The 72,089-nt window shown below is 41.5% G+C and overlaps 1 protein-coding gene across 1 annotated transcript; it reads right to left on the bottom strand.

Annotated features, from left to right (window-relative positions):
- Positions 1-35,295: 35,295 nt before the first annotated feature.
- mlpha (melanophilin a) lies at positions 35,296-58,749 on the bottom strand (the record flags this gene model as incomplete). The annotated part of the gene is made up of 14 exons (XM_080720451.1): positions 35,296-35,349; positions 37,203-37,262; positions 38,107-38,268; positions 39,341-39,511; positions 40,828-41,079; positions 43,788-43,871; positions 44,648-44,841; positions 45,435-45,555; positions 46,245-46,337; positions 51,119-51,177; positions 52,172-52,213; positions 53,130-53,242; positions 54,156-54,377; positions 58,640-58,749. 14 exons carry the CDS (start codon positions 58,747-58,749, stop codon positions 35,296-35,298), a joined length of 1,737 nt encoding a protein of 578 aa, XP_080576577.1.
- Between the last annotated feature and the right edge of the window lie 13,340 nt (positions 58,750-72,089).

A 72,089-nucleotide genomic window follows, 5' to 3' on the forward strand; every position in this document is an offset into this window, starting at 1 on the left:
AGTATACAGTGCTTACTCGCCAGTCCAGCAGAGAGCAGATCTACTCCTCTGTCCTGTAGTTTATTCTTGCTGAGGTCAATTTCTCTCAAACTAAAGCTGGAGCTGAGAACTGACGACAACTCATTACAGCATCTGTCTGTGAGGTTACAGCCACTAAGCCTTAAAAAAAACAAAAAAAAAAACACAATGATTATTGTATTTTATATTCTATTAAAATAAGATCACATAACATTGACTCTAACCAGTTATTATCAGTTCACCTACTGGGCTTTTTTGGAGGCTTTGACCACTGGCAACAACCTCAGAAGACACTTCTCTGTAGCAGAATATTTCTTCAGGTCAAACACGTCCAGTTCTTTTCCTGATAACAGCAAGATGAACACCAGAGCCGACCACTGAGCAGGAGAGAGCTTGTCTATGGAGAGACTACCTGAACTCAGGGACTGTTGGATCTCTTCCACTAGAGAATGGTCATTCAGCTCATTCAGACAGTGGAAAAGATTGATGCTTGTCTCTTGAGAGGGTTTCTTCTTTATCATATTTTTGATGTACTCAATGGTCTTCTTATTTGCCTTAGACCTATTTCCTGGCTTCACATCAAGCAGTCGTCTTAAGAGAGTCTGATTGGTGTCCAATGAGAGGCCCAGCAGAAAACGGAGGAACAAGTCCATGTGTCCATTGGGACTCTCTGTGGCCTTGTCTACAGCACTCTGGTAGAAGTGAACTTCCTTGTCTCCAAATAGCTTTGGCTTCTTGGAGGTTAGCACGTTGTCACCATTGTTGATGAATGACACAAAGGCATAAAGAGCAGCCAGAAACTCTTGAACACTCAGATGAATAAAGCAGTACGCCTGGTCCTCGTACAACCCATGTTCCTCTCTCAAGAACTGTGTGAACACTCCCGAACACACAGCGGCAGCTCTGATATCAATGCCATACTTGTTCAGGTCTTCTTCGCTGAAGATCAGGTTGCCATTTTCCAGCTGGTCAAAAGCAAGTTTTCCCAGAGCCAGAATGACATCACTATTCTGTGGATCAGAATGGGTCTGAGTGCTGTCTGCAAACTTTTTATCATTCTTTATTGACATATCCACTGTGAAGTGGATGAACATCGCAGCCAGGGTATTTGGAGTAGCTCCTTTCTCATCCAGTTCTCCCTTTTTTAACGCATTCTCCAGAACCGTAGCAATGATGGAACAGAAGACTGGGATGTGACACAAGATGTGGAGGCTTGGTGATTTCTTGATTTGTGAGAAGATTGTTTTGGCCACATTCTCATCACTCTTGAATCTCTTCATGAAAAACGCTTCCTTCTGAGCATCATTGAAGCCTTTGACCTCTGTCATCCGGTCAACATAATCAGATATCTGATCGGCTGCTGCAGGTCGAGTGGTAAACCAGAGGTGAGCAGAGGGTAGCAGGTGTCCCTTGATGAGGTTTGTCATCAACACGTCCAAGGAAACTTGCTTTGTGACATCCCTCACGATCTCATTTTTGTCGAAGTTGAAAGGAAGCTTCGATTCATCCAGCCCATCAAAGGAGAACATAACTCCAGACCCGCCAGCGCCGCAGATTTCTGCTTCCTTGGTTTCACCAAAGTAATGATGAAGAAGCCCCATCAAGCTGAAAACTTCGTCCTTCTTCCTATTCAACTCTCGGAAAGTGAATGGAAACATGAAGAGGACATCCTGGTTTTCTTTATCTTCTGCCCAGTCCAGAGCACACTTATTTGCTAAGACTGATTTACCAATGCCAGCCACTCCCTTCGTCATCACTGTTCTTATTGGGCCCTTTTCTCCAGGTAATGGTTTAAACATGTTCCCCATGCTGATTATCTTTTCTGGTATTGCTGGTTGCATGGATGCTGGTGCAATCTGTCTGACCTCATGTTCTTTATTGACCTCGCCACTCCTGCCCTCTGTGAGGTAGATTTCTGAGAAAATGTCATTCAGAAATGTTTTTTTCCCTTGTTTTTTGGACAAAACCTGAAACCTCTCCCTCAGATTAGACTTGAATAGTTTTTGATCCACAGAAGCAAGAGTTTCTAAAGGACCAAAGAGCAAAGGACATAGGTAAGGGCATATTATGGTAATTGTGGAACACAAATGAGAAGGGTTGGTGACTTCAAGTTAACCACTTAAACTCTACTTTGACCATCTAGTTGACCATATTCATATGGGCCTTGTATTTAGTTGATTACATAGGGCAACAATTAACTTAGCTGAAAATAGATACAAGCTCACAACGCATCACGGTGGTGATGCTGCAATGTGGTGTGAGCCTCTAAATTGGTTATTTTCGCTGAATTGTTCATCTCAGAGGAGGGTTTAATTGGTTAAAGGGGCCACTGAACAAAGGCTAGTGCTAGTAATATCAGAATTGATCAAATCAAGATGAAATGATAGCCTATGTGTTTCCATAATTTTGTGATATTGTGATGATAAAGCTATAAATAAAGACTGTCTTACTGCTCTCAACAGGCTTGGTAGCTGGGGCTGCAGGTGTGGGATCAGATCCTGCATCAAGAGAAGAGGATAATGAAGTGAGCTCTGTGGGCGAGCATGACATTCATGCAGTAAGTCTCTTGTTATTATCTGGCATATGACATTCATATATTGCCAGTAAATACTGACAGTTTCATCACATACCTTTGTCTCTGTCTGTGGAGCCGACATGGATGTTGATGTTCACGTTACCACCAATGTGACCAGAGATGGTAGGACACATAGCAATGCCTCCACTCTGGGCGTTGACTTGAGCTGGAGGTACTGCAGGTACCACTGAAGGACCTGCTAAATACAAACATCAGTGTAAATAGAACTATCTGTGTGTAAAAATGATCCCATTCAATTTTACAAACTCTAGAAGTAATAGAAATAAATGCAATAATTGCAGATTGACTAACACTAATTATTATAAAAGCAGAGAAGGCTTTAAAACAACTTACAGACTTTGAACAGGGGATAAACACATTGATATGATTTCAGGTAATTCATGTAACTGTACAGCATTATAAAAAAAACATTTAATTTTTCCTGAAATAAAGCAAAAGTTAATGTGGTGCCAGTTATAAAACAAATCTGTTATTATAGCCTACATTTCTTTCTTTCTTTCTACCTACAGTATCTACCAGTACCAACCTAGGTAGGTAATTTATCTTTCAAATGCCATTGTTACCTGAACAGTCCTCATGTGACTTTTCAGAAAGTTGAGGTTGCTCCATAGTGTTCAGGATCTCCACCGAGGACAACACAGCTCCCTCCTGGTCACATGTCTTCACCCTGCCATCATTGATTCAAATTTACATTGACTTCATTGATCCCTTAGTCACAATATAAAAGGTAAATACATAAATCGTGCTGGATAAAAAGCTCTTGATTATGAAAGCATCCACTCACTGTCTCCATCTGGATGGTGTTTATCATCAGAGATCAGGTAGTGTTGTTTTATAATATGTCCACTAGATGGTGCACACTGACTACAATGAATAAATAAGAAAGATACAGTTGGTGTAAGATAAATCTGTTATTTTTAAGTAGAGTTGAACTATGGATTGTGGTTGAAGGAGATCATGGGCGTGGTGCTAGCCTGGAATCAGTCAGGCTAACATGGTGCCTCTGTGAAACTGAAGCACTTTATATTTATATTTCAAGATGCTTCCTATTCATATTTCATGATTGTTCAAACCATCATCACAACTCAAGATGTGAGGCGTTGTGAGCTTGAAGATCTGCTATTTTTACTATTATTGATAGGGCTTGTTGAACATTTATGGGAAATCTTTGCATTGTTTTGGAAAATGTCTAAATTCCACCAGGAGCGTTGCGTTGTGTCACCGTCATAAACGTCCATTAGGCCTACTGTTCTCAGAAGAGGCACAATATTTATACGTATGCAGCAACAGCTTCATTCCTCCACATCGAGTGGTGCTAGTCGTTTTAAACTTAAAGGACCACTTCACCCATTTTATTTTAACCTGTTTTCATATAATGTTCTTTTCACTCTGTGTCTCAGAGGTGGGCCGTGGACAGTTCCGAAACCTGCCTACCAGTGACAAGGTTTGGTCAATTCAAGCAAGATATCAAAATGTTTAATTTATTAAAATGTTTTAACAATGGTTTCTATTATACTGCCCTACAAAGCCAAAGTGCAGTAATTGTTGGACACACCAACTTATATGTGTATCTCACTGGTCAAATTACTGGAGCCTTCTTGAATTTGGGGGATAAAAAATTACCTCAAGAACAGAGTACAACTAGAAAGATGCAATTGGAAATTGCAAGTGTGGTTGCCATGACGCAAATCACACTTCTAAATGAATTTCGTCTTACCATTAGAATTCTCCCCATTCAAGTCAATGGGAACATTTTATTCACTAATAAATGAATGGCCATATATGGAGATCTTTGTGTCAGCCAATCAGATAGGGGGAAAAGGATGACATCACAATATCAAGGTATTGTGATCTCTGATTGAGTGAAGGGTGATGATGAGTAACTCGGACAAGTACTTCAATGGGAAAACCCTTTAATAGAGAAAATGTTACATCAGATCATGAGAAAGCTAGACAACAAGAACAAGCATTTTGATAGGCTGAGGGCATAGGCAAAAAGCCTATGTGTGGTTGCCATTGACTCTAATGGGGAGCCAATCAGAGAGGGGGAAAAGGGTGACATCACAATATCAAGGCATCGTGAAGTCTGATTGGGTGAAGGGTTACATCAGATGATGAGAAATATAGTCTGGTTGCCCTGCGGGGCAACCACACTAATTAGTGTAATATCACTTTTATACAATATGCCGATCTCATTTGGCTGACCAGTTGAAACACTTTTCAACTCATTTATAGTTTTCCAGGTGTCCGGGTAGCTCAGTCCTATATAGAGCTCTCACCTTTAGACCACAAGGTCATGAATGGGTTCGATCCTGGGCACCGCCAACTCAGTGTATGTGTAGCACGGCTTGGGTGCGGCAAGTACTGGGAGCTGATGTTATGTGTGGCGCTCCACCTCAGCAATCCATCTCCCAGGGGTCTAGCGCATTGTGATGGCTGATATCGACAATAAGCCACTCCCGACCTACTTGTATCAGTGATGTGTTTCTTATTTCTTTAGAATAGAATAGAATAGATTTTTATTTGTCATTATTACACAGAACAAGTTCAGTGAACAACGAAATTTGAGCCCAATCCCACAAGGTGCATACAGTGCAAAAAACAAAGTAGAATAAAAAGATAAATAAAAAGATAAAAATCACATAGTGATCGTAATAATAAACTAATAATCTTTAGTTACAGCACTTTGGCTTTCTAGGTCAGTAGCCTATAGCATGCTAACTTTCCAGAAATAGAAAGCCTGCCGTTTCTATTGCTTGGATTCCCCATCAATGATATCACTGGTAGGCTGGTTTGCTCTGAGACAGAGTCCATATTATAATGAACATTTATGAGGACCGATTATATGAAGATAGGTTGAAAGGTGGTCCTTTAAGTACAACTTTTGAGGTATACCTTTACTTTACTTGAGTATTTCCATTTCTTTGATATTCTACTTCTACTGCACAAGGCTACATCTCAGAGGCATATATTGTATGTTTTGTTCCACTAATTGTTTGACATCTTACTAGTTTCTTTGCATATTTGATTATTAATAGCCTACAAAAAACATCCATTAAACATTTAATTCCTGTTTTAAACTTTGGCCATTTAAAAAAACAATTGAAAAGGTTTGGTCATTGTCATGACTAAAATATGACGAGACGTAATGTCTGTTTTCGTTGATGAGACGAGACGAAAATCTGGTCTATCAGACGTTAAAAATGAATGAAAAGCTGTACACGGTACACAGTATGTCTACACTCATCTCATCAACATGGATCTGTCCCATTTAGCGCCGCACCTTCAGGCCGATTTTTTTAAACACATTTTTGGACACTACTCCTACAGATTTGTCCCTAAAATCACGCAAATCGCTACACAGTATGTCTACACTCATGTCATCAACATGGATCTGTCCCATATAGCGCCACCATCAGGCCGATTTTTTCAAACACATTTTTGGACACTGCTCCTACAAATGTTGCCCTAAAATCATGCAAATCGGTACACACTTGCTCTACACTCATGTCATCAACATGGATCTGTCCCATTTAGCACCACCTTCAGGCCGATTTTTTAAAACACATTTTTGGCCACTACTACAGATTTTGCCATAAAATCACGCAAATCGCTACACAGTATGTCTACACTCATGTCTAGGGTGACCATACGTCCTCTTTTGCCCGGACATGTCCTCTTTTAGGGGGCTGTCCGGCCGGTCCGGGGGGGTTTTATAAATTCCTTCAAATGTCCGGGGTTTCGCCAAGGAATATCTACAAGGAACAGACAACACCCGGAAGTTGGCACGCCGGGTGGCCACTTTTGGGTGGCGGAAGTGACGAAGTGCTCATAGACGCTAATGTTAATTTTGGGTGGCCAAAGTGTCATGGCGGCGTCCCATGGAGCCTGAAATGACGAAAATGACGTTGGTGTCCGTTCCTTCTTTGATCTTCCTTGGGTTTCGCGCATATCACAGTTTAAGCACGGACATTTACAATGCACGTTCAATGGTTCTTTTGGAAACACACTGTGAGAGGCGCTAACCCCGGAACGTGTATTATTCATACTACTCTCTGCCTGCGATCCCTCCCTCCCTCATCCTGTATCGCTTTCAGATCAGAGGCAGACAGAGCAGAGCAGAGCTCTGCAGCAGATCGCGCAGCGCAGAGCCAAACGAACTGCAAACGCTATTAATGCTCACTCCCTCAGCAACTGTGTTTACATTGGTGAAGGAATCTTGCCTGCTACTCCCTCAATCCTGGTCTAAAAATGACGGGAGACGGCTCTACGGATGCGTATCGGCGAGGCGAAGGTGGTCGCGACGACCGCGGCTTTCAATCACTGATGAAATGCACAAAAAGTGCGAGTGACCAACATTGAGAAGCAGAGCGTTCTGTCAGCAAAGCTGGTAGTCTTCTGTGTCCATTTAGGCATTTTACAATTAGCCTATAAAAGTTCTGCTTCAAGCCCATAACACTGCAAAGTAGCTTACAAGACAGTCTGTGCGAGGTGAGAGCTCTTCTGCTAACTAAATTGACAGAATCTTTTCTACAACCTTGTAAAGCAGAAGATACGGCGGTTTGAATAATGGGCTACCTCTCTTTTATTTAGTTACAAAGCTGAACGTTCATACAGGAGCCAAAAGGCATACTTTATCAGTGGATCTCTAGCCTATTAATAGATTTGTAAAGGGTCCAATTGGAACCCCCTCAAAATTGAATACATAATAGGATATTAGTGGTATAGGGCATAATTGAGCGGTAAACTAGTAATAGAAAAAAAATTGGGGGATAAAATTATATATATATATATATGCCGGGTAGAGTGTCCTCTTTTTGGATTTTCAGAATATGGTCACCCTACTCATGTCATCAACATGGATCTGTCCCATATAGCGCCACCATCAGGCCGATTTTTTCAAACACATTTTTGGACACTGCTCCTACAGATTTTGCCCTAAAATCACGCAAATCAGTACACAGTTTGTCCACACTCATCTCATCAACATGGATCTGTCCCAAATAGCGCCACCATCAGGCCGATTTTTTTCAAACACATTTTTGGACACACCTACACAATTTGGCCTAAAATCACGCTGCGACCTGACGGTCGCTTTATCTCCCGATTAGGGAGTCTTACTGGTTTGTTGTTGTCTGCTGGGTTATTAAGTTTCTATTGGGAAATAAAAGCTATCTGATTGAGGAAAGACGTCAATACGTTCGGTCGTCGGAAAAGAAACGTTTACAATCCACGAAAATAACGCAGGCTTACTTAACGATGGAAACTTGCTAGATGGTAAGCAAGCTGTCCTTTTAACAAATCATATTCCTTTATATTCCTTTGCTTTGAGAAGCAGTGTGATAAAAGTTCTTATTCCCGTTCCAACCTTATAACTCTATGGTTCCAACAAAGTACTCCATGGTTGCACGCGCTGCAGTGATGTTATTGTAATCCTTATGCAAGCTTGCCACTGGCCATCACGTTGAAAGTGAAAGTGAAAATAATGTTTTCTTTTGCGATGGTGGAAAAAGTAGACTACTCGCATTTTATACTTGAGTAAAAGTATCAACTACTGTCTGCAATCCCTTTCAACTTAAGTAAGTCCATTATTCAAAATGTACTCAAGTAAAAGCACAAAAGTACTGGCATCGAAATGTACTAAAAGTTTAAAAAGTAAAAATACAAAATGTTTGAACATAGCAGATCTAGAAGATCATGTACTTAAGTAAATGTAGGCCTAGTTACTTTGCGCCACATGTCATATGGTAATTTTTTTTGCCTTGAGCATAATGAAAGAAAGGCAGCGATATAAGGTATACGCCTACATCCTTCCTTGACAATAATGAGAGGCAACAGACAACAGCATTACTGCGATTTTTTTCTGAATATAATGTTTTATATTCCTATAAATAAAAGGGAACATTTTGGAAATATAACTAAACTGAACCATTGCATGATTGCCAATAATACTCCAATGCTTTTTAAATGTATTACACAATAAATATTCAGCTGAAGCTTGACTTGGTGTAAGTGATTTTCTTTGGTTCAAATCATTTATTATAAGAAAATAATACAACCTTTTTAACACATAATGTTTTGTTTTAACCAAAAACTATCACCTTCTACCCTACTATATAAAATGTATACCGTATACAAAAATCGCAATTAGATATTTTCTCAAAATCATTCAGCCTAAAGACACATTTTCCTTTTTGACTAAAACTATTGACTAAAACTGGGCTAAAACCTTTGTGTGGGTTCGTCGACTATAATTTGACTAAAACCTTTTGAGTTCTCGTCGACTAAAACTAGACCAAAACTATCAAGGATATAAATTACTAAAATCTGACTAAAACTAAGAAGCATTTCCTCAAAAAGACTAAAACTAAATATAAAATGCCCGCCAAAAACAACACTAAAAGCTACGACATTTCTACTGCGACCTTCGGTCACAATCAACAGTATTAATTGAATGCTAATAGTGTACGCTCAAAATTAAGAGTCTAATGGAACCAAATGGATGGTGTTAATTTGACTCTCAGAGTTTACAAAAGGCTGCAGCCGTGGTTCTCAAAGTGGGGTCTGGGGACCCAAAGGATCCAGGGGGTTCTCCATCAAAATTAGTGCATCTACATCAGCTACTTGAAAATAGACGATCTACCAGTAAGACCACGGCCAAATAGGTACTTTTGGGGTCCTTTACCATGACAAAGTTTGAGAACCACAGGGCTACAGACTACAAACAGGAGTAGGCCTGCAGGATAGCACAAAACTGCTTGTAATTTTGGGACAATCCACACATTTCTAGTCAGCCTCATGACGTGAATGAGTAGCTACAGCAGAAAGACTAGTACCATTCAATTATTGTAGCCCTTCATTCATTCTCATTATTTGAATGCACTAGATGTGAGTGGACACATGTGTTTGCCAACAGCGTTAGGATACAACATTTAATCTATGTGATTTTGTAGCTAAATTGGACACAGTCATCAAACTCAATGCTGGCAGTGGAGCACTTTTAAAGGGAACGTTCCCTCACTTCCCTTTTCTGGACGCTGACACAACACAACACAATGCTCCATAAGTGCAGCACAGCTACAAAAACCACCACACTATGTGAATTATCATAACTCATGTTGGATGTACAGCCAGTCAAATTAAATAACTCATTATCATAAAACATTACATGTGGATCGCCATTCATTCAAATCAAGTCAAAGAGTCATTTTTACCTTCATCTGCAGAGATGTTCAAAGAAAAGATGCTGCCGAGCCGATCTAGCCTGGCATAGCCAGACTACTAATGCAGCTAACTAACTGCAGTATATATTCCCACCGTGTGTTAACATGGGTGAATTGTCTAGCTGTGCAAGGCTATAGAGCCGATTCGCCTTCTACAACCCAGAGTGTCTGGGTTCAACTGTTGTCAGTAACATCCTCAAACTCGGCTAAATACTGTTAAAAAACCCTGAGGTCAAACTGGTTTTGAAGACTTTATTAGAAGTTTGCATAGGAAAAGGTACAGTTTCATGACGGTACAGTTCACTGGTACAAGGTCTACTAAAAGGAGATCCATGAAAAGACTAAGCTTATTTCCACTGGAAACCATTTAAGTATCTCATATAACATTGAATGACAGACAGATAGAACACAGTACTATGCAGTAGATATGTAAAGAAAAACAAAACAAAGACAGTAATTCTTAAACAAACAGTATATACAAAGAAGGGGCAGGGGAGGGTAGGGTTGGGGCTAGGTTCATTATTACCAGTTGCGAACGGCTGCTGCCTGTAAGTGGCTTTTCAGGGCAATTTTAAAGGATGCAAGTGATCCACACTCCTTTATGGCCTTCGGTAAGGCTTTCCACATTTTGGTGGTATAGCAGAAAAAAGAGTTTGACCCTTTGTTGGTTTTGACTCTGGGTTGAAAGTGATCTGTGGCGCTGCCTCTGGTGTTGTAATTATGGACATCCTTAATGTTTATAAAGTATTTTGACAGGTACTTGGGTATCATAGTGGTGTAGTGTATCTTGTACACCAGGCCCATTGCAAGCTGCTGTACTCTGTCATCTACTCTGAGCCACCCCACTCTTAATTGGTGAGTAGCGGTGAGGTGAGTCTGATAGGGAAGGCTAAGCAGGACCCTAATTAGTTTATTTTGGGCTGTTTGGAGTTTAGTTTTCAGGGCTTGTGGGGCGTCACGATACCATACGTGGACTCCGTAGTCAAAGAGGGGCTGGATTATTGCACCAGCTATGGTCTTCAGTGTGTTAAAATTGACCATCGGGGCTATCCTCTGTAGGAAACGAGTTCGTTGGTTGATTTTATTTATTACTTTAGAAGTCATCTTTTCACTGGAAAGATTAGCTTCCAGGATACATCCTAAGTAAGAGATTTCGTTTTTTCGTGTTATGACCTTGTCACCCACTTTGATTGTGAAGTTATCGACCTTTTTGAGGTTATGATTTGTTCCAAAGAGGATGGACTCCGTTTTTCCCAGGTGAATTGATAATTTGTTGTCGTTAAGCCATGTGCAGATCTTACTTAGTTCAGAGTTAAGTGTCTTCTCAACCTGCAAGTGGTCCTTGCCCGAGACTAGGAGAGCCGAGTCATCCGCGAACAGGAACAGGTTGCAGTCACAAGCAGATGCCATGTCGTTCACGTATATTAGGAACAACAGAGGCCCCAGTATGCTACCTTGAGGAACACCACAGCTTACTGGGAGGGGGGGGGACATGGTACCGTTAATCTCCACCACCTGTTCCCTCCCCACCAGGTAAGATTGCATCCAACTCACTGCTGCGCTGTCAAGACCGATGGCTTTTAGTTTCTCAATCAGAATAGAATGATTTACGGTATCAAATGCCTTCTGGAGGTCCATCATGACCATGCCGCTATATTTGCCGTCATCCGCTTCGCGTTTGATTTGGTCAGTCAAATAGAGAAGGCATGTGTCGGTGGAATGAGATTTTCTGAATCCAGATTGGAACTCGTAAATCAGATTATTCTCATCGAGATATCTTGCAATCTGTTCGTAGACTATTTTCTCCATGACTTTGGATATGGAGCTGAGAATGGAAACGGGACGGTAGTTTCCAGGGTCTAGTTTGCTACCTTTTTTATGCAGGGGGGTTACTTTTGCTAGTTTGAAGTCCTGTGGGACATGACCCTGTTCGATGGAAAGGTTAATTATGTGGGTAATGATTGGAGCAATGGTGGCGGCTGAATCTCTGAGAAATCTAGCTGGAATTTTATCAAGGCCAGTGGCCTTGTGCTGAGGTAGGGCGCTCAGTTTTTTAAACACTTCATCAGTTGTCACTGTGGCAAGTTTAAAACTGTCTTTTATGACACCCAGTTTATTGTAGTATTTCTTAACAAAATTTATACCATACCGCCCAGATGGGGCGACCAGTCTTTCAACCAGTGAATGGGCCATGGTGGTAAAGGTTTTGTTAAGATGGGTAGCTACTTCACATTTGTCAGAAATGAGAGCGGCGTCCGTTTTGATGTTTATGCTGTGGCATATGTTTTTAGATTTTAAGCCTAATTGGTTGTTAAGCAACTTCCATAGGTCTCGTGGTTTATTTTTGTATTCGTCGATTTTGGTGTCGATGTAGTCTTTTTGGGCGGATCTACATAGTGCGATCGTCTGGTTTCTGAGTTTCTTGCACTGAGCAGTAAGATGTTTGATTTGGATCTTGAGGTCAGGGTTGAATTTTTTCCTAAGCTTTTTGCAACACTTACGTTTTTCATCGTACTTTTTGTCTCTGAGTTTAGCTGATTCGGCTATATCTGAGTTATACCATGGCTCTTGGCGGGCTTTAACCCTGGTGGTTTGCAAGGGGGCCACGTCGTCTAGAGCATTGGTCAATTTGGTTTTAAAACCACACCATGCTCCTTCGACATTTGTACAATTCAGTTCAGAAGAAAAGTCAGTATTCGCTAGTGTGTGATTTAATGCCTCACTGGAGTAGTTTTTGAGGCTTCTAGCTACCACTGTTTTGTGACCACTAGCCTTGGGTTTGTGTATTTTACGCGTACAGTAGATCATGTAATGATCACTAAGACCGCATACAATAGCCCCGCTAGCGGTGACTTTGGATTTGTCTGTGGTTACGATGAGATCTATGAGGGTTTGGGAGTGCTCCGTCACCCTGGTAGGTACGGTAACGAGCTGAGTGAGACCATATTGATTACATAACCCATTAAAGGACTTGAACAGGGGTGCTTCTTTACGCAAAGCACAAACATTCCAGTCGCCCAAAGCATAATACTCAATACCGTCCACCTTTGCTAAGCTCTCCTCAAACAGCTCAAAGAAGTCATTCTGGTCAGGGGGTCTATAGACTGCGCATATTAGTATATTTTTAGCATGTTCAAAAATTATCTCGACCCATACAGTTTCAAGAGAGCTGTGGTGTAGGTCAGGGCGAATGATAAAATTTAAATCATTGTGAATATACATGCAAACACCGCCTCCCTTCCTGTTCCTATCATTCCTAATGACAGTGTAATTGGCTATTTCAATGCTAGTATCTGAGAATGAGTCATCGAGTTTAGTCTCTGAGAAGGTTAAAATGTGTACCTTACCATCAAGAAACATAGCTTTGATTTGTTCCAGTTTGGGTTTCAAACTGTTGATGTTGAGATGAATCATTTTCAGTCCTCTTTTCACAAAAGTACCTTTCATGTCTGAGGTGTTCAAATAGCCATTATCAGGGCTGGGGGAGGGGGTTTCCCCTGTGTGTGAGTCCACATCCGTGTGTATTGGGGGTAGGGGGGCGCTGGGGGTGGGGGGGAGGTCATGTCCCGTTGATGTCTGAGAACCTAGACAATGGGATATCCAGCTTCTTTCATCGGCGCGAGGTGTCGAGGTGGCGGCGCCGGCGCAGATTGTATCAAAGCCGAGGTACGCCAACAGCCATGATTGGTTTCGATCCCTGGGGGGTGGCGGGGCCAGCGGGGGGACATCCTGCTCGGTGGTACTGGTAATCTCCGGGGATCCGACTGCCGCGAACTGGGCACCAACAGCCACGATGTCGGGTGGTGGAGCCGGCGCGGGGGTGGACACACCGACGTCCGAGGTGCTCCGTGGGTCGGGTGGTCCCTCGTGGATCCGTGGTTCCTCCGAGTTGGCCGTGTTGGTAACCTCACTGGTCGACAATGGCGATGAGTCGACCGTGGAAAGACCATCCGCGGCTGCGAGAACGGCGGCGAGTCTGCGAGTCATCTGTCGGGTTGCAACCGGGCCAGGGTGGGTCTCTATATCTCCACAGAGTAGCAGCAAAAAGTAAATACAGGACCTTCTGTCCATACTACTGCCAACTGGGGGTTTGTTCTTTGTTGAGATCAGCGCACCAAAGACAGTCATTCTCCCGTAGCCAAGGTGTTTGGATTCCGACCCACCGTGGAGATAAAAATCACTGTGTGATTCCTCTCTGTCCTGCACATAATCCATCGTATCCAAGTTATGTGGGATCCACGGTGAACTCAAGCATGAGTCGGTAAACCATACGAGAAACGTTAGAAAAGATAAAAATATCCATCCCTTTGTCCCTGGTGAGTAGTTTACTGGCGCGCGGCGGCGGCTCCGGCGAGAAGTTGAGGAGCGAGAAAAAACGCGTCCGACCTGCATGGCTGCTGGCTCATCTCAGAAAAGAAGAAAAGAAAAGAAAAGGACCTGTCAGCTTACATTGTAAACCCCACCCACTTGAAAAGGCTGCTCAATATGTTTACACATTTGTTGTTTTCACAACACATTGACTATGCCCATAAATGATCTTTATAGCTTTGTCTCTTCTGATAGAATAAAATGTGTAAGTGGCGGTGGGGTGGGGTGACTCAGAGTAGATGACAGAGTACAGCAACTTGCAATGGGCCTGGTGTACAAGATACACTATACCACTAAGATACCCATGTACCTGGCAAAATACTTTAAAAACGTTAAGGATGTCCACAATTTCAACACCAGAGGCAGCGCCACAGATCACGTTCAACCCAGAGTCACCTCAAAGAAAGGGTCAAACTCGTTCTTCTGCTATACCACAAAAATGTGGAATGCCTTACCAAAGGTCTTAAAGGAGTGTGGATCAATAGCATCCTTCAAAATCGCCCTGAAAAACCACTTACAGGCAGCAGCCGTTCGCAACTGGTAAAAACAAACATAGCCCATAGCCCAGCCCTACCCTCCCCTGCCCCTTCTTTGTATTTGCCTGCTGTATGTTTTTATCCTTTTCTTTTCTTCTTTTTTTTTTGATTATATCTACTGCATAGTACTGTGTTCTATCTGTCTGTCTTTCAATGTTATATGAGATACTTCAGTGGTTTCCTATAGAAATAAGCTTAGTCTTTTCTATAGGTTCTCCTTTTAGTAGACCTTGTACCAGTGAACTGTACCGTCATGAAACTGTACCTTTTCTATGCAAACTTCTAATAAAGTCTTCAATCAATCAATCAATAAGCCACCTGAACATGTATTTCTCTTTAGAGCTGGAGAGACAGACAATATTCGTATTTACTTGTATATATTTATTTACTCCTTATTTCATTTTGCCCAACACCAAATTTGCCAGGGCTCCTCAGACTTGCAGTTCAATTACAACAAGAATTACAGAATACAACAACAGCTTCACACGTGATAAGAAACTTCCACACGTTTTCTTTGTTGACATCATCCAGCAAGGATAATTGGCAACAAAGATGTAAAAAAATCCAACATTTTCCAAAAGTATTTCAGAACTAAAAAGGAAAAGAAAATCTGTGACACGTTGTGAGCTTGTAGATCTAATATTTTCACTAGTTTGGGTCCCGGGCAAACACTTAATCTCTCTTTTGGGTCTTGAGCTAAAAAGTTTGGGAAATCTTTGAAAATTGGGCCAACTGCATCACACTGTCCCGGAGATTAAACTTATTTTCAGAAGCTGAACCAAAAAGACCCCATGTACAGAGACATATTATATGAACAGGTAAATAGGAACCTAGTGTCCAGAGCAGTGAGAGACCTCAAGGCCTCATTCAAGTCGGTCAGGTACTGTAATATGGTATTTTCTTTATCCCAACAGTCTCAAGAAACACCTATGCTCATAAAAGTGTAAACATTTAGCTTTCTGGTTGCCCAGGGCTGGTCCTCATTTGAACTGTAGAACAAGGTTGTTGCTGGCACGTGGCAGGTCACTACAATAAGGCCTGGTTTGTATTTTATGTGGCTGGCTTAATTGTGTCATTATCTACTGCTGTGGGTTTTCAAACCTTTTTGGCTCAGGTCACCTTTGTAAATAACGTTATCATCCACATCACCCCTGAAAGACATTGTTAATTTTTAGAACCGTATGCCATATTTATGCTACGTAATTAGGGCAATTTGTTTCCCCCTGAGATCCAGTATCAAGGATTTACTTGCCGATCTATAAGCTCATAACGTGTTACAACGTGTCACAATGTGACGTGTTGTGGGATTATGATCTTCTATTGTTGGTTAAGAGACTTGAGCTGTAGGCTACACTACAGTCAAACTCAGGTCTGTTTAACTAGAGGGTCTATGACTGTGGTTAAACTGAAGTGATACTGATCAATACCAAATATTATCAAGTTTAAGAGAAACTTTAAGAGACTTTAAGAGAAATTAGACGTTTACCCGGGACCCAAACTAGTGTGAAAATATTAGATCTATAAGCTCACAACACATCATTCTCACAGAGTTGTGAGCTTGTAGATCTTACTTGTAGACAGAGAGAGAAAGGGTAATACTAGATACTAGGATAATCCATTAGGGATGGACAATTAATCTGTCATCATGGGTATCGGCCGATGTTGGCCTTAAAATGCAATACCGGTATCAAACAAAACAATATATCGGTTTTAATAGATATTTTATTTTGTAATAATGAATTAATTAATTGATTAATAATTTGTTTGAATCTGCAGCCCTCATCATTAAATAAAGGCTTTTTCAGACTCATTTTCTGGAGAAGCCTTCAAAAAGGTCAACAAGTTGGAACAATTTTAAATAATTAAAAATACTACATTCAAGCTGTTGATGTTCTATGGGCCAAAATATTTATATGGTGCATCCATATCCATTTATATGGTGCAACCGATATTTACCAATGTCGAATATCTTTTTGAATAGGCGTCTACAGCTTGTCCTATGCTGCCGCTCACCTCCCACCACATCACCCCAGTCCTCACCTCACTCCACTGGCCCTCACTCCACTGGCTCCCCGTCTGTTTTAGAAATGATTTTAAGATCCCCCCTCAAACCTTTTGTCCTGACAAAAAGTTTGAACTCCTTGTCATACTGAAAACTATAGGGAATTCCTACTCAGGCCTCCAAACCACAAAATAACTGATTGGCTTATATTGTCAGCTCAGTGGCCTTGTGGTTATAGTGTCCGTCCTAAGACTGGGAGGTTAGGGTTCGATCCCTGGCCAGGTCATACCAAAGACTCTTAAAAATGGAACCCAGTGCCTCCCTGCTTGGCACTCATGCAGCATCAAGGGTTGGATTGGGGGTCCCTGTGACATATAGTGTCATGTCCAAGGGGTGTACACTACTTGTACATCAAGCTGCCTCATGCTACAGAAATGAGCCTCATGGTTCAGCAAGTCTTATATTATTATACTGTCAAAGACGTCACAGGGAAAGCACCAGTTTCTTCCACCTGACCGGCTCTAAGCCAGTACACTGTTAGTGCGTGCAAACAAATTAACCATAAATATATAGTTGTGACAAAACGTGTGTGTGTGTGTGTGTGTGTGTGTGTGTGTGTGTGTGTGTGTGTGTGTGTGTGTGTGTGTGTGTGTGTGTGTGTGTGTGTGTGTGTGTACGTGCCTGCGTGTGTGTGCCTGCGTGTGTGCCTGTGCGTGAGTGTGCGTGTGTGTGTGTGTGTGTGTGTGTGTGTGTGTGTGTGTGTGTGTGTGTGTGTGTGTGTGTGTGTGTGTGTGTGTGTGTGTGTGTGTGTGAGAGAGAGAGAGAGAGACAGACAGAGAGAAGAAAATGTCAATGCTTCTGCATAATTTGTTTTCTAAAGAGTGTCTGTTGAAATATGTAACTTTGAGGAAGTGTGGCAACATGTTGTGAAAACAACCACTACTCAAAGGCTATGTTCTTCTTGCAGTCTGTTCTTGAAGCAAAGAACATATTAAGGATCCTCTTTGCTCGACCACTGGTGATGAGCACACAGCTTTTATTAGCCAATCTGCATTGGTACAAAAACATAGTTGGAAAAAAGGTGGTGTGCATATTCAACCCACATTGGCTCATGTGCGGGGTCAAACATAACTACAACATTAAAGAATGATAATAAGGAGCTCATATTGCATTAATCAGGATACCTAATAACCATAGTTTAACTCCTGGAAGTGAGGAGGCTTCACATGCACTTTATCGCTTGATCTAGTTCAGAGCTTCCGTGATCCTGACTGTATGACTGGAAGCATGTGGATTCACTCACAATTGGAACATGAGGGGTTTGGCTTGCAAAGTACACTTTGATGACATCAAAGAGTACTTTGCAAGCCAAACCCCACAAACAATCCTCCAGTTCTAGGCAACACAGAAGGGGGGGGGGCGACTTTTCTCTTACTTCCACACAACTCCTCTAGTCTAAGGTATATTAATGACATAGTTCAATGTTGAAAATGTGTGGTTTTCCTCTATTGTATTTTCACCCGTCAACATTGATTTGTAACTTTCAGTACATAATGTGCGTGCATGCATGCATGCTGATAAGTAAAACATTTATATGGATAGATATCCTAATCCATAACCATAAATAAACACAGAGACAGCCCAGGAGTGTATTCGTAAATTGCTGTATTGGAGATAGTCAGACAGGTGACATACAGTACACATACAGTTCCATGGTTGCAGCTCTCTCTCCCAGATGGAGGTTTAACAACGGTATATATGAATCACAGTAGAGCGTGGAATTCTTTGAATGGCTCCTAAATCATAACAACACGAACTGAGTGCATGCTCACTTTGCATCCAGACAGTAAATACAGCAGGGAGAGGGTGTTCAATGCCTTGATCGTCCAGGCCTTGGTGTCAGACTTTGGTCAGTAAGTCATCAATATGAACTGATAAAAAGATGATATTAACCATAACAAAATATTTCCCATCACGTGTGTGCGTCTGTCTTTCTGTTCGTCTGTCTGTCTGTCTGTCTCACAATTTGCTATTTGACCAAAAGAGAAATATAATATGTTTGCCTGGCTGGGACCCAAACTACGCATCATTCTTTTCTTCAATGTGGTGACATAGTGTATTTCTCTCTGTTCATTATTGCACAAATGAAAAACACGTTTGTCAAAAAGAAAACAAGCTCTTGCTCCGAAGATAGGTGTTGTCGGGGTCCAAATTGAATGGTGCATTTATGCAATGCTTGTGCAATGTGCATAAGCCTATAAGGGTTTCAGAGTCTTGCTCAAGGACACAGGTATCGAGGGAACCTTGCTGTTCTCCATCCGGCCGCTCTACCCCTAAACGCCTAAAGTAAACCATTGTCTGTCCCGGCCAGCAGAATAGAGGCCAAAGGTCACACACAGAAGCCTCCTCTGACAGCTATAACGAATGCTACCCAGAATACCGATGCATACCGGTATGTATTTGTTACTGTTTGGTCCGACCGAAAGTACATTATGTCAGGAGATATAGTCGGCCCTTGGGTGTTTTAATGTTTTCTAATGGCCACCTTTGAAAAAGGTTTGGACACCCCTGCGCACACACACACACACACACACACACACACACACACACACACACACACACACACACACACACACACACACACACACACACACACACACACACACACACTCACACACACACTCACACCTGGGGGTGCAGGCGTTCTTGGAAGTTCTGAATGACATCAATTACAGTCATCACTCACCCCCTTTTATGAAAACTTTATGAAGGAGCATGTACTGGCCTAAAGAGCAAAAACATAATAACTGTCCTTAAAAAAAAATAGTCAGCTACAGATATCCCTCCCGCTGACAAAGCAGAGTCACTGTGGCTCTCCTGTCCTGCAGAGACAAACTCACTTCCTCTTAGTACAGTGCACACTGACTGCACACACTGCAGGCATAAGAGGAAGTAGCTTGTCTGCTGCTCTGACCGCACTGCCCTGCTTTCTACACGACTAAAACCTCTATGCTAGCGGAGGATTCTTTTTTACCCATTGAGACCTGTGGCCGATTTGACCTTCTAAAGCTACTTTTCTCGTGCTACGGACGCCCAAAATGATATATATTTTGCCGCAGACCCCCATCTGAAAATGTTTTGTGGCGGAGAAGATTTTCAAACACTTTCAAGATAAATATTTAAAAAAAATAAACATCTGTTAATTAAAAAAGAAAACAAAAAGATGTACAAGCTTGCAGTGCAACATAACGCGCTGTGAGCTTAACTTGGACATATATCTGCTATGAGTACTGCTGTTCTGAACCCTCGTTCTAAATCCTACGAGTTTTCTTTAAAAAATGGGCATAAAAGGGATTCTGTTAGAGTGGTTCTCATGACATCACAACATACAATATCTTTTATGCCCATACACAGAGATCCCTATCTGAACCAGCCACACAGATATGGGCCATGTCTTGGCCATCTGGCATCTTGGCCATGAGGCCATCACATGTGATATCACCTGTGATGTCACAGTGATGTGTCCGAAGAACCACAGTGTCAGGCGTGGCCTTCAGAGATACACGGATACTTGGACAAGATGTGCCGGACATCACAGTAACATCAGAGCATGATGTCAGAGCGGCAAACCCATAGACCGTAGAAATGTGTACACCCATGGCATGATTTTCCATGTCAGGAGTATTAAATGTGATGGAGCCTTTATTGACCACGACTACAGTCATGTTATTCATTGACTACGATAGCATTTGTTGTCCCTATCTAAGTATTATAGATGCAGTTCTGGCTAGCTTCACAGGGCAGGACAGGGTCATAAACATTGGTCCTATAATTCACTTTATACACTCACATCATCTGTTGTGCAGATGTGATATTTCAATTAACTGAACTCCTGAAAATGCTCACATGCTCATGTTGTGCTGTATGTTTCCTGCATTCCATCCAGTAGAATAAACACATTTGTTCACCAGATTATGAATTAGGGTTGGACACGGTAACCGCCGTACCGCCGTACCGCGGTAAACCGAGGTCTACCGCGGTGTCAGTGTGCTTACCGCGGTAAAAAAAGACAAAAAAAAGTCTATTTTTTATTGGAAAACAAGCGAGTTTTAAAACAGGGGAGAAGCGAGGACCGCATGCGCTCCATGCCGCTCTGCTCTGGGCCGTGTACCACAGTTTGGAAGCCACATACGTCACTCTCACTCTCAGAGACACAGACAGTCACTGCTGCTGCCTGCGTAGAGGAGTACAGAGCAGCGTAAACTTTCTTTGTAATCCACACGACACAAGGATGTTAATACATACCTTGTGTTGTGGCATATCTTTTTTTATTCATACGGATTACTGGCGGAGCGCGGGCCGCGTGGACTAAAACCGAAAGTGAAACTATTTTACTTTTTCCATCGCGTCGCACGTTGTGCCCGTTCGGCGGCGCGTCGGAGATTTTATAACCTTTTCTGTCAAGTCTTGTAACTAAAACCTGTATATAGCAGCACTCAATCACTGGGATTTGAGAGTTGAGACGTGACGTGAGTTTACAGAATCACTGTACACGATCTGACTACCCGTCCTCTTCTGGTTTGTTCACACAGCTGTTTGTGTCTGAAAAGCCTACTAGCTAGCCTACGTTACTATGGTAACCCGACAGTGCAGATCTAAAAGCTCAGAACGCGTCGCGGATGCAATGTGTTGTGAGCTTGTAGATCTGCTCCTTTCAAAGCCATACCCGCTGTGCTGTACGGAGAAGTATAACTCGGGCGGTCAGGCTGTGTCGCCTCTCCACTGTGGAGAGGCGACTTTAGGGAAGATGATTGCAATATTTTGGCTTATCGCCGAACCTTAATTAATAGATACGGGGGTGCGGTAATTACCGCAGTACCGTCGGTAAATGGGAAGACGGTAATCGCGGTAACAAAATGTCGATACCGCCCCAGGCCTATTATGAATAACATAAAAAATTACTCCTTGCATATTATATTCATGCTGCATGTGGTACTGTAGATATAGAAAGCAAAACATTGTGTCTGTTCAATGTGTGTTCGTACAGAGAGGCAGGCGTTCTTTGCAAGGCAGGCTTGTGGTTACAGCTTGAAGGTTTCACATCTATCTGCATTTTTGTTGGTGTCGGGCGGAAACCATGCATGTTCACACGAGTTGGGGGTGAGAATGTGTTGGCAATTGACATGTTCAAAAACGTACCTTCATCATTATAAAAACAACTGAAAAAACAAAAAGTGACCAACTCCTCTTGCTGAGGGAAAAACATGCAAACTTCAGGTGGCCTATAGTAGGGTTTCTCAAAGTGGGTGCCGTGGCACCCTAGGGTGCTGTGATGGCAGTCCAGGGGTGCCTCAGAATACTTAGATAACATTTGAAATGTATCAATATCACTTCAGTTTAACCACTTTAAATAGACCTGAGTTGCACTGTATTTGGTTTCAGCTTATTAAGCCAAATCTCTCACCAAAAATAGCAGATCTACAAGCTCTCACTGTGTCTCATTGTGAAATGTTGTGAGCTTGAAGATCAACAATTTATGGGGGTGAATGTTCCCCCCAGAATAGGGATGCTGAGGTTTAAGTGGTTAAACGCCAAGTATAAAAGTTATTTTCAATCTGTCCTATATTGGAAACAAATATTCTCCCCAAGTTTTCCTCATGACATACTGTATCTTAGGAGGAAATATTTACATATTTGACATAAATATAAGCTACTGTAAAGTAACAATGTAATTCAGGGGTGCCGTGGATGAAAAAGTTAAAGGGCCAGTTCACCTCTGGGACAACCAGATCTTATTTTATTGTTGTTTGGGACACGATCAACACAATCCTGGGTTATTTTTTGTGTTCAATCTGTGTTTTGAGATATTTTAGTATTTCAGCATGAATGATGATGCATTTTGCATCATATGAGTCATCATGCTGCATCATATGATGCAAAATGCATCATCATTCATGCTGAAAAAATATCTCAAAACACAGATTGAACACAAAAAATAACTCAGGATTATGTTGATCGTGTCCCAAATAACAATAAAATAAGATCTGGTTGTCCCAGAGGTGAACTGGCCCTTTAATCACAGGGGTTCCCTGAGTCAAAGATATTTGAGAACCTCTGGCCTAATAGCCTCATAGCCTCTGGCCTGGGCTATCGCCTCACCAATGTTCAATGTGCTTTAATGTGTGTTTGTGTGTTGTGGCAGGGCCTGTTGAAACATACTAGACGACAAGATATAACCTGTTAACCTCCTTACCCCCCCCCCCCCCCCCCCCCCACACACACACACACACACACATGCACGCCTGCATACACATGCACACACACGCGCACGCACACACACATACTGACCTTACTGACTTTTAATCACTGCCTTGTCCAGACAAGGCGGCCCAAACCTGACATTGTCCACATTAGCAAGCAAGCTCTCGTTTTCAAAAGTGTGCGTGCGTGCGTGTGTGCATGCGTGCGTGTGCGCTCACCAGGTGTGTTTTGTAGGTGGTTTTCTAACATGTGAATTATGTGTTTTTCATCTGTGTCTCAGAGCTGGTCAGCACCTTAAGAACACAGTGACTGCGGCTACCTTTTTTAACCCTCCACAATCCCTCACACCTCTTTTTTATTTGAACCCATTAAAACCAGGAAAGCATATCTGTGTCATCTTAGATTTCAGTGTTGGCTATTCAGCGAGGAATCTTAAAAAGATCTGACTTGCACACTGCCACTTGCAACTTCAAGAGCATAGTTTAATAAATAAAAATCAACGTTTCGGTCGTAAGAGCTTCCTCAGGCGTTGGCTATTCAAAAATAGGCGTTGGCTATTCAAAAATAGCAGATGTACAAGCTCGATATTGTACATCTGCTATTATTGGACATTAAAAAAGCCTTTGCTATGTTCAATCAAAATCAGTTGGAATATTACATTTTGATGTGATGTCAAAATTAAACTTAAAGGAGTAGTTCACCCCCAAAATGACTAATCAATAGAAAAAAAGTCATTTTGGGGGTGAACTACTCCTTTAATGTTGACACAGCACAATGACTATCAAGACCCCCAATATTTGCCTTGGCTTGACAGTTTCAAGTTGCAGCCAACTGAAAGTGTTCTTTCAGAGCGGTGGAAGCATATTTCATCAGCCTCGCTCCATCCTAGATAAAGTACTATGTTCTATCCGTCTGTCTTTCAATGTTATATGAGATACTTAAAGGGGAAGTTCAGGGAATTAAGCTATTTGTTTATAGACATATTAAACATGTAGAATAGTCATTTCTGAACCCCTGTTAAAAAAATTGGAACTGTATCTTACAGCATTGCCACTTTTTGTTTTTTAATCATGTAAGGGGTAGCATATTTTCAGGCTTTCAACCTCGTACGCATCACGGTAATACTGTAATATTTAATGAGCCTACTGTACTTTTAATTGGCTACTGTATCAGCCTCAGATGAGATACAGCTGCGCCAACGTTCATGCTCGGTTGCTAAGCTAACCTGTGCTGAGCCTGAGCCTGTGTTATAACTTCTGTTGCTGCTCTTCTGTCCTTTCACACACACACACACACACACACACACACACACACACACACACACACACACACACACACACACACACACACACACACGTGTGTGTGTGTGTGTGTAGAACATGTTAAAACATGATGGGCAAATCTCCCTCCAGGTTCTTTCTCTCTATCTCTCTCTCCCCTCTCTCTCTCTCTCTCCCTCCCTCTCTCTCTCTCTCTCTCTCAACACACACACACACACACACACACACACACACACACACACACACACACACACACACACACACACACACACACACACACACACACTTAACACACTGACCTTACTGACTTTTAATCACTGCCTTTCCAAAACCGTCCAAAACCCCACATTGTCCATTTTCTAACAAGCAAGCTCTCCTTTTCAAAAGATATTCAGTCAAAAGCTGATTGATGACAGATGTCAGATTATCCTTCAAAATGTTCCTCTGTTCATTGTTGCACGAATGAAAAACACATTTGTTAAAAAGAAAACAAGCCCTTGCTCAGAAGATAGGTGTTGTATAGCGCTTTGGCTTTACATAGTGCACATTAGCCTATAAGGGGTTCAGAGTCTTGCTCAAGGACACTTTTACACAAACTCTGGGGGAGCCCGGTATGCAACTGGGAACCCCTAAACGCCTAAACCATTGTCTGTCCCAGCCAGCAGAATAGTCTCACTAGAGGTCAAAGGTCACACACAGAAGCCTCCTCTGACAGCTAAAGAATGCATACCGGTATGTATTTGTTATGGTCTGACCGAAAGTACATTATGTCAGGAGATATAGTCAGCCCTTGGTGTTTTAATATTTTCTAATGGTCACCACGCACGCACGCACACACACACACACACACACACACACACACACACACACACACACACACACCTATACACACACGCACGCATGCACGCACAGAAGATTAATTTCAGACACATTCAGCAGAGACATGGCTTTATTAGTGCATATTCAACTCAAGGTGGAATGCATTGTGGTTATTGTACTATTTTATTCCCTGATCTTTTGTTGTAAACACCAGAGATAAATTCTCTGATGTTTATCATGTTGCTCTTTTACCTTGTCATGTAAAGCACTATGTAACTATTTTTGGAAAAGTGCTATACAAATAAAATCATTATCACAATATCATTCATTTTGGCTCAACATGTGTTAACTAACAATCTCAGGGAGAAAACGTCCTTACCCACAACACTGTTAACTTGGTCAGACCAAGTTCAGGTGGCTAAGATCAAACTCTATTGGTATTTTATTAGATTTTATCTCTCCACTTTTGCCTGCACCCATCATGTCTTACTTGTTTGCTACTTGTTGCTGCAGTGCTGTTGCTCCCATGATGTCTGCCTGTCTGCTTACTAGGTATAATAGTTATACATTCAATTTTCACATCACTCATAGGGCAGTAACCTATATCCTGTTTCTGCAGCGTGAGGCAGCTTGATGTACAAGTAAACCCCCTGGACACCCAACCTTGATGACTTTGGTATGAGTCTATTGCAGGGGTCAGCAACCTTTTTGAAATGAAGTGGCATGCGTTTAGTTTCTAGATAGTCTGTGTGCCATGTCAACATACATTTTAATGACAGCCCATCAAAATTCAGACATATTTTGATTGTCAGGACATTTTTATAATGATCATTAGACTCAGAGCAATAATGCAACTATCTCCCCGACTCCCTCCTCAGTCAAAGTTCAGAGTTTTAATGAATGAACAATTATGTGCAGGATGTAATTTGTTGCAAATTAGGTGACTTAATTAATGTAATTGACTACATTTTAAAACAATATTTGATTTTAAAATATAAATCCTCTCTCTCTCTCACACTTCTGCCAGTGTGCCAGTGATACTGATAACCCTCCCCTGTGCCAATGTTGGCACCCGTGCCTATGGTTGCTTAACCCTGGTCTATTGGTTTGGCATAAATAACCTACTGGTATAGAGGGTATGCGCATGCATAAAGTGAATGGCAAATCGAGTGGCAATGTGAGTGGCAATGTGAGTGGCAAAGTGAGTTTAGCATTGTTTAACGTTGTTTAATGCAATAAGATAGGACTTTTCCGTTTCGATGTATGGGCTCATTGGGCTGTCAAGGCCAGAAAGTAGTTTTTGTTACTCAGTATAGGTGTTCCCGCATAACTTCCGGGTATGATGATGATGTCACGCGCATACCCTCTATTACTGTATGTTAACTACTGCACTACAAGTTACAACCAGTAAACATGTGACTTGTGAGCTGGGTGACAATAGGGTTGACACTGTTCCACTCCAAGTGCTCATTCAGCTCGTGAGCTCAGACTGCTGACATGAGGAAGTAATGAAAACAGAAGTGAGAGAATGGTTAAAGAATTGTCTCATTTCGTAATCTGTGTTTTCCTGCAAAAAGCTGTTTCAAAGTAGAGAAGTGCAGCCGTTTCCACATGAGTGGTTTAACTTCATGACGAATAAGTGGTCAATAATATTACCAGAAAGCAGGGGTCACCAACATGTCCATACACAGAGAGATTCTCTGGGCTGTATTTTGATTGTCTTAAGTACCAGCTCTCATGGCATCACTTAAAGGCCTGTCTCCGACCGCCAAACCTTTCTTCAGAGAGTTTCGATTTTCCGACGTGCATCTTTCTGAACTCCAATTCAGGGCAATGGCGTCAGTTCAGCAAAAGCTAAGGTATGGCAACATGATGGGCAGTGCTGTGTCCCTCGCTATTTCAACAGATCCGAGACAAAAATAATGACCACAGTATAATTGTACCACTTTCCTGTCAACAAGAAAGAGAAGAAAAACTAGAAGCAGTGCTCTTCCGAGCACAGGTCTCCACCAGGCCTTGTGTCCTGGTGGTGCTACTGTATAATAGGCCAATGTAAAAAGGGTGGCATATGTTCTTCACCATAGATCTTTCATGGAAATCGGACGCTCCATGCATGATTTGAAGCATTGTGTTCCAAAAATGTGTTTTGCTAAAGTCTACCTGCTGGTGGCGCTATAACAGGCCAATGTGAAAAAAGGTAGCATTTGTTCCTTGACCTAGTGGGAATATGTGTGGCAAATTTCACGGCAATCGCAAGCTGCGTTGATGATTTGAAGCATTTTGTTCAAAAACGGAGCAATCCTGCAAACTTTGGAAGCTAATATTAGCCAATCAGGATGGAATATGAAATATCAGACGGATCAGACTTGATCACATGACTATAGAGATACTGTGTACCGATTTGCGCGATTTTTGGATAAAATATCAAGGAGTAATATCCAAAAATGTGTTTTACATAAGTCGGCCCAAAGGTGGCGCTATAAAAGGCTGATGTGAAAAATGCAGGGCAAAGGTTTATCTTTAGCCTCTAGGGAGTGCGCTTACAAAGTTTGAAACTGATCGGTGGAGTTATAGGTAAAACCACAAATCGGCCTGTTATAGCGCCACCATGAGGCTGATTTAAAAAAAAATAAGTGGCATTTCTTCCTCGGCCTAGTGGGAACGTGTGTGCGCGATTTCATGATAATTGCACTTTGCGTTTGGGATTTGAGGCATTTTGTTCAAAACGGCTCAATCCTACAAACTTTGGAAGCCAATCTTAGCCAATCAGGATAGAATATGCAAAATCGGACAGATCCGTGTCGATCACATGACTGTCGAGATACTGCCTACCGATTTGTAGGATGTTTGGACAAAATCTGTAAGAGTAGTGCACAGAAATGTGTTTTGCAAACATCGGCCACTAGGTGGCGCTAGAAAAGGCCCATTTGAAAAATTTAGGGCAGAGTTTCTAGATTGGCATCCAGGGAATGTGTGTGCTCACTTTGGCAGCGACCGGGCCAACGGCGACTGAGATTAGCTGCACACAAACTGCGAGGACGCACGCACGGACACACGGACGAACGGACGGACACACGGACGGACGAAGGGGAAAACATACTCTCCCCCAAGCCTTCGGCTGGTGGAGACAATTAGTAAATAGTAAAAATAGTAAAAAGATTCAAAGGTGCTGGTGCTTTTTGGCACCAAAAGTTCTCCTCTGCCTACAAAATGATGTCAGACTTAAGAGCCCCTTTAAGATAAGGCATAAGAGCTGGTACTTAAGACAATCAAGATAGAGCCCTGCGTGTGTGTGTGTGTGTGTGTGTGTGTGTGTGTGTGTGTGTGTGTGTGTGTGTGTGTGTGTGTGTGTGTGTGTGTGTGTGTGTGTGTGTGTGAGGGTGTAGCCTGTTGCAACAAGATATAACCTGTTCACCTCCCCCCCTATCTCTCTCATTTCAATTCAATTCAATTCAATTCAATTCAAAGGGCTTCATTGGGAGAAATGAGAAATGAGAAAACATACGTTTACATTGCCAAAGCAGAAGTGTACACAGTACAATACAATCAATCAATATAATACAAACAAAATAAAATATGTACAATTTAAAGGGGTGGAAAAGTTTTCATGTAAGGAATGCACCATGATTGGTAGTCTGATAGCTCTCACCTAAAAGATCTTATCACAGCAGAGCGACATGCTAGTTCACACGTACACACGCACGCACGCACGCACGCACGCACGCACGCACGCACGCACGCACGCACGCACACACACACACACACACACACACACACACACACACACACACACACACACACACACACACACACACACACACACACACACACACACACACACACACACACACTGACCTTAATCACTGCCTTGTCCGGACAAGGCAGCCCAAACCTGACATTGTCCACATTCTCACCAGGTGTGTTTTTTCACCCCAGGTGGTTTTCAAACATGTGTCATCATGTCGCAAGAGCTGGTCAGCACCTAGCTCTGGCGGTCCCTGGAACAAAATCTTATGACATGGGGGTCCGTGACATGAAAAGATTTGAGCAGCACTGATATAGATTAATATAAATATTATGTTTTTCAGAAAACATAATTGTTTTTTTAAAAGATATTAGTTTGAATTGTTTTTAATTGAATTGAATGTAATGTTGCAGCTGGTAAAGGTGGGGCAGATTTTAATTAATGGGTAGACTGCTGGGTAGATTAACATCAATCTATAATAATACATAATCATGTATCCCTTAGTGTAGGCCTATGTTTTGTATTAATAATTGCAATCTTCAATCTAACTATTGTAGCCTTATAGCTGCCAAATAATATTCTAATGGGAATATTTGCCTATGAAGTGTAGTGGAATACCACAAAATGGCTTGACTTTGACTTTATACAAGGGCCAGTTTCGAGTTGCAGCCACCTTTCAAAGCGTGGAAGCATATTTCAAGCCTACAAGTAAAGCTGTTTTTTTTTTTTTGGTCAATGGAGAGATAGTGTTTCAAAGTGTCCTATAACAACAAGGACAATCCTCTGGGGGTCTAGTGCACAATCACCATCACCTTTCCCCGAAACCTAAAAGTTTGCTAATCTCTGACCAAAGAAGTTAAGTCTCCTGTTATGTGTTTCTGGTAATAGGCCTAGGCCTTCTATTGACCACTAGGCCTACTATTATTTTGGGAAAGAAAAAAAGTGATTATAATGTCCATCACAAGCTGGCATGGTGATGAGCCCTAAAGACAAGTGTTAGTTAAGGTCATAAAAGGAGAAAGATGAAACAGTTACTTGTGTAGATGATCGAGTTAAAAGTCTATCTCACTTTATTTCTTCATTTAATCATAAACACCTAGTTTATTTTTCAACAGACAGTGAATACAGTGCCCTCTGCAGACGCAGTATTCTGTTGGTCACCATTTGGGCTGTAACAGTGGGCTTCTCACTTGCTGAAGTTGCTGCCAGTTGCAGGAGAGTAGTAAGGTGGCGGCTGGCAGGCCGTGCGTATGTATGAAAAAGAAAAAACAAAAAATCTAACAAACTGATGCATCATAAATAATCATCCAACAGTTCCCCTCCCCTCCCCAACTCTGGGCTGGGAGGTTTAAAGAGTCTCATGTGACCAGACAGACCTGTTGTGATGGATTCTTGCAGGGGGTGAGGTGAGCACAACGACTGTAATCAATCACAACACTAGGCAGGTTGTAATTCACTAAAAGATAAGATGTTTCAGGGGACATTCAGTCAGGAATGTAGGCCTATTTTCTGACCAACTGATCAAACGTGTAATTTGACATTTAAGGCCACATTCTTTTCTTTAAGTTGCTTTCACCAGAGGTAGCAAGGTTCCAAAGACACAGGGCTATATAAGCCCCTTCAATACATTTGAAATCGACCAAAATGATGTAAAACGTCCCCTGTTCTGCTCTCAGAGAGGAACATGAGTCATGACATGTATTAGATTTGTAGGTAATTTAATCGTGTATTTATGTATGTTTAACTTGGAAGCTAGCAGCTGTGCTTTTGTGCTTTGATTGGAGTGTAAAGTTATTCAATGTTATATTGCCCTCTAGTGGTATCATAACGCAATAACTTCAGACTGTAATCATTTGTGCTTTTAATGGTGACAACAGGCAAGGTGGAACCTAAACATTCTGTAAGAGTGGGCACTAGGGAAATGTGGGCACTTTAAGCACAAGAAGAGTGGACACCTGAAGCCTTAGGATTCGTGTGCACAAAAAGTTTTTTTGCATGTGATTTAGACTGTATTTCTTTGTGTTTTTAACTTTGGCAGTGGCTGGAGTGCAGTTGTTTTATGACCTGGCTGGCGTCATAGACAACTGAATCTGCCTTATGACCTGACCTTCACCGTTTTGTCATCATAGGCCTACTATAAAGAGTTAAATAGCACTGAGAAAGTGCCCACAAAAAGTAGACCACAATATAACAGAGTTTCAAAAGTACAATAAAAGAGTTAATTAGCCAAAATAGTAGGCTACTAAAGACTAAAATGTGAAAATGGTAAAAAAAAATACCTCAAAATGTTAAGGACACCAAAAACATGGTCAAATGATCAGTGTTAGGATGGAGAAAATTTATAGCTAAAAAGTACACTATAAAATGATAGAAAAAAGTGCCCAGTTTTTCTTCTTGGTGCCCACTCTTCTCTAGTGCCCACTCTTCCCCCTCCAAAGTACCCACTTCCGGGTGACTACAGTACATTTCCCTAGTGCCCGCTCTTCATAGTGCCTGCCCCGTCTTCCCAAAAGAGATTTCCCTAGTGCCCACCTTTCCTGTATTCCTTTTAATGATGACAATTTTCCTTATGTTATGTGTCTCACAAACAGGTGGCGAGGCTATTTCTTGAAATCAGCTTTTATTAAGAAACAGAGGGAGATCCACAATGGTTCAAGAGCAGCCTTATATATCCATTGAGAGGGACTTGGAACATGGATTTATTTCACTGACTTGATCAAAGACATTTCCCGACAGAAGTCCAGCAGAAGACGGTTAAAGGTAGGAGCCCTGTTTCTCTTTCTGCTGCTGTCTGTCATTGTAGTCTGTGCCACAGGAAGCTCATCATATTCATATTCATCTATTGCTGCAGTGTTTTGGCCCAAAGACTGGATGAGTCATGTCCAGTGACTCCGTTTTTGTCAGTGGAAATTTGAATAATTGTCACCATTTGTCTTGTGTTCGTGTTGTAGCTGCTGTTGGAAGGTTCTGAGTTGAGACAGGATGTCTGTTGTAATGGTTTATAAATCAACCTATTATTGTAACTGCTCACATGCATGGTATGACATGTCCGCTAGAGGGCAGCATAAGAGTATACGCCTCAATAAGGTGTGTGTGCGTGTGCGTGCGTGCGTGCGTGTGTGCGTGCGTGTGTGTGTGTGTGGCCGATGGACAGTGGATACTTGTGGGACAATAAAATTCAAAGTTGAATTAGTAAAGATTTATGTTATATACTTTGTTACTCATTAAAGTACTGCTATATGATGCATTAACCCCAACACTAGGTATACTGCAACAAATAATGACATAACCTCTTGAGTATTGATACATGTTTATTGCTCATTTTGTAGCACAATACAGGAAGCAATAGGCTACTACAGTAGGCCACTACAGTACAACCACTCAATAAATCACCTGTCAATCATCTATCAAGTACAGTATTTTCTTTGCAATATTCTTGCAACATTGTCCATGAACTATACAATATGATTAAACAAAAAAACTAAAATGTCTTGTTATTCATTGGAATAGAACTATTACATATTTTATTTTCACGCATAGTTACACATTTTTATTTGATGCAGTTTTTAATTACTTTTACTGTATACAAATATATCATGCTGAGACAATGAGAAGGTATACAGTCTAGAATCTTCACTCATAACCACTAACCAGTTGATAGGAAGACTTGCTGCTCATTCAGGTTCTAACCAACGTTAAAATAAGAAACAAGGTCCAACTGTTTCAGTGCCTATAGATGTTGGTGCCAGCCCGTGGTGGAAAAAGTACTGCAGTATTGATACTTAAGTAAAAGTATCAATACTGCAATGTAGAAATACTCAGACGGAATTCAAAATTGACTTGAGTAGGAGTACAAAAGTATTGTCATCAAAAAGTAGTTAAAGTACCAAAAGTAGAAAGCACTAATTATGCAGAATGTCCCATTTAACACGTTTTCAGATGTATTAAAATATATAAAAATCTTGAAAATAGCAGATCTACAAGTAGATTGACTATTTTCAAATGGCTGAAATGTACATACTGTAGGGCTAAAGTGGTTAATGTAGGTTTTGTAATAATCAATCTACAAAGTAACTAATTTTCATATAATTTTAGAATAGTAAAAATACGATATTTGCCTCTGAGATGAAGTGGAGTAGAAGTAAAAGTACAGACAATTGAGAAATAATCCAGTAAAGTAAGAACAGTACTTGAGTGCACAAACTTCGTTTTTTCCACCACCGGTCCTAGCGTTACATCAGACATCAAACACAAAGAGCGCAGGTTTTTAATCCTCGTTATGATTAAAAGGCTGAAGTAATATTTGTAGGGTGATGTGTGTACAATACAATCCTAAGTGTTCATTAACTGTACCTCTGAGAGAGCAGAATTAGACCCAGGGTAAATCTTTACACTCAGAGTTAAATTAACACTGAGGATTGTACTGTGTGATCTATTAATGAATAGCGGATTGGTTCTCAAGCATTTGAATGTCAGGAACCTATGAATTGATAGCTATTAGACCACAGACCCCACATTTAAAGTTGTTGTGTCAGGGACCCCCATAAGGGTACAATAAAATATTTAATATTTGTTTAAGACTAGTAAACACCTAGCCTGTGAAATGATGGTGGAATTAAACTGGACCCACTGGAACCCCATCAAGGACCCCTGGGTCCATATGGCTTTTTTTAAAGAAATATCATATCAAATAAAAGTGTTCCAAAAGTAAATAAAATGATCCTGGAGGTTTGACTCCTATGGATATGAAGAATCATCTGAACATGAGATAATGTTACTGCCACCCAATTAGTAACATTTTCGCCAGGAAATGGACTGTAACACAGGGGTCTTCAACGTTTTCAGGCCGGGGACCCCCAAACTGATGGGGAGATGGAGCAGGGACCCCCTACCACCTCGTAGGTGGGGGGGTCGGGGCTACGACATATTTTTTTATTTTAAACATGTACAAGTTAAAGCGAGCAGGGTGGGCCGTACCACTATAATTTCTAAACATACTACTTATTAACTGAGAACCAATGTCAATAATATCAACAATCTGTCAATTGCATAGTAATCATGTATTCAAGCTATTCAAAATGGATAGAATCATGATTTATTTTTTAACATAAATGTGAAAAAAAAAAAAAAAAAAAAACATTTTTTGAAAAAAAAAAAAAAATTTAAGCAATAATTTCGCGGACCCCCTGCAGTACCTCCGCGGACCCCCTAGGGGTCGCGGACCCCCTGTTGAAGACCCCTGCGTAACACATATATTACTGACTATCATAAATGATAGTTGCAATTTGTCGCATTGCGAATCGTTGTTATATGGGCTAGTCAAAGTCTAGCCTATGTTGACTCTGAACATTTTAAAGGAACAAATGCATTGGCTGAGATCGAGTCCATGTTGAGAGACAAATCCAAGTGTTGGCGCAGTGGTCCGGGAGGGAGGGAGATCAGATTTGTTAGATGATGTTGTTAGATTTCCATTGAGATCCTGAGCCATTGCTGTTTTCTGAGAGTTGAATAAAGCAGCAAGGTTATTAGCAAAGAAATGGCAGGAACAGTAACTTGATTTGGTTTCAACCACTTACCCCTATGTATTTCATTGAACGTGAAATAGTGAAAATAGCGGGTGTATGGCACACTGTAACCTTGTATTGTATATGTGCTATATTCACTGAATGTTCCTGAACTAGCCCTTACCCGTTCAAAGATATGAGCTCTGAAATGATTTGCAGTGTGTGGGTTATGGGGTGCACTGTGCGCACAGTATATGAGGGATGGAAAGTAACTTTAACTGGTGCTTGCATGATAATATGTAGGAGCATCAATGTAAGAAATACCCGTTTCGTTTAATGGCTACAGAGATACTGTGTACCGATCTGCATGATTTTTGGACAACATCTGTAACAGGGCCAGACACCCCCACCAACCCGCTCGCACACACACACACACACACACACACACACACACACACTCACACACACACACACACACACACACACACACACAGCTGGTTAAACATGTTGCCTCATGCTAGATGCAGAATAGATAAGCCTCATGCTAGATGCAGAATAGATAGTAGATACACCATAAAAATGCTAATATACAGCATACGATTTGTGAAAGTGACAAACAGGCTTCACAGTTATGTCAGGTGTGTTCATATGCTAATGGTGATGCGATTTCAGATCAATTGCTCCAGCCACTGAGGAGAAACGCTGTTACAGACAGACAGACAGACAGACAGACATTTGGAAAATTATATGTTTGATGGCAAGGGTCCACCAGTCATACGATCAAAGATTGTAATGCTTGTTTTTCTCCCCAATAACTGTAAAATGCTTTTATACAGACATCATATTATTGACTTCATATTCCACTGTTAAGTTCATGAACCCTGTTGTTTGGGTGAGACAAAAACCTCACTGTGTTCAGTGTGTTTCACCGACGCCGAGTGTTTCAAGCCTTACTTGCGTCAGGAGTAAATCTTTTCCTTTGTTGAGAACCAGACATCTGTTGGAGCAGAAACAGAACAGATCATCATTAATGAACAACAAGATTGCATCTAAAGAAAAACTAGGAATGTTATATCACCAGTTCACCACACTCCACCCACGCTGTATTTTTTAAAACTTACTCTTTCAGCAGATTATGATGTAATGATGATTATGATGGTAGTGCCAGTGGTAGTTGAGCTATTGTATAAATATAGTCTTTCGGCTCTACCGAGGTTAAACTTTAACTGGTAGTTTTGCTGGTAGTTTCTGAGTTTTTTGCTTTGTTTTTGCTTTGTTTAACAATGACAGTGAGATACTTGTTGCACTAACTAGCATTGACTGCTACGGTCTCTTTTTGTAAGACACTTTATGTATATATACGTATATATTATTCGCCTCCTCTATTGATGCACCTTCTCTTTATTGGTACTGTACTGCTCTTGTTTTTTCCTCTTATCTATCTTTTTTCTTACTTCTTCTGTAACTTTGTAAAAAACTGTATACTGCTGTGCTACAACTGGACAACTGAATTTCCCCCTTGGTATAATAAAGGTATCTATCTATCTATCTATCTATCTATTAGGGATGTTAATCGCCGCATTATTTGCGAATCGACGCGTCGCGGCCGAAAATCGACGCGTCAATCGACTTTTTTCACTTTTTTTTGCCCCGCTAATAAGCTGCAGCTGAGAGGAGACCACAACGGCGCATTACTTTAAGCAACACAACTTGCAGCAGCACCCACCAGAACTTGCATCAAAGCCCTAATAATAATTATAATAAACAATTGCTCTTCCTTGCGTTAGCATGGAGTCTGTTCTCTATAGACTAGAAGCGGAGTGACAAAAGTCCATGGAACCGTTCCGTAGTGGGAAGCTGGGAGCGCTCAGGCTGGCATGGCACCCTAGCCTAGTAAACGACCAACTTCCGAAACAAATGAAATGGTTTCTGGAAGAGGGGCGGGTACGAGGCTAATGGCACCCCAGGCTAGTGTATCAAATGTGGAGCTTTATTTTGCCTCGCTGGCTCGCTCTCCCTCCAAGAGCGTACAGTATGTATGCAGCTCGCACTCGCAGCCCCCGCTCTCCGAGCTCCATGGAGCTCGGAGAGCGGGGGCTGCGAGCTGCATACATACCCGCCTCTCTCCCTCCCCGACCGCGTCCACGGCTGTGTCGCATTAACGGCGAGTAGTGTATTTATTTTGTGTTGTGTTTTATTGTCAATCTTGACAAAATCACTGCACACGATGCGACGCTGCCATTAAATAAGCGAGCTTTCGTGTCAAGCATGCATGCAAAGGCAGGAGGTAAACAAAATACATCCAGTCAGCGCACTGCTATGACGAGTGCACACGAACAGACCAGCAGTGTTTCTCAACCAGTAGTCCGCGGACCTGACCAGCGCTGCATGCATGCGAATCTGCGATCCATGCATGCAACACAGACATTCACTCGTCCCCGACACAGAGACACACACACACACACACACACACACACACACACACCGGTCCTCTCACATTTGGAAAACGTTGACGCTTATAACGAACAAGCGATTAAAACATTTTGGGGGGAAAAACTTTAGAAAAAAATAATAATAATTTAAAAAAAAAAACTCATACTTTTTGAGTCGCGGTGAGCATGAGTCGAATTTCGAGTCGATTTTCGATTTTTTTTCACGTCCCTACTATCTATCTATTTAGATATCTGTTTTCCTGTTATGTCCCAGTGACACGGTTCAAATCAAATATATAAAGCATCCAGCTTGCCTTTTTCTTGGACTTGTCCATCTATCTATCTATTTCGATATCTGTTTTCCTGTTATGTCCCAGTGACACGGTTCAAATCATTTTATATAAAGCATCCAGCTTGCCTTTTTCTTGGACTTGTCCATGGCACTAAGGGCCGCAATCTTGTTTTCTATATCAGACACCTGCATTGAGAGAAAGATGGTACATTATTAGGAGGTTAGGGTTAGGGTTAGAGATTAGATTGGAGTCAGACATAGAGTATAGTTACTGTCTGTTATGATAGAGGATACTTATATGCGGCCCATGCAGAGATTCATAGTTTTTGTTTTGAGTGTGTTTGGGGGGTTTGATTTATTACAGTATGTCAAATATGTAAATCTCTCCTCCTAAGATACAGTATGTCACAAGGAAAACTTTCCATTCCACTTAAAGGGGTTTTAGTGGTTAAACCATCCCTATTCTGGGCCGAACATTCACCACAAATAGCTGATCTACAAGCTATTTTACACAATGATCCACAGACTATTTTACACAACGATCTGCACTACAGGCTATTTTACACAGCAATCTACAGGCTAACGCATCACATTGGATGTACTAAAGCAAGATTCTGGTGCAGAAAGCACAAATTAGTTGGCCAGATGAATGGAGAACCGAGATGACTGGAGGCGCCGATGGAGGGCTTGTCTGAGGACAACATAGAGCTTTTAGATCTGCTATTTTTGGTGAAGCGACTTGGGGCCCTATTTTCGTCAAACTCTATTGGCATGTTTTACTATTTTAAGCACATTTCACTGTGGATTGGCTATTTGAAGTATTTTAAAATGTTTTTCAAAATAGTTAAAAAAAAAAGGCAAAGAAGTTTAGACATACTGTAAGGGGTGAGACATGGGCGAAAATAGGGCCCTTGGTGTAATGTAGGCCGAAAAGATCGGAAAACCCTGGTATAGTATACCATATCTAAATGGCTTGGTCATATAGTACATCCTTAATGTCATGTCCAGCCGGGTTTAACTTTGAACCCACCTCACTCTCGGTGCTCTGGACCCGGGCGGCGGTCAGAGCCACCACGTCCTCCAGCTCGGACAGGTCAGAGTCTGTGGTTCCTCCCAGGCGCTTCTTGGTGTTCTGCTCCAGCAGCCGGAGCTTGGACTCCAGCTCAAAGGACTTCCCTGCTGCCATGTAGACCTGCGGGTGTGGAGATCATCACACCCTGGTTGGTACCTTCTGACCTCAAGCTGCTGCTGCTGCACCTCCGTTCATTACCACACTGCCAAAGATCCTCAGTGTTTGTTGAACTCTTGAGAAGCATGCAGATGTAAGCAGTCCATGTACTGTAACATGTCTATTTGCTTACACGTGCATGCTTCTCATAGCTTCAAATGGATAGGTTTGCACAGAGGCTTTGACTGTGTAGGGCTGGGTATTATGGGATGAGTTTTCTTACGTACCAGTTCAGACTTACTGGTTTGACAGAGGGGTTTAATTTATTAACTGGCCTAACGTGTTTCACTATGTGTTGGATTAATTAAGAATTTGTTAATTCAACTCATTAAAAACAAACGTGTTGCAGTAATCAAATATTCTGGAGCTTTTCCTTTTTATTATTTCTTTGCTGCTTTATAGCTGTTGTTATGACACAAAGCCGAACTGCACTGATAGGCACTCTTTCCAGATACCCAGCCCTATTTATAACACATTCCACACATGGCAACCGGGCACAAGCAAGCACTCATTCCGAGCAACACGACAGGATGGCGTGGCTTAGTTGCAGCTCCAGACACAAGAGGTCAAACTAATCACCCGAAAAACATCCCAAAACTACTCTGTAGAGCCCAAAACATGCCAGATGCCAGTCCGTTTGTTGTTGGGGTTAGGCTATTTTATTTATCTTTCCTGGCATGTTTTGAGTAGTTCTGTGTAGTTTTATATGGTCTTGGGTTGTTGTAGGTGAATAGTACGACCCAACAGAAGTGGGTAAGCGGGGAGACAAGGAAAGAGATGTTGTAGAAGTCCCCCCTTTTATACATTGCAAGTATCCTGCATTATAGGGCAGAGAACTCTGTTTATAGAATATACATGAATTGACGGGTTACAGGCTCTAGTTTTTTCCACAGCCGATCATTCAAAGGTACAATACAAATATTTTAATTGACACTTTATTGTACTTTTGGCCATGTAGTAGGCTCCAGTGGGCTTGAAGTGGACAAGCATTCTGTTCCAAAGAGGGACTTCTACACCTGCCATTTCTGAAGCTTACATTTTCCTCAAGTTCTTTGTAAGTCTCTTCTGCTTGCTTAACGTCAGGCACTGATAAGTGGGCTCTGACAATAGGCCCAGAGTGGCCGTACTCCACCATAGCGTTTTCTGTGGCATTTATGGTTCTGAGAACCTCAGTGGTGAGGTCACAGAGGGCGGTGGCCGTGGATCTCTGAAAGCCATGGAAAGGGACGCGTGTTAGTGGGCGCTCCAACAGATACGAGTCACCAGTGTTAATTTCGTCAACTAAAACTATGCAGGGTTCCCACGGTCATGAAATTCCTGGAAATATTTTGAAATTAGAAACATATTTTTCCAGTACTGGCAAAGTTTGGGAATTGATCAAGGGTCCTGGAATGTCCTGGAAAAGATTGATATGCATTGTCTTTGGTTAATGATTGTGTTAATACCTCTGAAATGACAAATTAAACATGGGCCAAATTGTCAAATATTAGAGGCAGAAATTGTGAAAATAGCAGATCTAGATTGTCTATTTTCACAATATAACCGTGTTATACAAAATTTCTCAACTCTTAGTGCTTGTCAGGGTGCCAGGGTCCCCAGTTTAAATATGATTATTTCGGGGGTCGCGGCCTGAAAAGGTTGAGAACCACTGGCATACACTACCTGTCTTTGGGCATTGCACATAGGAGTAAGCAACTCGTTATTGAGCTGAATTATTGTTATATAGTCCTGGAAATCTGGTTAAATATTCTGGAAAAGTTTTGGAAACGTTTTGGAAATTAATTGGTAAAGATGTGTGGGAACCCTGACTATGGCAAGAAAATGTTCAGGTTTTCTGAAAGCAAAACCAACCAGGACGAATGCTGTTAGCATAGAAGCAGTCAGATTGATTATTTTTGTCTTATGTAGTGGGAAAACATATAAGATTTTATAGAAACAGTGTTGTTATTTAGTTTGAAACAAAACAGCACTGCTTTCAGAGAACGGCTGAATTAAAAGGTATGTTATCAAACAGGCTGGATTGAGCTGGTCCCCTGGGGCCATAATTATGTTGTCCCATCCCGCGTGGGTTTATATGATATAAATATAAATGATGCCTTATCTATAGGGGTCATCGCCACGTTGGCTTGTGGAGTTCTATTTTTGCAACGGACATACAAAATGAGCCAGCCGTAAATATCATTACAGGTCTGTAACTCTGAGAGATCCACGCAAATGGAACCAAATAGACCTTTACAGGTCTCAGAGTTATGGGGATCCTTGGAAATAAAACGTCTGGGCATCGTTGTCCTGTGTCATACTGTAGTGTCGTAGTAAATCAGTGTCATACATATTCTGAGGAAAATCTGGAGACTTTGTCATTCAGTAATTGGCATTCAAAATAAGGACATAATGGCGTGTAAAAACTAAATCTAGAATTTGCCACGGATGAGGCCAAGTCTTTGCCAAGGGACACGTTTGTCTGTGTATGGACACATTGATGACCCCTGCTTACTATCACACAACACGACTCCTACAGTATACCTTCTGAGCGTCGGTGGGTAACTCGTCGCTGGAGGAGCTGAGGTCCAGGTCCTTCAGGGTGGCGTTGGGGGTGTTGGTGGGGCCGGGACCACTCCTGGCTGGGATCCCCCTGGGCAGGGAGTAGGGCCTCCTGCCGCCGGGGGCGTCCTCGTCCGAGGACATCAGGCCCTTGTCGCTGAGGTGTCCCGCCAGCTCGCTCAGCTTCCTCCGCAGCTTCTCCTCCTCGGCCTGGGCGGCGGCCGGAGATGTGGCCTGTGTGTGTGTGTGTGTGTGTGTGTGTGTGTGTTTAGTTTAGTTTAGTTTAGTTTATTTGATCATCATATATTCATACAGGTCATACATTCATTTAATCATTATTACAGGTGATCAAAAGGAATAGGCAGAAGCTGAAAGCTTGTGGATGCCTATCCTACATGTTCATGAATTAAGTCATTGATTAATTATAAGTGTTCAGATTATTATTATTTTTTTTTTTTCAAAAAAAAAGAAAGAAAAGAAGAAAGAAAAGAAAGAAGAAAAAAGAGAAAAAAATATTTAAAAACTAAAAAACAAAATGTATAAGGAAATAGACTTGATACATTCCAATTATAATAACAGTTCAAGAAACAGAGATATGTTACAAAGTAATTGTAAGAGATAATAATAGAAATAATAATACTAACAAGTACGAATAAGTGATAATGATAATGAGACTATGAAATGCTGTATTTGGCCAGGATATTTAATTTGAGTATTTTTTTAAATTGTGAAATGTTCTTACTGTGTTTGATCTCTTCTGTCAAACTATTCCAAATCTTTACTCCACAAATAGAAATGCACATACTTTTTTTGGTGGTCTGAACAGATCCTTGTTTAAAATTGAGTTCCCACCTTAGTTCGTAGCCACCTTCTCTATCACTAAACATGTTAAGAATGTTAGCTGGAAGCAGTTTATTTCTTGCTTTGAACATCATTTGAGCAGTTTTGAACTCTACTAGGTCGGGAAGTTTCAATGTACAAGACCTCAAAAATAGATTATTTGTGTGTTCATAAAACCCCACTTTATGTACTATTCTTATGGCCCTTTTTTGTAATATAAATAAAGGATGAATATTACTACTGTATGTGTTTCCCCACACTTCCAGGCAGTAGGACAGATAAGGCAGTATGAGCGCATTGTACAGGGTTAACAGAGACGTATAATTAAGTATGTCCCTTGTTTTCCCTAAGACACCAACGTTCCTTGCCACTTTTGCCCGCACATACTGTATATGGGATTTCCAATTTAATTGATGATCTATTACTACTCCCAAGAACATATTTTCGTAAACTCTTTCCAGTTGAATACCGTCAATTTTTAGTTCAATTGGAGTGTTTGGTGGAATGATTTTATTTCCAAAAATCATGAATTTGGTTTTTTTTAGGTTCAGAGATAACTTATTTAAGGCAAACCACTGCTTTAGTTTGTAGAGTTCAGCTGAGACCACATCCAGTAGTTGTTTAATGTTTTCCCCCGCACAAAGGATGTTTGTGTCGTCGGCAAAAACCACACAGTTCAGAATGCTTGATACCTTACAAATATCATTTATATATAATATGAATAGTTTAGGACCTAATATTGATCCTTGCGGTACCCCACAGGTGATGTTGGAGCATGCTGACTTATATTCATCAATTTGAACATATTGCTGTCTATTTTCAATGTAGCTTTTTATCCAATTAAGCCCAACGCCTCTAATTCCATATCTTTCCATTTTTTCCAGGAGAATATCAAAGTGAATTGTGTCAAAGGCCTTTTTCAGGTCAAGAAAGATACCTATTGCATATTCTTTATTTCCAATTGATGATGTCAGTTTTTCAGCAAGCTCCATCAATGCCATGTTAGTAGAACGTCCAGTTCTAAAACCATATTGACTGTCAGATAATATGTTATGTTTTTCAATAAAGCTGTCTAGTCTTGTAGAAACAATTTTTTCCAGAATTTTTGAAAACTGTGATAGCAGTGAGATAGGCCGGTAATTTGTAAAGAGATGTTTGTCTCCAGATTTATAAACTGGGATTACCTTTGCCATTTTCATCTGTTTGGGAAAGAGGCCCGTTTTTAGTGACAGATTGCAGATATATGTTATTGGGTCAGCCACTTCAGTAATAACCTTTTTTAGGAGTGTCATGTTTATACCATTTCCATCAGTTGATGTTTTATTTTTGAACTTTTGGACAATGTCAGTAATTTCCTTTTTGTTTGTGCTGTAGAAAAAGATAGTGGATGGGTTTCTTTCAACAACGATAGGAGGACCGCTGCCGGCTGTAACCGGGTGAATCTGTTTAGCCAAGTTTGGCCCGACATTTACAAAGAAATTGTTGAACCCCTCCACAATTTCATTCATTTTTGTGAGTGTGTGTGTGTGTGTGTGTGTGTGTGTGTGTGTGTGTGTGTGTGTGTGTGTGTGTGTGTGTGTGTGTGTGTGTGTGTGTGTGTGTGTGTGTGTGTGTGTGTGTGTGTGTGTGTGTGTGTGTGTGTGGGTGGAGGGACGGCGTTTGTTTTTTTTATTATGGTTGCAGTATCATTGTGCAGATAGATGCTTAAAGGTCTCAAGACATGCTGCTTTTACAGAAGATGAAAGTCTTTATCATGGTCCTTCAAATGCGTATTAAAAGGGTTTCACTGAAAAATCCACTGAGCCAATCGTATCACTTTTCTGAGCCTAATGATTTTATATATATATATATATGGGTGTAATTGAGGTCAGAAAACATACGAAAAAAGATCTTGAGACCTTTAAATTCCTCAGGGCACTAAACTGTTTTCGCATGACACTATTTGGCATAAAGAGCCAATCGTAAGGCCACAACTCTGGAATTTTGTAAACTCTGAATACACCTTTATATGCATTAGATCATAGATGAACTCAAACAGCAATTAATTTGATCAAATTAAATCAATATCGACCAAACATTTTGTATCGCCCATCCCCACTTACCTCTTCTGAAGGACTGGTCATCTTCTCCTCCAGACGGTTTAGAAGGCTCTCAATGGCCGTCATGCGCTTGCTCAGCTCCGTAATCTGCAACATCAATCCCACGAGACTTTAGATATTAGTATGAGAACCACGTAAAACGATTGTCGTTCAGAATTCAGGCGTTGAGACTAAGGATTGCCCACCTGCCCCCGGCAGGTAAATAAAACCTTCGGGCAGGTCAAGTTTGCTTTCAGGTTGCCCGACTGGGCAAGTGCTCATCTGAACAGTCTATAAACGCAACAAGACATATCTGCCTAATGACCTGAACCTGGCCAGCACGCTCTGTCTTCTGGTCTGTGGAATGTAAAATAAGAGCACTGATTACCTATATGTGCTATTTTTACTGTTGCTACACTTGTGTGAAACCATTGACATATTCAATCATAGCTATGTAGTTATTTGTTATTTGGATTTGTAAGTACTGAGGAGGTACAGTATGACATTTATATCGCACAGCCCCATCAAGTAAAGAAATAAGTGTTAAATTGAGCGGTAATTAAAAACTTATCTATCATTTATAATGGGCGATTTACTTTTCGGGCATGTAGGCATGACCTTTGGGCAAGTAGAACATGACCTGTACTTGCCAAGTGCCTCTGAAACCTTAGTGTCAACCCCTGCAAATGGTCAATCACTGTTTGAGTCAGAAGCTGATGCTACTATACTTATGAGGACATCTATGGCATTTTTTGTGTATGATATTTTTAACCATAATCCTAAAGCAGAAAATAGTAGATCTAAAAGGCCAACAGTGTGTCACACTTTGACATGTTGTGAGCTTGTTTATCTGCCATTTGGTTTGCATTAATAAGGCAGTGTACCGGCAGGGATTGTCCCAGGTTCTCCTGTGAGGATCCTCGGCTAGGTCTTCGTCGGTAGGTGCCCTGCTGGAAGGTCGGGGGGTAGCGCTGGTAGTCCTCCTCATCGGAGGTGTCTACGTACTGCTGTCTGGCCATCGTTGAGCTGATCTTAGACAGAGAGCGAGCGCGAACCATCCTGCTGTCCCCGTGGTCTTCTGCTCGAGAAGGAGAGAATGACTATTGTTAATGAGTGGGAACCTGGCCTTCTGTTAAAGGAAGAAAGACCTTTACTATGAACATTAGTACACTGGTAATGTCATTCTGAAAGTCATCTGTGCACTCTCTTAGCATGGAATTTAAGAAGCCTTTCGTGCAAAGTGACCTCCTGAAAAGACAGTGGATAGAACATGTGTGTACTACACAGCCTACACAGTAGGTAAAATGTGGTTTCAAAATCATGAAACAACTCTGTTGCTGTGAATGCTGGGGGCATGTCCACCTTAAACACAGCCATTCACCGGAGAGGTGCTGCCTCTCTCAAATGTCAAAGGCAGTCACGACCAAAGGTCGTAACCTGCTATAAGGTCACCGAGGTCTGCACTGGGGGGTTTGTGCAATGCATAAATAAGCCACCTATTATATTTGTTTATTTTCCTCAAGTTACCTTTCGCAGTCCTTATTACCTTTGCAGACTGTTAATGGAGTTATGCCAAACTTTTTTTTTTTTTTCTTTTTACATTTTTGACTAAATATCAATTTTACATCGAGGTGCCCATTCTTGGATTGCATCCGTTGTTGTTGTTTTTACCGGAACGTGCGCTGTATCCGGCCAGGCTCTTCCGGCGGCTGCTGCGCTGTGGAAACACGTCGTTGTGGTTGTATTCCATGTCGTTCCTGGAGCCTCGCTCCTCCTGGATCTGGTTATGGGACTGATACATGACCATGGAAACAGCATCACCCATTCACAATTCAGCCTTTTTATCAATGAAGAGTTCATCACGGAATGTAGCGAGAAAAAGTTACATGCGAATGACAAAGTTGTGTGTGTGCGGGCGTGCACGTGTGTGTTAACACTCCCTCTCTCCTGTCCATCTAAACTGAAAACTATCGATAAAGGGAGAAAAGCCAAAAACAAATCTCAAAAAGAAAAAACTGTGGGACTACCGGTAGTTTGCCAAACTTTGGGTTGTCTTTTTCGCATCTTCCCATTAAAGTCAATGGGGAAATTTAATTCACAAATAAATTCATATAAATTAAACTATTCAAGATACCATTTTGGCATATGGCTTGAATGTTTGCCGTGAAAACTAGGAGGAGTATTGTGCCAAACTTGGGGTCTTCCCATTAAAGTCATTGGGAAAATGGTTCCCACAGGTTTTCTGCCCGATAGCAACAATATGCACGTGCCCTCATAATTTGTGTTTGCTATTATGTATGATGAATCTGATTAACTAGTTGTAGTACAGCCATGAACCAGCCCACAACAGCCCTGCCAATCGGGCTCAGCCCTATTGGCACAACGGTTTGTGCATTGGTCTGGCGAGTGGGAGCCCTGGGTTCAACCTCTGCTTACGTTTCACTAACACATGCATACGTGTACTGTGTGTGCGTGCACTACCTGGATAGACTGACGTCGAGAGTATGTGAAATATTCCTCTGCGGCATCAAAGTCCATGGGATGAACTGAGAGAAGCCTCTTGTTCCTTCTCGTCTTGAACATCAACAACAAAACACAACAAAATAGCAGAATGCAGAGAAACTACTTTAGCGAAACCTCTTTACTTCATCAGATCACAACAGCTTAAAGGCCTGTCCATAGTATCTCCGAAATGTTCGGTGGGTTGAACTTTACGACTAATGCTTTTCAGAAGTCGTGAGGGACATAATTTGATGATCAAAAAAGGACCTTTTGACCGAAAAGGGTAGTTTTGGGAAGATTTGGTCAAAGTATGGACAGGGCTTAAGGGCTCTGCTGGGCAGAATGTAATTCCTCAAGCCATACACTTCACATTCACAACTACACACTCTCAAATACTCAGTGAAATAGACAACATTCAGCCACTAGATGACACTCTTGCATCACCTCTTGTTGCATAAGGTATGTTATTTCACTATCAGGCAGCAATCAGGCAGTTTGCCAAATTGTCAGGCCAACTCAAAGCCAGGGGTCATCAATATGACCCGAAATGTGTCTGTGGCAACAGTGTGGTGGTGGCAAAGACATGGAAGATGTGGCCTTTTTTTTCCTTCTTTTTTTTTACACACCATTATAATGTTCTTATTTTGATCATAAGACCCAATTACTGAATGTCTCTAGGTTTTCTTCAGAATATGTATGACACTTATTTACAGTACTATGAGAGAGACCACTAATGGTTCTCAAATGTTTTATTTGCACTTTTGCAGGGACCCCCTTAAATCTGAGAGTGTACAATGGACCCTCACAGGTCCATTTGGTTCCATTTGTACACTCTCAGAGTTACAGACCTATGGACATTCTGGGCTAGCTCTTTGTATGTTTCTGGTATGGTAAATGTCCTCCACAAGCCAGCATGGCATTGGGGATGAGTTCTGCTCAAAGTGTTTTGTTGAAAGGTAAAAGGACAACCTTTTTTTTTTATTATTATTTTTTACAAGGCTTCATATTTCAGATTGTAATCAGAGAAAATAAAAGATGAGCGTTAAAATGTTTTCATTTACTGCTATCGTTCTATCGTTTTAGATATTTAAATTATTTCGATTGTGGCTAAATATGTATTTTTTAGACACACTAAGCCCATTCCCAAGATGCACCACAATCTTTCATGGGCAGATGTGACTTATAGGGGCTAGTTGTGTTACTGTAAATAGTAATAAAGAAATTGCACACTCATCTTTTCTTTTCTCTAATGACAATCTAAAATATGAACCCTAGCTTGTTGTAAAAAAATAAAATAAAAAATAAACATTTGTCCTTTAAAGCACTATACTTTTAGATAGTTAGCATTGCTATAGACCAGGGGTTTTCAAAGTGGGTGACTGTGCACCCTGGGGTGCCGTGACAGCAGTCCAGGGGTGCCGCGAGATAATTTGATAATAGTTGGAATTTATTTCGACATTTAAATCTTTTTATTTAGTATCATTTTAAGCTTGAAGTACGTTATTTTCAGTCAGTTCTAACCAAAATGGCTATTATCTCAATGTTTTCCTCGCAACTTAATCGCTAAAATATGCAGTAAATAGAAGGTCCTGGGAGTGAAAAATATGAATATGATGTAGGGGTGCCTCGAATGAAAAAAATATTTCTAGGGGTGCCTTGAGCCAAAAAAAAAAAGAAAATGGGAACCCCTGCTATAGAGTGTAGCCTATGTTCAGTAACAGGGGTCTCTCCCCATCTCCCCAGCTCTACGATAAATGGAAGATACATTTTCAGGTAGGTGTCAGCATTTCAGCCGATCAGGAGAGAGTGCCCATTTATCAGCTTAATTGCGACCGTCAGGGAGCAGTTTACTATGAAGTTTACCGCATCAGTATGACATCACACCACATGTGTACACAAACCTTTGTGTACGTTGCTGTGGCAACAGTCTGTTGTTGCTGGTTTGTTAGTGTACGTTAGCAACCACCTTAGCAACCATGGTTTTACACTAGCAACCAACTGTTTACCCTAGCAACCAACTGTTTACCATAGCAACCATGTTTTTTTACCCTAGCAACCAACTGTTTACCATAGCAACCAGATACGCAGAGCAGGGATCTCCATATATGGGCATAAACAGGTGACATCACACTGATGTCAGATACTCAGAGCAGGGATTTCTCCATAATATATGGGCATAAAAGGGATTCTGTTAGGGATCTCCATATATGGGCATAAAAGGGATTCTGTTAGGGATCTCCATATATGGGCATACAAGGGATTCTGTTAGGGATCTCCATATATGGGCATAAAAGGGATTCTGTTAGGGATCTCCATATATGGGCATAAAAGGGATTCTGTTAGGGATCTCCATATATGGGCATAAAAGGGATTCTGTTAGGGATCTCCATATATGGGCATAAAAGGGATTCTGTTAGGGATCTCCATATATGGGCATAAAAGGGATTCTGTTAGGGATCTCCATATATGGGCATAAAAGGGATTCTGTTAGCTGTTAGTGATCTCCATATATGGGCATAAAAGGGATGCTGTTAGGGATCTCCATATATGGGCATAAAAGGGATTCTGTTAGGGATCTCCATATATGGGCATGAAAGGGATTCTGTTAGGGATCTCCATATATGGGCATAAAAGGGATTGTATCCCAGATGATGCCCTGTTAGGAGATCCACACTAACAGAATCCATATATGGTCCTACCGACAACTGCTATAAGGAGATTCAACTTCAATGAGTAACCATGGCAAACTGTCAACTGCCCGTATGTCTTGATAATTGGTAAAACAAACTTTTGGCCTATTTGTGGAGATAAGCGACCAACGGTCGCTTATCTCCCGATTAGGGAGTCTTACTGGTCTTTGTAGTGTTCCAGTTCCAATTTTGTCTGCTCATTTCTTTGTGTCACTACTTACAATTTAACTTATTGCGACCGTAAGGTCGCAGTTTAGTATGAAAACCTCCACCGGCCGTCCGTCGGTCACACGTGCGGTCGACCGCACGTCACACGTGCGGTCGACGTGTGATGAGGTCACGATGAGTCATCTATGCCCAAATATAGATTTCTAGGTCAGATGGCCCATAGAGTTTGTGATGTCAAACCTAGCAACCCAATATAAACAAACCTGATGTCAGACCTGAAGTATCCTTTTATACCCATATATGGAGATACAGAGATCTCCATATATGGGCATATTAGAAAGCTCATATATGGGCATATACGGATGACATCAGGGATATCCATATATGGGCATAAATGAACAAGGACTGACAAACACTGAGATCTCCATATAACCTATGGGAATATAAGGGACGAGGACTGTCAGCTTGTAGACCTATTTTCTAAATATTGTTGTACATTAAAAACTTGAAATGGGTCGTTCTGCATAGTACTTGGGATTTGTTGATGTAAATGTTCACATAGAGTGTAATAATTGGTAAAACAAACTTTTGGCCTATTTGTGGAGATAAGCGACCAACGGTCGCTTATCTCCCGATTAGGGAGTCTTACTGGTGTTAATCTGTATCCTGATTGGATACAATTAGTTGCGACCATAGGTCGCATTTACTACCAAAACCTCCACCGGCTGTCCGTGGGTGAGTGAGTCAGTCCGTCCGTCACACTTTTGCCCTGCTCATATCTCCACAACCGTCGCCCCCATCCATGCCAAATTTTGCACACACACTCCTTGACTGCCAAACTACAACCTCCAAGGACCCCCGGAGCCCCAGGGACCCCCAGGTCCCTGGGGGACCCCCAGATGTAAAAAATGACCAAATGTGCTCACACGTCACACTTTTTCCCTGCTTATATCTCCGCACCCCTTGACCCGATCCATGCCAGATTTTACACACACACTCCTTGCCTGCCAAACTACAACCTCCAAGGACCCCCGGAGCCCCAGGGACCCCCAGGTCCCTGGGGGACCCCCATATGTAAAAAATGACCAAATGTGCTCACACGTCACACGTCACACTTTTTCCCTGCTTATATCTCCGCACCCCTTGACCCGATCCATGCCAGATTTTACACACACACTCCTTGCCTGCCAAACTACAACCTCCAAGGACCCCCGGAGCCCCAGGGACCCCCAGGTCCCTGGGGGACCCCCAGATGTAAAAAATGACCAAATATGCAAAAATGACCAAATGACCACCCCAACGGGGCTGCTCACGGGGAATTCCCGGGGACCACCGACTCCTGGTGCTCCAGAACGGATGCAAAAGTGGTGGTGCCCCCAGTGGAGGACCCCCTGCCACTGCAGCGCACATAAAATGCCGTAACTCGGGCTAGGAGCGTCCGGGAGAGCCCGGGCCGGTACCTATTCGTCCGCCAAGGCAACGCGGAGACCCCACCCCTCATTTCTCACATGGCCCTATTCTAGTGCCACCTTCAGGCCGATTTTTAAAACACATTTTTGGACACTGCTCCTACAGTTTTTGCCCTAAAATCACAAATATCACTACACAGCATGTCTACACTCATGTCATCAACATGGATCAGGAAGATTTTGGAAAAACACATTTTTGCCCTATTTGTGGAGATAAGCCACCTACGGTCGCTTATCTCCCGATTAGGGAGTCTTACTGGTATACTGGCCTGAAAATGTATTTTCTTTTTATTAAAGAGCTGCAGAGACATTGATACTCCTGTTACTGAACAAACACACTATAGCAATGAGTACTATCAGAATATAGAGCTATTTAATACTTATTTTAACCAAAGACAATCCTTTACCAAACAAAACAATACATTTGGACTGGACAATATAACGGGGAAAGGCGATGATTTTATTCCACATGTTTTTAAAAGCTACTGTAATAAAAGTTACTGTAATAGTTCTTTATTTTTTTTACCGATTTGTAGCGTTGAGCTTCAGCCTCTCCATGGTCGTCCTCGTAGCCGTTATAAACACCTGGATGAAAAAAGTGACGATCAGTTACTGAATTACATTAATTAGGGTAGTTGTGTACACCATTGGTTCTCAAAGTGAAGTGTATAGTTGTCATGAAATCACAATCATTTTAAACACTATCAATTTTATCCACAAGCTCACAGAGCATTACTTTGTGCCGTGCTGAGATCTTGCATACTTTATATTGAAACATTTTGAATAATTTTAAATTTAGATTTTCTATACATAAATCTTCTCTTCTGGGGGTCCCTGGCACAGAATATTTTCAGGTGTGGACTGAGGCCAGATAGACATTTTGTGGTCCTTGACACTGAGACACTGTGTACCCCCTCCAATTGTATACAGTATATTATGTTCCCCATTTCCAACATTTTTCTAAATCTTTCTAAAATATCAGATGTGTGTGGATGAAAGTGATGCGCTGTAAATCGTGTAATTGTTTAAAAACTCTAGGCCTATATCGTTGCTGTCTGTTGGAAACCTTATCTCCATACACTGTGTTTTTTTGTAAAATTAAAGCTCTATTTGATCATACTACAGCATCACAAAAGCATCAAAAGTAGCTGATCGGCAAGCTCGAAACGCTGCCTGAAGTGGTGTTTTGAGCTTGCAGATCTGCTTATCTTGCTACTTTTGAATTTGAATTTGAATCCTGAAAAGTTTGAACAGTTTTGGACATGAGGTTTCCAACGGACAGAGACAAAATCAAAATTCACAACAAAATCATTGTAATATAATTTCTTTGGTGCAGTAATGATGATGATAATCATGTGTTCACCGGTGTGTGTGCGTGCGTGCAACGTGTGTGCGTGTGCGCGCACACATGTTTTTATAGAGCATTTTACAACAAGCTTTGACCGTGACTCAGCAAATCATAAGCAAGAATTGGAATTATTGAATGTATAAGAGCAGACAAACAAATGATTTGAATGTGATTTTAAATGTTCATATTCATGCCTAATAATACTGTATATATTCATGCATAATAACTCACTGCGAACATCAGGCATGCTTTGAGTGTCATCATCTCGACCACCTGAGAGAAGGAAAAAACAATGTATTATTGTTTTCTTCGGAATCGGAGACGTTATTTCCAGATACGTACATATTTTGCTTGCAGGAATCTAACAATAATATCTCAGGCAGAAACCTCATCTCTATAGAGCAGTGGCTCCCAAACCGTTTAGCTTGAGACCCAAAAGAGTCACTAGTTTGTCCCAGGAAACAAACGGAAAATGGCAGATCTACAAGCTCACAATGCGTCACCTCGCACCGCTTTGCAAGCTTGTAGATCGACCATTTTCACCGTGCTCACACATTTCTTTTGGCTAATACACACACAGTGACCCATGAAAATTGGTCTGTGACCCACACGTGGGTCCCAATCCCGTATTTGGGAAACGGTGTGACCCCGGCGATTCTGTCAGGAATGTGACTCTGTGTCGTTTATGATATTGAGTTAAGTTAAATTTAGTTATTTGATAACTTCTGTGTTTTGAGGAAAAAATAAGAAAAATCGTAGGCCTACTCTTTAGATAAACTTTGACTTTTTCACCGTTTCACCGTCACTGTTGATGCTTTATATCCATGAGTAAAATTGCTGGTGTGATTTGTTAATTTGTGGAACACAGTGACGCAATTTAAGATTTGCCTTTGGGGAATCCAATGCAAAAGCAGTAAAGCAAACACTTTTATCCTACGACTATTAGTTGACTAAGAAATAGTTTAGTTGAGGACAGACCTAGTTCCCACAGTGTACTGTAACACATTTACAAATATAACCTCAACTCTGACCATGCACAGTAAATTCCTCTGCTTTCCCAGTGGGGGCTCCTCACTGGCGGGGTGAGACAGTAGTGACAACACACAAATGTGCGTGGGAAGGAATTAATTGGCATAACGACTAAATTGGGGAGAACAAGGGGAAAAAAGAACATAAACTATGATCTCACCCTCGCCATTCAGCCTCTTGTACAGTGACCTCATGACCTTGGCACTGCCGAAGCGCTTGAAACGCGTCCGTACGTTGTCGTGGTACCAGCCCACAGTGCCCACCTTCAGCACCCTGTACAAACACACATACTGTACGTCAGACAGTGTGCTATGCAATGCATTGGAATACACAGTGCAGCACCAAATGGGTGGCGTTTGTTGTAACAAGATGATTATGCAGTTACAATTTAGGCCTCATGTCGCTCTTGTGATTGTCTCAGGGTCCAAATTTGCACGTCTATGACCATGTATTTCGACATAGACACTAAACAATAATGGTGTTAAATAACATGTGGAAGCAGTTTTTTGGCTTGTAGGAAAACCTCTTTTAGGCTATACATGGTACCTGACTGACTTTAAAAAGCTGCAATCCATATAAATGTATCCTTTACGTGCTCAACCTCTATTTCAAACCCATGTCTATGACCCTGGTCTTTGACCTTCAGGCAGTACTAGTTGTCAACCAGTAGGTGTCCTGTCTGACTGCATGGTTGAAATGCAATTAATGCATGGTTGAGAATGAGATCCACTGCTCTACACTGAGACATGAGTTGTTGTTTTCTTTTTTTTTTTTCTTTTTTAGCTTAACCCAAAAGAGAAATTAGAAGTTTGCCCGGGACCCAAACTTGTGAAAATAGCAGATCTACAAGCACACAAGCGGTCGCTTCGTGCCGCTTTGCAGGCTTGTAAATGGTCTATCTTCTTAATTATATTTTTTTCATTCATGGAATTTCTTACATTTGTTTGTTTAAAAATGTATTCAATTATTTTAAACTTTTTAATTAAAAAAAAAAGAAAATGGGATTTTTACTCGAGTCCTGAGTAAAAATCTTGATTTTTCTTTTTAAATTGGTCTGTGACCCACATATGGGTCTTGACCAGCATGCATGGCATGCTATGTTAGGAAGATTCTGTATTTATTTTTCAGCATTCATTTTCTCTTCTGGGCGATTTTTCATAATCGTGACAGCCCCTATCACTCTCACCTGGTCATGCGGCAGTTGTCGCACACCCAGCCGTGCTCCTTCTTGTTGTAGCGGCTGCAGGACTTGCAGGTGAACATCTGGCAGTCCAGGCACTGGCGCTTGCTGTTCACGAGGAACTTGAAGGGCTGCAGGCAGCGGATGCAGTGGGAGTCTGCCAGGCTGGTCTGGCAGCCCAGCAGCTCCGTCTTCGTGTCCTCCTTCTCTATCTTCACCTTTAGGGTCCTGAGAGGAGAGGAGAGGAGAAAATGAGGAGGGGGAGGGGAAGGAGGAAGGAGGAGAGGAGGGGTGGAGTAAGGAGATGAGAGGGGAGAGGAGAGGAAAGCAATTTTATTCGTTTAGCACATTTCAACAAGGCAGTTCAGATGTGCTTTGCACAGAACATCAAGTAGAGCCTGGTCTCAGGTAGCCAGACAACTATTCCACAATCTCAGAATGGAGTGTCTGGAACGGCAGCTCCCGAACGGCGAGTATCGGAAGTAGCCAGTGCTGCACTGAACTGTAGTCCCATTGGAAACATAACAGAAACACAATAGCTCAGACAAAGTCATTCGAGCGGCCTATTCTTGTTATGGGTGTATAGTTTAAAACTATACACCCATAGTTTTGAAAACATCATGGAGGTAACACCAATAACACCAGGGAAAGACAAAATAACGCCCCAAGAAATATTGAAAGGAGACTTAACGCTTCCAGTAGGACATGTTATTGCTACTGCACCAAGGGAGCGGTTGCGTCACATCCACTTTATCTCGCACTCATCGTTTCCATTTCCGTGCCCCAGACTGTTGACGGGAGCATTTCCCAAATCGCGGAGTCAACAGTCTGGCCACGCGAGACTAAGTAGAACCTAACCTCCCTAACCTATTATGGATGACATTAGGATGCATAAAATACAGCGGTGGAGAGAAAGGAAAATCACACCCAGTATGAAGTGAGCGGTGCTATTTATTAAGTTAACTTCATTGAGCGTCCCGCAGAGCTTGGCCAATGTGGGATGGGGCGGGACATACGCACAATGCGGACGCGGGGGAACATTGCAGTTACAGGAAGCATTAGAATAGGGAAAGAGTGAATATAGAGGAATGGGATATTTAACTACCAGAACAGGTCAAATAACAGTTGGCAGAGTCAACATACAAAGTCCATTAAAGACCTTTTTCCAGAGCGCTGCCGTGTAGCGGTGGTGTCGCTGTGCGAAGCCGTGCCGCTTGACACCGCAGTTATACACTCTGAGAAATCAGTCTATACAAAACAATGGTAATCGGGTGAACAAAACTGAGCAAGTGGCAAAACTGGACTGAGTAATTCATGCAAAAGAATACTCATATTCTCCAGAGTCTCCATTGAGTCTCCTACTGGAGAGATTGAGTTGACTCCGCCGGCAATCAAATTACTGGCCCAGGAATACGACAAACATCCATGAATTCAACCTTCATGCTGTGTGTAAATTGATAGAAAATAAGTCATGTTTTGGGTGAACTGTGTTCCCTCAGCCCTGCCTAACCTTAACCCTGCCTAACCCTAACTGTAATAGGACTAAAGGAACATATTGTTGCTGTAGGCGTACTTTTATCTCCATATTTAAACGCACTACTTGATATAACTTTATATCATTACACAAAAGCGTCAAAAGTAGCAGATCCGCAAGCTTGATGAGCTTGCAGATCATTTTGAAATTGAATCCTGAAAAGTAAACCGCTATGGACAGTTTATGTCAGTTGGCACCCGACAGAGACGTACCCTGGTAAACGTGGGACCCTGGGATGACCCGGGGACAGGTGACGTAATTCAATGCCGAAGAGAGAATATAATTGAAAATCAACACATGTATTACTTCTAACAAGGTGACATCATTAACACATCAGTAACCTCCTTAAAGGTTACCCCAACTGCCTCGGGGTCATACTCACTGGAAACTTCATTCTGAGAAGCACTCATAACTAATGACATCTCCTGTTCTTTTCCTTTCATGTGACTCACAGAATCTGAAAGCAACACTTCTAGCCTCAAGCACCACACATTAAAAAGCACGAACATTGATTAGCTTTTTACTTCTATTATCCACGTGCTTTCCGAATGTGCCCGTTTGTCTCATGAGAGACCCGTCATCGTCAAACCAGGAATTTGAACTGAGAAGTCATTCTTGGTTAACAGCAATAGCCCTGAGTGACTTGTATACGATTCGGTGCCATCTCGTTGTGCCCTTGGGGCAAGTTTAATTGGACACACAGCATGAAATGTGGACATTTAACACAGCATGTGCTGTAGTGTTCTTTGCCGTAGCCGGATGATTAGATCGATATAATGTCTGCTATAATTCCAGCTGAGCTGGAAGTTCACTGACCCCCTGATGACTCATGGTCTTAAGCACCAGCGAGTCAGTCTCAGGAGGACATTGTTGCTTCTGGGGTGTGTTGTTTAGCGGATGTAGACTATCGTTCAATTACGCCGCCTGTTTTTCCCCGCGTCGCGGGCGCGGCGGGAGGATGCGGCGGAGCGGGCCGGAGACAGACGGGGTCTTTGTGAGCGGCAGAAGAATGGGCCCCTCACGGCAGCGCTGGCTCCTCCACTGAGAGACTGCAGTGTTGGAGACGCAGCCTTGTGACCGAGCTGTGATCACCGTGAGGGTGGAGGAAAAAACAACTGCAGGCCTTCACACATTCCTCTCTCATGGACACAAGGCACCGACATATAGTTCACCACTTTAAGCACCCCTATACACTCAATAAATGAAAAAATAAATCAATACTGTTCCTAACATCAAGCTTGTAAAAGAAAATATTGAGAATGATTGATGAATGAGCTCTTGATTTTTTTGTGGTGGGGTGGGATGTTACACTTGTATAATGATGTTCCCAAAATATGGACACCGCAGTATAAGTGATTAGACACACTGCATGCACGCACGCTCACGTGCACACACACGCATGCGCGCGCACACACGCACGCACGCACGCACGCACGCACGCACGCACGCACACACACACACACACACACACACACACACACACACACACACACACACACACACACACACACACACACAATACCTTACATTAATACATTTACCCAAAAGTAACAACGAAACGAAATATAGCCCATATTCCCCCGGGCGGCCATGTATACATTTAGAATTAAAAAACAAACAAAAAAAAACAGGGTGGTAGCGGGGTGGTATTTCATTAACCTAATGGCAAGATGGCCGCCGTATGAATATGTTCTATTTCTGTGCTTACTGCAATGAAAGCATTCCATAGTTTTATGCCAGGTGCGAAATGATTCAGCGATTGACCAATCAAAGTCAAGCATTCAAACAAGCCGTGTCATGAACAGCAAGATATCTTAGTCACTTGGTCTCATGTTTTTGAGCGGTGGTCACAACGCTCCTATACGTGGCCGTGTGTGTGGGTCTGTCTGTCTGTCTGTCTGCGTGCATGTCTGTCTGTCTGTCTGTCTGTCTGTAGCCTGCAGTAACCTTTTCTGACCACACATGTTAAGGGAGGGGCGCTGTTGTTCAGGCCAGGCCAGACCAGGCACACACACACACACGCACACACGCACACACACACAGGGGGGAAGGGGGGGGGGGGGGGGGGGGAACCACCGCTCAGTTCACACGGGTGTGATTTTTGTTACTTAGATTAGTTTTTTCTGGAGCATATGTTTAAACCCGATGCTATAGGTTCATTGTTTACTTGGTATCTCAGTTTCTTTGAGGCACTACATTGTTCTCTCTGCCCTCTACTTATGTGACCTATTTACCTTGCTGTTTGTTGACAAGTCTAGCAGTGTTCATCATCACTCTTACTGCTTATTCAAGTGGCTCTGGATAAAGTGCTTAAATTGTAAATTAAAACCAGCATTTCCAAACCACTCAGGCCACAGCCCCGTCACACACACACACACACACACACACACACACACACACACACACACACACACACACACACACACACACACACACACACACACACACACACACACACATTGTAGGCATTACATTTGTTTTGACTCTGTTCCACAGATATCATATTGTGCAAATAGTCAAACTGCAAGCTCGGCTCGCACTGCAAGGCGTTTGTGAGCAATTTGGTATTAAAAAGGTTAAATTATAACTAGAAATGTGCAGATACCCTCTTTACACTCATACAGTATGTAGGTTTATTTACTGTTGAGTGAGAAAACAATAGTTCACCCAAATGAACGACAGCGGTTTTCTATGGAGACTCTTTGTGTCTCCATAGGGAACCACTGCTGGTCATCAAATCATTGTCTTGGGAATGTGACAAAAACTAAACAGATACACATTAGATATCCATGGAGAAGTCTCCAAGGGGTGAGTAATCAATAGGGAAAAAAAAAACATTTTGGGGTGAACTATCCCTTTATCATCTGGTGGGGACCCCTCAAGATAATTCTCAGGGAGCCTCCCGACCCCCCTGTTTGGGAAGCACTGAATTAAGACGTGAATAGAGGGGACCCACCCCAGCCTCTCTTCCTCGGTCTTGCGGAGGTTGAAGTCTCGCTGAATGACGTTCCATACGTGCTTGGCCTCCTCGTCCGTCAGTCGCGAAAGGTCCAGCTTGCCTGCCATGATGGCTGCACATGCGCACACACGCACGCACACACACACACACACGCACACGCACGCGCACGCACGCACGCACGCACACACACACACACACACACGCGCACACACACACACACACACACACTGACAGACGGGAGCCCTGGGACCAATGGGAGAAGTATCAGACCAGTTAATGCAGGGTTCTTCAATGTTTTTCATAGCTTTCCTAATATCTTCGTAGACTTGTTTGACAGCACTGTCGATGTGTATTGTTTGTTGGATTCATGTTAGTGTGATTTTTCAGACAGTTAAACACTTAAGACAGTTAGACACTTAAACCCTCAATACTTAGAAAACTTGCACTTGGTCCGCTCATTTTCCCCCCTACACTACACCAAACCTCTTTGCAGAAAGAAAGCAGATCTACAAGCTCACAACACCTTGCAGCCTGAGACGTTGTGAGCTTGTATATCTGCTATTTTAGGCTAATGTACACTACCCCCTCAGAAAAGTAATTCAAGATGTTAATGTAAAAAACAAAGTTCCTATCCCTGTTGTAACTCTGAGGACCCCCTAGGCCTAGGGGTCCCAACCCCCCTGTTGAAGACCCCTGGCTTAGAGACATACTTGATAAACAGTCAGGACCAGTGGAGAGGTACAGTGGTGGAAAAAGTCCTCACATTCTTTACTTAAGTAAAAGTATCGATATTGCAGGAATACTCTGTTACAAGTAAAAGTCCGGAATTCAAAATATACTTGAGAAAAGGTTTTAATGTACCAAAAGTAAAAGAACAAAATGTTTAGCAGATCTATGAGCTCACAACGCCTCACGATGCGACACGTTGTGAGCTTGTAGATTGGCTGTTTTCAAACAGCCTAGGTATAAAATAGGGCTTAAGTGTTTTATGTATGTTTTATAATATTATAATTTATATCTGCAAAGCAACTAGTAACTAAAGTTTTCAAATAAATGTAGTGGAGTAAATATTAGAATATTAGAAATTAGTAAATGTACTGTAGTTACTTTACACCACTGGTGCATAGACCCAGGCCAATAGACCATATTCACCAGGTGGCCATGTTTGAATTTTGCATTGAACAAAACAGGGTGTCATTTCATTAACTTAATGGCAAGATGTGAAGATAGTTTATAGCATGTCCACTGAATGTTATAGGATCTCTGCAGGAATTTACATTAAAATCCAAATTGCAACTGTGTGAGCTTGTAGATCGGCTACTGTTGAAGAGCAACACTGGCGCACAACTAAGTGTGAACCGGGCTTAACAGAACAGTAACAGACCAGCTGGTTGTTGTTTCTTTTATTTTATTCTTGATCCCAACAGGCCTTGTGGAAAAGCTCTGCACTTTGCTGCAATGTCCATTTAGAGTTTATTCAGCAAGCTGACTTGTGTTGAGTCTTACTGCTTTCAATCAATCAATCAATCAATCAATCAATCAATCAATGATATATCATCAACAATTTAGGGCAACAGTTGGAAGCAAAATCCTGTCTACTTTTAATATAATTGGAGATTCTTTGTTACGATGCAATTTTTGACTAGATTATTTACTGTTGCTTTTTGCTGGGGGCATTTCTGGGTGAACTTTGGCCCCAGAACTGTATAACCACTGTATAATCACTATAAGATATCCAGAAACATGCCTATTGGATCAATGGAAATATGAGGGAATGTACAGTAGTTATCAAATGCGTACGAACTGGGACCTTTTGAGATTACTAAACATTGGAGCTAATAATAATAACGACAGTGTTTACCGCCTGTTCTCTTAGATATCATTCAAGAACAGTATGGATGTGAATACTTAGTCCAATGTAGGCCTATACTGTAGATGTGAAAAGTAGAGCTTTCCCTAGCCTTGATGACCCTTAGTTTAGGCTTATGCAAAGGTTAAAATGTAATTTAGAGCGTCCTAGAGCGTGTATAGCTTCAATGTGCAGATTATACTTTTTTAAAAATATATTATACTGTTTAGACTCATGATATATTCTTGGCGTACCCTACCTATGCTATGATCCTAGATTACTATTTCTATGCATTTGATTTATTACCTTGTGTTTTTCCTTGATTACTTTAAATCGCTCTGGATTAAGCTAAATGCCTACCTTATACGGTAGCACTTTACAATAATGACCAGTTATAAATCATTTATAAACATTTATAAGCAGTTTATAGATGAGTAATAAACATGAACAAACTGTTTATTGACATTTGTAAATGTTTAACTAAACATTTATAACTGTTTTAAACATCATTTACATGTTATTAGTAAGGTATTAGTAAGTAGTAAACTAATCATGAATAAACCATTTATATACATTTGTAAATGCTTACTAAATCATTTATAACCAATGCTAAAATTCACATAATGTGTAGGTAGGAATGCATTTACAAATGTCTGTTAAGGTGACCTCCATGTGTTGTTCATGTTTAATATACGCTTTGTAGATGTTATCAAGAGCCCTAATGTAAAGTGAAGACTATTCATTGCGACCGTGAGGTCGCAAGTTACTATACAAACCTCCACGGGATGTCCGCCCGTCCGTCACGTCACGTCACGCCACGCCACACTTTTGGCCCTACTCTTATCTCTGGCACCGTTGCCCCTATCCATGCCAAACTTTGCACACACTCCTTGGCTGCCAAACCACAACCTCCGCCCCTGATTTCTCACATGCCCCTCTTCTAGCGCCACCATGAGGTTGCTTATCTCCCAATTAGGGAGTCTTACTGGTTATTTACATCTGTCGTCTGTTAATGTGGCCACCTTGTTTGTTCATGGTTATGCTTTGTAAAACATTCCTTAAATATCTATAAATCATTAGTAGATGTTATCAAGAGCCCTAATGTAAAGTGAAGACTATTCATTATTTACAACTGTCTGTTAATGTGGCCTCCATGTTTGTTCATGTTTAGCAGTTTGGCAAGTTTGGCATGGATAGGGGAAACGGTGCCGGAGATAAGAGTAGGGCCAAAAGTGTGACGTGACGTGATGTGATGTGACGTGACGGACAGACTGACAGAGGGACTGACAGACAGCCGGGGGAGGTTTTCATAGTAACTTGCAACCTGATGGTCGCAATGAATAGTCTTCACTTTACATTAGGGCTCTTGATAACATCTACAAAGCGTATATTAAACATGAACAACACATGGAGGTCACCTTAACAGACATTTGTAAATGCATTCCTACCTACACATTATGTGAATTTTAGCATTGGTTATAAATGATTTAGTAAGCATTTACAAATGTATATAAATGGTTTATTCATGATTAGTTTACTACTTACTAATACCTTACTAATATCACGTAAATGATGTTTAAAACGGTTATAAATGTTTAGTTAAACATTTACAAATGTCAATAAACAAGTTGTTCATGTTTATTACTCATTTATAAACTGCTTATAAATGTTTATAAATGATTTGTAACAGGTCATTATTGTAAAGTGCTACCAATTATACATTTTAAATTGAACAGGCTAACTCCATCTCATTCTCTCACTGCTTGACTAAGGCATCTTTTTCTTAATGATATCACACTCTCATAAAACAACATTACTCAAGATCATTGTGACGCGCTCACACATACTCAGGTGACATAATATTGTTCTGTACCAACAGCAGTCTGCTCTGCTGAATCGGTTTCCATTATAAATGATCAGGCATGCATGTAATCTGCTGCATTTTCCTACAATCTATTGAATTACCGAAACTCACACAGTGAAATCCTCTGTGTTAAAGTTGTCCATTCGTAACTCGGCGAGTGTACAACTGTAACCAAATGGACCTCTTAATGGTCACATTTGAACACTCTTGGGAGTTAAATTATCACAGAGGATTTTACCCTGTGTAAAGTCCACATCAAACTGGATTGATAACAATTAGATTATCGCTGCATTATACGGTTAAAATGAAGCCTTCATTTAGTTTTTTCTCTTACCTTTGATCTGCTGTTGCTGGCAGATGGCTGGCTGAGAGAGACAGAGAGAGAGAGAGAGAGAGAGAGAGGGGTCCGGAGCCTGCTAATTCCAATGACTCTCCACAAAACTCAACCCAAATGAGATGAACTATAGCTAAGTAAATCACATGCTTGGTATTCAGAGCAATGATCATCCCCTCCTTCAGGGCGGTTGGACAGGCACACGCACACTCACACACGCACGCACGCACGCACGCACGCACGCACGCACACACACACACACACACACACACACACACACACACACACACACACACACACACACACACACACAGGACATAGGCGCCCAAGACATTATGTTTTCTCAGGGCATATAGCAGATAGAAAGACCATTCTTCATTTCTTCCCATAGGGATTGTAGAAAACTTTTTATATATTCATATGTTTAAGCCTGGAACCAAGCCATCCAGTCTCCTGGTGAATCTTGAGCATAACACATTTGACTCTGTGTCATGATATTTTTGACATGTTTCTATTATTAAATAATCAAAAATGCATACACATGTACAAAGGTAACACAAACTCGCAGTAGCATGCACACACATAGATACAGATAGCACACAGATGGATACATGCACATGGATTAAAGTTCTCAGTCGCCACAACTGATTTCAGTCATTTGGATTCCACAGTAGCCAGTCTTCTATGGAAGCATGTTGCGCAGCAACGATCTTCATTCTCTCAGGGCCTAGCAGATCGTCTATTTTCGGTTATCATTTTAAGATTTGAAGTGGTCAAACTAGCAATATGTTCACAAACTTCTAACATAAAACCCTAAAACCCTTCCATGGTCTGTGTTATTTCATATAAAAGCAATGGTTAAAACCTCAATCTGTTACTAAAACAGCATAGTTTTACATACTGTATTGTGTTAATTGTTTAGGAATCAGCTCTATAGTGAAGATGGCTCTTCTCACACTGAGTCACAAATGGCACATTTTGGTACTTGGTTCATACAAACATTGACAAGATAGGTTTTGCTTTAATCCATGGATGCCATACATTCATACCCATACACATTCTGAAGAAGTACTGTTGTATACCTGGATTGGTTCATACAGTCACATTGACTACGCATCCGACGTCTTGTGACCTCTCGGAAGAAAACGTCACAACTCAAAATATATTTCATCAGCCTGTACTAGGCTTTATGGAGTGCAAAACACACACATGATAGAGCAGGGTTCTTAACGTTTTTTGTTTTTGTTTTTTGTTCGTTTTTTTGTTCGTTTTTTTAAGGCCAAGCTGAGAGAGGGATGAAGCAAGGACCCCCACTACATAGAATTGTGTTACAGATTAAACTTTTCCAATAGATCCATCAGCTTCACAGACTTATTTGAAGGCACTATCATCAGTGTTGGATTCATGTTATGGACATTTAAGCAGTCAATACTTTGACATTTTATCCCTCTACACAAAAAGCATTGTGAGCTTGTAGATCTGCTATTTTGAGCAAATGGTCGCCCCCCAGAGTAGGGATGCTAGGGTTCGAGTGGTAAATAAAAATAATTATCACATAAAGATTTGGCGGCCCCCTGTGGTAATTCTGAGGACCCCCTGTGCTCCCATGCTTTAGTTTGTAATGCTGTTTACAGGCTGACCGATGCACAATGGCTGTATGATATTAGTACTTATATGATCTATTATAAACACAACTTTACTATGTGTATGTCAGTTTGGACAGATGGGAGCTGCTCATGTCATTTAAATTCCTGTGGTACAGATTTAAAGTGAACAATCAGCAGTCAGCACTCATGCCCATGCATGCCTTTTCTTACAAGCACACAGCAAAAACAAATGCCGCCTTCTAAACACGTAGTTCTCAAAAGGTTTCGTGCCAAGGACACCCAGAATGATATGTGTTTGGCCACTTTTGGTCATCATGTTTTCCCCAAAATAGGTACAGTAGGCTAGAGTTCATGTGGTGTTAGTATTACTTTGATTTTGATTCTGCTTTAATTTCTCATCTGTCAGGATTTTGCAGTGCAGTGCATTTATTACATAAAGGGCTGCAACCAGGGCAGGAATTTCAGGGAGGCCATGAAGGCCATGGCCGTCGTTGCCCCTCAGTTTGGCCTTGTGCCCCTCAAAAGAACATGAGTCATGACCTGAGGCCACAGTGGCCTTAATGCCCCAGCTACCACTTTCTCCTTCCAGTGACTTTGAATGGTGCAGGGTTGAGCTTTGATCATTGTAAATCCCACAATTTATTTATTTGACTGAAGTAGTCTACATTAAATTTAAAAAATGAAAATGACAGAATTCCAGGCCTGGCTGCAACTATATGGACAAGTCAACAGAGGCTATTTTACACTTCATGGCACAATTTCAGATTCACTTTATTATCACTTAGATAGATGCACTGTTTAGGTACATACTGTATATGTGAAGCTCCAATACAATAAAAAACATGATAAAAAAAACTGGTGCCATGAAGTATAAAAGAAAACTTTTTAGCAAATCTTTATAAATCTTTAACTCAAATCTTTACACCTGGAAGTCCCTGGAACAAAATACTTTGGGGTCCTTGACATGAAAATGTTTGAGAACCACTGATGTAGCAGCAGTTTTTTACGGAAAGAAAATGCATTTGTAGAATCGGCCTCGGGCCTTAATCTAAACTAATCTAAGCCTCGGGTTTAAGCTAATCATCTGGGGTTCCCTCCCCTCCCCAAAAAAACTAATTGGGGGGTCCCGACCCCTAGTTTGGGAAGCACAGCATTACGCACATGGTCCTTGTCCTGCCAGCGCATGGCTGTGTCTCCTTCATTCCCCTACAACAGTGAGTAGCTGTAGACCTGCTCTATTTATAACGCTGGTAAAGTGGCAGCACTTTAAAAAGAAAATCAAGTCATCACAGGGCCCACTCTCTATTGGCAAGCTCGATGTCTACTCACGTCTCTTTACACAGTGGTGGACGAGGTACTCACACGGTTTTACTTAAGTAAAAGTAACAATACCGCAGTGTAGGAATACCCTTGTTACTAGCAGAGCAGTGGTGTAAAGTAACTATGTATATTTACTCAAGTACTGTACTTAAGTACACTTTTGATGTATTTCTACTTTATTGGATTAGGAAGCACACACATCAAAATACCTATGAGAGTGGAGTCTGCATTCCGCCAATGCATTTCAATGAGAATGGAGTGGTTTCATGCCAGTAGAGGATTTCTGCAAAAAATGCTCATGGGGAGTCCACTCTCATAGGTATTTTGGTGTGTGCGCACCCTTATTTCCAATTTTCTGTAATTTTGCTTCTACTCCACTACATCTCAGAGGCAACTACTCTACTCCACTGCAATTATATGAAAACTTTAGTTGCTAGTTACTTTGTAGATTTTGATTATTATTACAAAACATACATTAAGTTAGATCCTGACGAAGACCTAGAAGGTCGAAACGCGTTGGTCAACTTGTTGCCTTGCTCAGAAAATAAATTGTATTTTTTTTTCACTAAAGACGGAGTGCCTTGGAATTCCTTTCTCTGTAAGTCTGCTGTCTACACCTTTGGCATTTAGCAGTACTTCTTGGAAACATGTGTTGTTCATACATTAACCACTTCAGCCCTAAATACATTTTGGCCATTGTGAGCTTGTAGATCTGCTGTTTTCAAAAGATTTTTATACTTGTGGAAATCCTCTACTGGCATGAAACCGCCCCCTTCTCATTGAATGCATTGCCGGAATGGGGAATCCCATTGTGCACACACACCAAAGTACCTATGAGAGTGGAATCCCCATTCCGCCAATGCGTTTCAATGAGAATGGAGCGTTTTCTTGCAGAAATCCTCTACTGGCAGGAAAACGCTCCATTCTCATTGAAACACATTGGCAGAATGGGGAATCCACTCTCATAGGTACTTTGGTGTGTGTGCACCCTAACAGAGTATTTCTACATTGCAGTGTTGATACTTCTATATAAGTAAAAGTAAAAAGAGTACCTTTCGCACCACTGGCAGTGGTTACTAGTAAAAGTCTGGTTGGTATTCAGAACTGACTTGAGTAAAAGTGCAAAAGTATTGGAATCAAAATATTCCCAGCCCATTAAAACCAGGGAAAGCGTCTGTGTCATTTTAGATTTTAGCGTTGGGTTTTTATAAATAGCAGATGTACAAGTTCACAGCGTGCGCTGCAAACTTGTACATCTGCTAGTTTTGATTTTTTGGGGGGGGAAATCTTGAAAGTGTAGAACTACTGATTCAGAAGGCATTTGTAGAATCAGGCCTGAGGTCTTAATAGGTGAAAAAAACAAAAATAAAAATACTCGTTATGTCCCATTTCACATATACAACTCTTTTGAAAATAAATAGCAGATCTACAAGGTCAAATTTTCAAAATATATTAGGATGAAGTGGTTATGTTTTGTAATACTAATCCAAATCTACCAAGTAATTAGGAACCTTTTTCAAATAATTGTAGTCGAGTAAAAAGTACAATATTTTCCTCTGAGACGGTAGTGGAGTAGAAGTAAAGGTACTGACATTTTAAAATACTCTTAGTTACTTTACACCACTGCTGAGGTGGTTTGCTTTTACAAACAGCAAGCAGAGCAATACAGTACAGTTATTTATGACCAAATATGGTGGAACTAAATTAGACACACACACACACACACACACACACACACACACACACACACACACACACACACACACACACACACACCATCACACCATCACACCATGTATCAACAGATGTCATGTGAAATGTTATTTATAAAGACGTTTGTCACCCCCCCCCCCCCCCCCTTGAATGCAGACATAAACTAGCGTTAGTTTAAAAGTAACTTTTTCTCTACTTGAGTATTTTCATGTTTACAATACCTTGTTTTGCATGCCTTTAACATTTTGAATACAGGACTTTTATTCGTAACAGAGCATTTCTATATTTTGGTATTGCTGCGTTTCTAGTAAATAAATAAGATGATGATAGTAATAATATTAATAATGGATTTCTATTTATAATGGATTTTACATTTTGTGAAAATCTCAAAGTGCTACAATAGGCAATTGTATAAATCACACCATTAAAAAACATTGTTGTATACAAAAAAAAAAAAAACAAGTAGGCCACCACTGGAAACCAGTAGAGATAACTTAGGGGTTTGCCCCTATTGCCAATAATACCATACAGTATAATGAGTGTCTGTGTCCAGTTGGCCAGCTAACTAAAGCGCTGGCCCCATTCCTCCTCTTCTTAATGGGAGGTGGTAACGTGCATCCCCCTTGTTTGCCAGCACGTGTGCATTCTTATGTGCACGCGTACGACATGCACACACACAGATGTCAGTGTGTCCATTCATCCATGTGCATGTGCATGTGCAGTGCGTGTATCGTACTGTATACACCTACAGTATAACATTTATGTGTGTGTGCGTGTGGGGGGGATGAATGCACGCCTTTTTGTGTCTGCAGGGTTCTGCGGAAGACAGATGTCAGCAGTGGTGTAAAGCAACTAAGTACATTTACTCAAGTACTGTAGTTAAATACAATTTTGAGGTATCTTTTTTAAGTAACTTTCTCCGCTAACTCTGAGGCAAATAAATATTGTAGCCTCCACTACAATTATTTGAAAGCTTTAGATGTTAGTTACTCTTAGATTTTCATTATTATTACAAAACATACAGTATCCACTTCATCCCTATCCTATATACATTTTCGCCATTTGGAAATGGCCGATCTATAAGCTCACAATGCGTTGCTGTGAGCTTGCAGATGTGCTATTTTAAAATGTTCTTATACATTTGAAAACTTGTGAAATAGAACATTCTGCAAAATGATCATGTTCAACTTTTAGTAGTTTAAGTACTATTGATACCAATGCTTTTGTACTTTTATTCAAGTCAATTCTGAATTCTGGACTTTTACTTGTAACAGAGTGTTCCCACATTGCAGTATTGATGCTTTTACTTACATTTATTTAAAAAAATCACACCCAATGTGAAGTGAGCGGTGGTCGTGCTTGCATAACGTCTTCAGACTAGGATTTGAGTCTAGGATGTACAGGCTATGCTACACACACTATGGCTTTGCGCTATGGCTACAGACACACGCACAGCCACGTATAGGAGCGGTCTACCACCGCTCAAAAAATGAACCAGTGGTGGGGGGGAAGATGCATGCACGCTTTTTGTGTTTTCAGCGCTCTGTGGAAGTCGGACGTCAGCATGTCCTTGGGAGGGACGAGGTGCAGTCAGTCAGATACCCAGACTCAGCCCCCCACAGGCTGATTCATGGGTCTAAATTTAGGTGGAGGGCTGGTGTCTGGGAGCAAGGCTAAGAGCCAGGGGAAGTCCCCCTGCCTGCTGCTTTGACTAAGGCATTGAGACGAGAGAAAACTGCATCGCTACACTTCGATTCTACGTGTGGCGAACTGGCGATCCAGTTTGCTTTCGCAGTTTTGCCACACTCAAATATTTGTGGCACAGGTGCACCCCTCTGAACGTTTTCATCCACGGCACCATTGAATTACGTTGTTACTTTATCAGAATCACCTTTATTCTCACATCAGAGGTTTACAGGTTTAAAACAGTGGGTGGATTCTTTTTTTATTTATTTTTATTTATTTTTTATTCCATCGCTTTTGTCATTTTCGTAAGAGAATTTTAAGGGAAGGTGAGAGTGTGTTCTAGCCATGAGCTTGGGACGGGACTCCTGAATTGATGCCCCCCAACACCCTCCTGTATAGCATCAGGGTCTTGAACTCTGCAGTGATGCTAGCTTTGATTTGATTGATTGATAGATTGATAGATATCGTTATTGATCATGAAATAAAATACATCTTCATCATAGCATAATTGCCAAAGTAATGTTTTTGTCAAATTGACTTTTCTGCCAAACTCTACTCTCCTAACTCTGCTGCCATAGGCCTATTGCCTATGTCCTCAGCCATGAGAATGCTTGTTACATTCCAAAGTCATGTTGTATGTCGCCCTTTTGACTTATAGGCAGAAATTGTTTTTGAATGGTGGCGCAGTCGGCAGTGCTGTCGTTTCACAGCTAGAAGGTCTGGGTTCGATGCTGTGGGCGTGATATCCCCTCTGCGTCATCAGTGCACATACCCTAGGTGAGGTTGGCAAAAGGGCCTTTCTGTGTGGAGTTTGCATGTTCTTCTCGTGTCTTTTAGGGTAGGTACCCTTGCAAAAAACATGCAGTAATCCTGGTCTCTATACTGCCTCCCCCATGGCTAGTCAGGTCACCTGATGGAGGGGAAAGGAACTGGTTGGAATAATGTGTTCCTTCCACGCGCTACGTCCAACTGGGGAAAAGAAGCAACTTGGACTCCTCATGCATAGAAGGAAGCATGAGGTCAGTCCGTTGCTCTCCCCAGGTTGGCAGAGGGAGTGTAGCGTCCAGGATTACATTAGATAATTGACACCGGGTGAGAGATGTGTAATCGTGGGATAAAAAAATGTAAATGTTGAATTGAATGTGAATGTAACAAGCATTCTGATGATAGGCTGAGGACGTAGGCAATCAGGCTGTGCGAATCTGCAGTGTTAGGACTCTTAGGAGAGTAGAGATAGGCAGAAATTAATAAAAGCACATAAACATAAACAAAAAACAAATCTTGTGAGTCAACGCACAATGGCTGACTTAGATGGCAGATAGTGATTTTTCCTTTTTTTCTTTTCTGAAAACCCTAAAAATATGACCAACCATAATCAAAAGGACAACGCCAAAAAGCGTACAGCTTGTGTCCATTGTGGACGATCCTTGGTATGAAGTTTGTATGATGTCATCATGTAGTGTGGTGCTGGTGAGCACATGAAATGTATAGAGCAGGGGTAGGCAACCTTAGGCATGGGTGCCAACATTGGCACAGGGGAGTGTGATCACTGGCAGAAGTATGAGAGAAAGGATTTATCATTTTAACTCAAAACTCTGACTGGGGAGGGCGTCAGGGAGATTATTGAGTCTAATATGTCAGAATGTTTGATGGCGTGTCATAAAAATCTATGTTGACATGGCACACTGAGAAACTATTGAGAAAATAAAAGACATGGCACTTCATTTCGAATTGGTTGCTGACCCCTGGTATAGAGTTAATATGATGTGTTAATGTGTCCCTGGCTCTAGGTGTTGGTGTGTGGTGCACGCCTCTTTCCTTTCCTAGCTTGGCCCTGGCTTGGCTCCCACAGTGTCAGTTTGCCTGCCACCACTTCCGGGTGCCTGACACAGTGCCCTCTCTATCTCTCTCTCTCTCTCTCTCTCTCTGACCTTGTCTGTGACCTGTGGTAGATCCCCGCAGAGCAGTGGTTCCCAGACTTTGTAGCTCAAGACCCATAAGGGAAATTAGACATTTTGCCCGGAACCCAAACTAGTGATAGAATAGCAGATAACCTCACAGTCACAACGCACCGCTTCACGCCAGCTTGTAGATCTGCTATTTTCACCATGCATTTTTTATGGACTATATATATTTATGAAATACTTTTGAAAAATGTTGGAATTCTTTTTAGATCGTCTGTTTTCACCATAGAAATTTGGTGCAGTAAAAAAAGAGTGCACCACGCACTTAACTGACCCCTGTCAACTAAGTATCCTTTACTAAGTATAGAGGGTTTAAGTAGTTAATGGTTTCTAGACTGCTTGTAGTGTCTAGGCCTACTGTCAAATGAGATTAGCATTAGATTTAAATAGATAGTTTTTTGGTTGTTAAGAGCATCAACTAATGCCCTTAAATGTAGTCTGAGACTATTCAGCTTATAATATTTGTAATCAATAATTACTTGGTGTTATATAGCCAACTGTTCCTAAAAAAATCTGCAGGTGGCTAATAAATTATCAATGGTAAAAGAGTATTAACAGTTGTTTCATGTGTGCTGGTAAAGCCCCTATACAGTGAATGATGCAATACTCTGAAAGATACTGTAGTGTAAACATAGTGAACGGTGATTATCAGCTTTGGTATGGAGATGCATCAGAGGGGCTATCGGGTCTCAGGCCCATGTGAACCATTAAAGCTATAAAAAGACATCGCCGTATGAGACTCCATAGGCCTACAGTATAAGGGATATTCTCTCAGGAAGACAGCCAGACAGTGATGGAAGTAGTACTTGCATTAAGTAAAAAGTAAGTTCATACAAAAAATCGTTAAGAAAAACTACGCTTATTAAGAACCCAAGCATCCCTGCTCTGAGGGCGAACGTTCAGCAAGTATGAGAGTGTGCCTGCTAACAAGTAAACATACATTCAAATCCAGTGGCGCTCAAACTTTTTGGTGCCATGGACCCCCCAAAATGATATGTATGTGGCTGCAGACCCCCTTCTCAAATAATATTTTGTGCCAGCGACCTCCAGAAGCAAAGATTTGAGTGGAAAATGTTCGCTTAAAACAAACAAAAAATACAACATTTCAAA

The sequence above is a fragment of the Nannobrachium achirus genome, assembly GCF_963921795.1.
Source record: "Nannobrachium achirus genome assembly, chromosome: 24".
NCBI lineage: Eukaryota > Metazoa > Chordata > Actinopteri > Myctophiformes > Myctophidae > Nannobrachium > Nannobrachium achirus.